The 72,089-nt window shown below is 45.5% G+C and overlaps 1 protein-coding gene and 1 long non-coding RNA gene across 3 annotated transcripts in view; one reads left to right on the forward strand and one right to left on the reverse strand.

Moving 5' to 3' along the window:
- Positions 1–595: 595 nt before the first annotated feature.
- On the reverse strand, positions 596–42,842 carry LOC134935657 (uncharacterized). The gene is made up of 4 exons (XR_010180318.1): positions 42,728–42,842; positions 5,374–5,511; positions 4,734–4,908; positions 596–684 (listed from the first exon to the last, which is right to left on the reverse strand). It is a non-coding gene; the product is annotated as an uncharacterized LOC134935657 (long non-coding RNA).
- A 26,216-nt stretch (positions 42,843–69,058) lies between these two features.
- The window catches only part of FLT4 (fms related receptor tyrosine kinase 4), a 312,191-nt gene continuing 309,160 nt past the window's right edge, over positions 69,059–72,089 (forward strand). Inside the window, exon 1 of one of the 2 annotated variants that reach the window (XM_063928527.1) lies at positions 69,059–69,474. In XM_063928527.1, the coding sequence (XP_063784597.1) occupies positions 69,417–69,474 (58 nt within the window). In that variant the 5' untranslated portion in view covers positions 69,059–69,416. The remainder of the gene's footprint in view (positions 69,475–72,089) is intronic. The other variant, XM_063928526.1, reaches the window with a different exon arrangement.

Raw genomic sequence — 72,089 nt, forward strand, 5'->3', positions numbered from 1 at the left:
TCCGTGAGGAATGTATCGTAGATGAGTTTGGCCGAAAGATAAGCCTCTTTATGGGAGGGGGTATCATGTTGGGTGTATCTCCTATATGCAGAGGTAAGCAATGCACTTAAGGTCTGCAGTTGAGAAGAAAACTTCTTCCGCTTAGAGTGAGTGTAGGACATAATGTGTCCTCGGAGGACGGCCTTGGCCGCGCCCACAAAAATCGGGGAGTCGAAACTCTGATCGCCGTTATCTAGGTTATAATTGAGCCAGGATTGTTTAAGATGGAGAAGGAAATCAGTGGACTGGCGGAGATAGGCAGGGAAACGCCATTTTGGTATGCTACGGGGGACATGGCTAATTGCATGTGGAGAGATACAGGGGCATGATCAGACACAATAATATTGTCAATGGAGGTGTGAGTAACTTTGGGAAGGAGGTCAGCGACAGTGAAAATATAGTCAATTCGAGAGTGAGAGGAGTGAGGATGGGAATAGAAGGAAAAGTCTTTCTGAGTGGGATGGAATACACGCCAGGGATCCAGAAGGTCAAGCTGAGTGCAGAAGGAGGATAGAAGTTGAGCAAGAGGTGTAGTAGTGGTGGCACTTACCCTGGATCTGTCCATGGATGGGTCGACCACCTAATTAAAGTCCCCGCCGACAATCAAATTCTGGCTACCCCAGGTGAGAAGGGTCGTTAAGAGATCTGCAAAGAAAGATTCAGGTGAAATGTTGGGTGCATAGAGATTGAGAAGGGTATAGACAGTATTATTGATACATATGTCTAATAACAGAAATCTACCCACAGGGTCACATAGTTTTCTGAGTATAGTATATTGGAGATTAACATGAAATAGTATCGCTACTCCCCTAGACTTAGAACGGTATGGAGATGAGATGCATTCTCCAATCCAAGGGGCCCGTAGGGTATGTCTAGGGTCAGTTATCCAGTGTGTTTCTTGGAGAAGCACCATATGGGGAGACGTGCGTTTCAGGTGAGATACCACCTTTTTCCTCTTAACCGAGTGATTAAGACACTCTACATTCCATGAGACAATACGGAGTAATGTAGAATTTGGGTCTCCGTCGACATAAGGGTGTGGGCGAGTGTCGGTAGACATTTCAACCCACCCCTACCGGGAAAAAGACTAATAAGGAAGTGTAGAAGATGAAACAGGGTCCCACCCCGTCCCAGCGAGCAGGGGGGGGGGGTATCCCCCAGTGGGGGGAAGGGGTCCCGGCCCAGGCAGACAAAACTAACAAAACAGACAAACAATAACAGAAACATTGATAAACAATACAATAAACAGAGAATGGACCAAGAGTGTGTATCAATCACACTCCTGGTAAACTACATGTGAGACCCGAGTGCAGACTCGGGGAGCGATGAGCTATCAGCTGGTAAGATTAAACAGCAATCAAGTGATAGGTAGGGCGAAATGGAGCTTGGCCTCTCCAGGGTCATCAAAGAACCGTGGTCTACCATCTTCAAAAACTCTGAGGCGAGCCAGATAGAGCAATGAAAACTTGATCTTTGCATCAAAAAGGTGTTTGCAGATGGGAGCAAACTCTCTGCGCTTCGTGGCTACCAATGTGGAAAAGTCCTGAAAGATGAGGAGGCGGTCGCCATTGACAGAGAGGCTGGCAGTCTTGCGGTAGTGGTCAAGAAGTCCCGTTTTGTCCGCATAGTTTAGGACTCTCATGATAACCGGGCGAGGGCGCCCAGAGGAATTTTTTCGTTCAGGCCCTAGCCTATGGGCTCTTTCGATGACGAGAGGGACTCCCTTTAGGTCCATAGACAGTTGTTCCGGGATGCCCGACGAAAGGAGATCTAAGAGCTCGTGGCCTTTTATCGACTCTGGGATGCCGATGACCCTTAAGTTGTTACGCAGACTGCGATTTTTGAGGTCATCAAGCTTCTCCGAGAGGTCAGAGATCTCCAGTTGCTTGGCATGTAGGGAGCGTTGAGCTTCCTCTAGATTATCTTCTAGGGTCGCTATCCTTTGTTCCGCTTCGTCGAGGTGGGAGGAGTGTTGACTAAGTTGGGCCGATGAGGACTCAACAGCTTCTTTGAGTCCCGCCAACTTCTCATCTAAGAGTGGCCCCAACACCGCGAGCAGGTCTTTGTGTTTCATTTTCGTCTGTTTAATCGGCGGTCGGGAATTGCGGGATCGTTGGGTGAGTGAACGTGTAGTCGAGTGGTCGGAGTCGGAGGAATCGCCACAGGGAGTACTGTCTCGAGAATGCTGAGTAGTGCCTGCGGACATCACGGCCAAAGGGATCAGGAACTTTTCCATGCAGGGGTGTCTGAAAGAAGGGTCAATAACAAAACGCAGAGAGCTTGAATAGTAAAGGGTGAAGCGGGTTTCACATATCAGACAGGTATTCTCAGTGTAACCTCATCCTGGTTATGGCACCCAGGGAGTGAGGGTGGCGTGAGGGATCTCCCGCCGGGGTGGGCAAAGTCACTTTAGGCGGAGAGGTGTTCAGGGAACCAGCACGGGCGAGCGAGGAGTGGGACTGGGCCCCAATAGGTATGCCAGAGGGGAGTCAATAGAAATAGTGTCAGGAGCCAGTATAGGACACCCTAACAGGGTTAAGGTATATTATTTGGTGGGAGAGGAGAGGAGAGGAGCAAGGCGGCCACCGGTCCATGCGATGGTGGAGCCAGGGAAATCTTCCTCACATCGGTGGCTGGGCCCTGTCCACAGGGTCAATATATATAGAAAAAAGAGGAAGGGGGGTGCAAATCCCCACCCCCAAATTCCCTTCCGCACACTGAAAATTACCTGTAACCATCCCTGAATCTATCTGGTAATAAAATTCAGAGAATTCGTCACAAATGTTTGCAAACACATGTTTAGCTGCTGGCCACTTCACGGCTTCTCTGATACAGCAGTCCTAACTACTTGATAGCAGTGCCCACATTGGGCCATGTCATTTGTCACAGTACGCCTCATAATAAAGGTCATTACTAAAACAGTTCCAGACTGAGAGCTAACTTACCAGGGAGCCACCCCCAGGATCTCCCATTGGCACTACAAGGAACAGCATGCCTTCCAAATGCTGCTCCCATTCAATGCCTCATGCACACAAGCAGACAAACAATTTGGAAGCTGCTCAATCATACCTGGAGATAATTATATATCAGGTGCTGGAAGGGGGAGGGGTCACAGACAAAGAAACAAAGAGGAAGGGGGGTGCAAATCCCCACCCCCAAATTCCCTTCCGCACACTGAAAATTACCTGTAACCATCCCTGAATCTATCTGGTAATAAAATTCAGAGAATTCGTCACAAATGTTTGCAAACACATGTTTAGCTGCTGGCCACTTCACGGCCTCTCTGATACAGCAGTCCTAACTACTTGATAGCAGTGCCCACATTGGGCCATGTCATTTGTCACAGTACGCCTCATAATAAAGGCCATTACTAAAACAGTTCCAGACTGAGAGCTAACTTACCAGGGAGCCACCCCCAGGATCTCCCATTGGCACTACAAGGAACAGCATGCCTTCCAAGCAGACAAACAATTTGGAAGCTGCTCAATCATACCTGGAGATAATTATATATCAGGTGCTGGAAGGGGGAGGGGTCACAGACAAAGCACCTGATATATAATTATCTCCAGGTATGATTGAGCAGCTTCCAAATTGTTTGTCTGTCAATATATATAGAGCAAGCGAGGCTGTCCGTCCCTGAGGGGATGCAGGAGTTGCCGGAGGTCTGGCAGATCAGTGCCAGCAAAGCGTTCCCTCAGCTGGTTGTGTATTGGCCTCTGCTCCCCAGGCCTTGCAGCGGCAGGCAGCAGTGATAAAATGGCCGCCGGATCGGGCAGTGGGGGAATCAGGGGAGTCTCCTCAGGCAGCAGCAGCAGGGCTGTCCGTCCGGGGGAGGCAAGGGAATTCCTCTTACCTTCACAGCGCCCCCCCCCCAGCGGCTCAGTGATCCGGCATCAGCGACGCAGCTCCGGCTGCATAGAAGTGCCGAGGTCACCTTCACAGCGTCTCCCGGTTCCACGGCTGCAGGCGGCGGGAGGTAGAGCTGTGCAGCGGGCCGAGTGGTGGTGTCCAGGAGCACAGGTATGGGTAGAAGGAACCGGAGTGTCGGGTGCACGGTCCAGCGGGTCGGCGGGAAATCGAGGCCCCGGCTCCAGTGCAGGGACCAGGCCGCAATCCGCGGGAGCCTCCACGGCGCTCCCCAATTCCGCTGCCCTGGTCAGACAGCAACAGGGGTATGAGAGGAGGGTGTGGGGAGAAGGACACGGCACAGGAGCGGGTCTAAGCGATCCCGGAGGGCAGGAGAGATGGTAAAATAGCAGGAGCTCCAAGAAGCTGCGACTGCTCTCCTCCGATGCTAGGTCACACCCCCAAGTTTGTGTATGTTATACAGAACCATTTATGCCAGAAACCTGTTAAACAATTATTAAAAATTAATCAATCGCTCTAAATTAAAAAATACAGCTGCAGAGTAGCTTCAAGATGTAGCATTCCTGGGCACAAAAGTTAAACTGAGATCCTATTGGCTACTTAGCCCAGGTGTGATGTAGAGGGGAGGAGCTTACTTTGTAAACAATTTCAGTATAAAAAAAACATAGTATGAAGATGTGTCCAATACTTAGCACGGATGAAAGAGAAGTCAACCATGTAACTTTTTTAAATATCTACCTATATTACCGATTACTGTGCAATTACACTACCCTGTGGACTGTTAATATAGCAATCCCTAAATAGGATTGTAATTTATATTAACTTACAGTCTTCGGACTGTTGTAGAGTCAGCATTTGACAAAATACAAGATGTACAACAGTTGTGGTGTCATCAGCACTTTTTCCAAGAGTGTTCTTCAGATATTCTAGATCTCTTTCAATGTGCTGGAAAAGGAAACGCCTAACATCTTGCACTGGCGGCTTCACAATGCGGCTCAGGTTCTGTTACAAGACAAGAACGAATCAGACTGCTACTGTGTATGCAAATAGTAATTGCTCAACAGTGAGTATAATTACACTTTACTAAATCCTCTAAGCTTGTCACGTTCTATGTTAGTGATGCTGCTAATCTGTGTTTGACTTGTTATTGAGTACAGTAAGGTGAGTGGAGAAGAAGCCATAAATTGCATTATTCTCAGAATAAGAATATCCAGCATTAGGTGTTCTGACCACAGAATGACTTGTCCACCTTGTAGCCCCCTTGTAAATTCTGTACCTAAGCATGTAAAACCTATACATACTGGCTTAGGGAGTGGGGCGGATATTACTTACCCGGGCCCAGGCATATATATATTTTTCACATTTAATTTGACTCATAGACAAGCCCCCAATTGTGGACACACCCACTCTGACACCCGGCCCATCACATGTCTTAGCGGTAGTGAAAGGTATCTCTAAATTTGCTACCTGTATATCTTCTTCTGATCCCAGATGCCTTGAGAAATAAATACAGGAGCAGGTATCTCTCGGTCAGGAGCTGAATGTGCCTGATGCTAATGGGTCTCCAAGCTCATATCCAGTCTGTGTCTTGTAAAATGTTTTCTCCTTTATTAAGAAAAAAAAGACAAATACAAGAGTTTTGCTGTTATTTCTGCCAAATTTAAATTTAAATTCAAATTACAATTGAGTCCATGCCATCAATATATGTATATGAAATTAAATGTTGTTAATTGCATTAAAAAGTGGAAAAAATGTTTGCATTACCCTCTTTCCTAACATATTTTTAGGAAATATCCATCCGAACTGAGGATCTTGAACAATCTCAATGCCATCCAAATTTGTCAGTTTGCAAATTAAATAAACTCCATAACAAACATTGCCAGACTGGGAGCCTAATTAATTTAAGTATAATAATTTATTAATTTAATTAATTAATATAATTAATTTAAGTATAAGTTTTCACTGATGGATCCTGAAACACAATTTTGAGATGTTATTAGTTACCCGGGTCCAGGGATTTTTATTTATTTATTTCATTTTGCACATCATACCTGTATATCCTCTTCTGATCCCAGAAGCATTGACAGATGTGTTACCATCTTTAATGAAATATATACAGGGGCAGGTATCTCTCAGTATGGAGCTACAGATGGTGCCAGATGCTCTGGGTCTCCCAGAACACGTGCAGCCAGGGCCGGATTAAGAGCCACATGGGCCTGGAGCTGAAAATTTTCAAGGGCCTATACTGAGATGGGGAGGAGCTGTGACCAGTGCTGAGTGGGTGTGGCCAGAACATGTGGGTGTGTACACCCATCACACAATATGCCCTGCTGTCTCCCTAAATACATTAACATAGAAAAATTGGATCATTTTGTGAGAAAATGACAAAAACTATTTTAATATTTATGATTTATGATTGTTTGGACAGCTGTGCGCCTCGTCATCATCCTGCTGCCAGCACGATTGGCCTATTTTTATGTGGAGGCCTGGAGCTGGAGCTCCATCCGCCCCATTGTTAATCTGGCCCTGGAAGTGGGCGTTTCTGAGTGTCAACTGACCGTTTTCAGGAAGTGTTTGCAAAAACGCAGGCGTGCCAGGAAAAATGCAGGCGTGGCTGGGCGAATGCTGGGCGGGTTTGTGATGTCAAAACAGGAACTAAACAGTCTGAAGTGATCGCAAGCGCTGAGTAGGTTTTGAGCTACTCTAAAACTGCACAACAAAAATTTGTAACCGCTCTGCGATCCTTTCGGTTCGCACTTCTGCACACTCCCAGTGGGCGGCGGCATAGCGTTTGCACGGCTGCTAAAAACTGCTAGCGAGCGATCAACTTGGAATGACCCCCATAATGCAGATAACATCACAGTAGCCCCCATGAAATACAGAGAACATCATAGTCCCCACCATTTAATACAGTGATCATCGCATTGACCGCTATATAAGGCAGAGAGCATCACAGTGACCACCATATAATGCAGAGAGCATCACAGTGACCACCATACAATGCAGAGAGCATCATAGTGACCACCATATAATACAAGGACCATCAATTCCCACTATATAATGCAGTGTGCATCACAATGCATCTTATATAATGCAGGGAGCAGGGGTGTAGTGAGGGTGACTCTGGTGGAGCACAAGTTCTGGGAACCTCCGCTATAATGCGGGCCGCTGTACTGGCAGCCGCAGAGCAGGAGGGGAAGAAGCAGAGGGTGCGCACACTGACTCAGACTCGGAGACTAGGTAGGGAACAGGGCAGGCCAAAGGCGACAGCAGGAGACACTGACAACCAGCACATGCCACAGCTCTGGAACCCTCTTTATATGTCTCACTGTCTGCTTTTAGCTGTGCAGCAGGGTTACTTCTGTCCTGCTACCCCACTTTCTTACCCCACTGCTGCAGTACCTCCCTGGCTGCTGCAGCACCTCTCTCTGTTCCAGATGCTGCAGCACCTCTTTCTGCCCCAGATGCTGCAGCACATCTCTCTGCCCCAGCTGCTACAGCACCTCTCTCTGTCCCAGCTGCGGTAGCATCCCTCTCTGCTTCAGCTGCTACAGTACTTCAGCACCTCTCTCTGAATTAGAAGCTGCAGAGTAACATGTAGGCATACTGCTGGGGCCTAACATGTATAAACGGCTCTACTGTGGTGTAACGTGTATAAGCAGCTCTACTGTGGTGTATTATGTATAAGCGGCTCTACTGTGGTGTATTATGTATAAGCGGCTCTGCTGTGGTGTAACATGTATAAACGTCTTTACTGTGGTGTAACATGTATAAGCGGCTCTACTGTGGTGCAACATGTATAATCGGCTCTACTGTGGTGTAACGTGTATAAACGGCTCTACTGTGGTGTATCATGTATAAGCGGCTGTACTCAGGTGAGTAATCAGGAGTAATCAGGAGGGAGAGGGGCTGATTGAAGCAGCTGGGTGAGCCTATTGTCAAAGTCAGAAAAATATCACGCTGCACATTGCCATATATGCACCTCATGTGTGTGCCCGCTGCACGTGCATGAGCTCTCCCGTTCGTGCGTATACTCGCAGTCGCGTGCACTCGCAGGCGCACGGTATGCGCATTTACGGTAGAGTTTGTGTGCGTCTAGCGGGCGACTCAATCGTTACATATTTTAGTCATATAATGTATTTTGTAGATTATGGTCCCGTTGATAGAATCTGAAAGTTTAGTTAATGTAGCATGTTCAGAGACAAAGAGATCCCTCTTTGTTTGATACGAAGGGTCAGACAGGGGTTATACAGTGATGTTTAGAATCCATCGGAAGGGTATATAATTAGCAATATTCCGGTGTTGGTTAGAAACGGATTAATCGCTCGTGCGTATAGTTATGACTATAAGAAGTTTATGGACATTTACTATATTTGCAGTTTATTACCCATGCGGCGGGAAACCTGAGTTTCCCTCCCACTTGAGCAGTTTGAAATAGTCACAGCCCACCTGTATGAACCAACCTATGACCTTTTGTTATAATGCGGAGACGGATTCCTGTGTCCAATGAACAATAAGAATGTAGGGACCATTGTACTGTACTGTGTGTAAGTGTATATAAAGACAAGCCGACCTGGGCCAGCTCTACTCTCTACTCTTCTCAACGGTTCTCATCACTGATAATCGGGAGCTGGATATCCAGGAAGGCGCATGCGATTGTTTCCCCTTGTGCGTAAGTTCTCTGCAGCCATTTTACCTCCTAATTTGTTGTAAGCCATTCTCTCTCTCCTTCCACTTTAAATGTAATTGTGTTGTTATTATATTTTAACGTGTAGTAATTCTGTTAGATCTTTATGTTAGCCTGGTAGTGTATAAACTGTACTGTATATTCTTTTGCAATTGAACGTTCATTCTCTCTTAAAGGTGTTAGAACCTTAGACCGGTATTTGAGTGTTTATTATATTTCTAAGGGTTCTCTGAGCTTCTCAGTCGCTCATACACATTGCGTTGCATCTACACATTATCACTGCATAAAGGTTTACAGTATAAGTACATTCTTTAAGGTATAGTTGTTAAGGTTTAATTCTGTGAGCGTCAGCGCCGCTTGTGATCTCCTCGTGGTCTCGAGCGTCCGCTACGCTGGTAGCGTATCATTACGGTAATCGGCAGCCTATGGTGTGCTTGATACCAACAGCGTATTCTCGCGAACGTTTGTGTCGCTCGAGCGGCTCGCTCTCGATACAGCGTCCGCTACGCTAAGGGCGTACCCTTACGGTACCTCGTGCGCCAATTGCGTACTGTGTCTCTTAACCTTTTATAGTGTTTAATATAGGGTAAATCAGTAGGCTTTATCAATTGGGGGCTCCTCCGCTCTTCACATATCTGCACTAGGTAACTTTAGCAGACATTATCGGTCAGCAAAGGGCGGGAAGGTGGTATCCCTCGCAGTGCTGACCAGATAAGCGTCTGCTTCGCTTAGTAAGGAGTGCTGAGGGAATCCGAAACCGGAAGGTAAGAACAGTACGTTATTGTCTTTTAAAACTGTTTAGTTTCTGTTTTGCGTACGTGGAGGAGATCGCCCAGACTATCCTCATGCAAAAAACTGGCAAATCCCCGGGCCCGGACGGGTTTACGGCTCTGTACTACAAAAAATTCTCTGCCCTTCTCTCCCCACACCTGCACTCTCTCTTTAATGGGGTTGTCCAGGGCGACCTCTTTCCCCCTGAGATGCTAGAGGCCAGAATAGTGGTGATTCCCAAAGAAGGCAAAGATCCCCTTAACTGCGCCAGCTACCGCCCCATATCCCTCCTGAACCTAGACCTTAAAATTTTTGCCAAGATCCTGGCCACCCGTCTTAACCCATACCTCCCTTCCCTAGTTCACTACGATCAAGTAGGATTTATCCCGGGCCGCCAGGCAAGGGACAACACCAGGCGTGCTATTGACCTCATACATATCTCGAATTCCAGGAAAGCCCCCACTATCATACTCTCCTTAGACGCCGAAAAAGCATTTGACCGAATCTCCTGGGATTTCTTGAGACCCGCCCTAGAGGCCTATGGCCTATCTGGCGGCTTTCTCACAAGCATCCTAGCATTATACTCCACTCCCACTGCCACCGTCCTTATCAATGGTATCCCATCCGCCCCACTTAGTATTGCCAACGGCACACGTCAGGGCTGCCCTCTCTCCCCTCTAATATTTGCCCTCATTATAGAACCACTTGCTTCTCAAATTAGAGCACACCCGGACATACACGGTATACAGGTGGGCCCCACAAATCCCAAAATTTCTCTCTTTGCAGACGACATCCTACTCTCCCTATCCCAGCCCCTCATCTCACTCCCAAATCTATTCTCTCTACTACAAGCCTACAGTCTTATATCAGGATATAAAATCAACTATTCCAAATCTGAGGCCATGATGCTTCATACCCCCCAGCGTGAGGCCGAGTCCCTCCGTACCAACTTCAATTTTAAATGGCAACCCACGAAGATCAAATACTTAGGGATATACCTAACCTCTCGATACGACTGCCTCTTCCGAGAAAACTTTCCACCCCTCCTTACCAAAACACTAGCTGACTTGACCTCTTGGAACAGTCTTTTCATCTCGTGGCTGGGCAGGATCATAGCGGTTAAAATGACCATTCTCCCCAAATGGCTCTACCTTTTCCAGACCCTTCCCGTGGCAGTCCCGACCACCTTCCTCCGCACTATCCAACGAGCCCTCACACGCTTTATTTGGAACCACAGACCTCCCCGCATAGCCGCCAATACTCTGAAAAGACCAACCTCCGCGGGTGGTAGAGGCCTTCCCGACGTCAAACTATACTACCTTGCTTCCCACCTATCCCACATTGTCACCTCATACGCTCCTCCAGGATCGGTGTCCTGGCTGGACATCGAAACAGCCTTCATGGCCATGCCAGACCTGTCCCCCCTATGGGGCCTCTCCCCCACCTCTCGATCCCCAGCCTCTAAGCATCTCCCTACCATCAAATTCAATCTCAAAACATGGGACGCTCTCTCTTTGAATTGGGGTCTCACTACCATACCCTCACCCTTGACCCCCATCTGGCAAAACCCCAAGTTTCCCTCCGGACTCTCTGTTACGAGTTCCCGAATGTGGGCAACACTGGGCCTTAAATTTCCAACGGACTTTGCCGATCGAGGCCAATGGTTGTCCCTGCCCGACCTCCAGCGGAAAACTCCCTCACAACCACTTAACCCCTTCCAATACCTACAAATACGCCACTTTCTGGCCTCTTTCCCCTCTACCGCCTTACTCCGCGCCCTTACTCCCTTTGAATCCCTATGCGTCAACTCCCATTCCTCCAAAGGTATAATCTCCCAACTCTACTCTCTCCTACTAGACTCCTCCCTCCCTTCTTCCCGGCCCCATGAACTCGCGTGGGAACAAGACCTCGGACCTCCTCCAGAAACAGAGGACTGGGAGGACATGAGGCTGGGGATCGCTAAAAGCTCCATTGCCACTGCCTTTAAGGAAACGGCCTACAAAATCTACTACCGCTGGTACTACACCCCCGACCGACTTAACAAAATTTTCCCGTCCTCCTCCCCGTCCTGTTGGAGAAACTGCGGAGATAGAGGCACTATGCTCCACATATGGTAGACCTGCCCAGTAATTGTGCCCTTCTGGGACTTGGTCTACTCCCTCCTTAACTCACTTCTAGACCCTCCTGTCCGGAAAGACCCCTGGACCTCCCTGCTATGTTATCCCCCCCCACTCCTCAATAAATTCTCCCAAAAGCTAACCTCACATTTTTTAGCAGCAGCAAAATCATTGATTGCCCTCAACTGGAAGAACCCCTCCCCACCTTCCCTACTCTCCCTTAAAGCTAAAATTTGGCACATCGCCTCAATGGAAAAGATCACATACTATCTCCACGACCGGGGCCACGTCTTCGAGCAGGTTTGGGCTCCTTGGCTCGCCGCCGAACGTAGAAACTAGTCTCCCCTCCTTTAGAACATCCCCCTCCCCCCCAGGGACCCATGGGCCCCTACCGCTCTCTCCCTCCGACAATTCTCTCTAATCCACCCCCCCACCCCCCCGCTCTAACTTCCCTTCCTCCCTGCTGCTCTCTCCGTCCACACCCCCTTTCTGAATCTCCTCCCCCCTCTTAATCTGACTTTACTTGTTCTCATGGTATACATCATGTATAGACACAAATGTGGTCCTCCCCCCTCCCCCTCCAAACCCCATGTTTGAACTTGATTCTCTCTCCCTCACTGATTAATCTTGTTATATGCTTGAAAAATGTGGTCTACCCCGGACACTGGCTATGTTGGCCGCCTGTCCCATGTATTTTCAGTATGCTCTCTGTACCTACCTGACCACGCATAAATAAAGTATTTCAAAAAAAAAAGAAACCGGACACAAGGTTTCAAAAGATAAGTTGCAATTATGCCAGACTAAGGTAAAATATTTGGGACACTGTCTGACACAAGGACTGAGACACCTGACCGCTGATAGAATTCAAGCAATTCGAGACATGACTCTGCCACAAACCCAGCAACAGATCAGAACGTTTTTAGGAATGTGTGGGTATTGCCGTAACTGGATCCCAGGGTTTTCCATACTAGCCCTACCTTTGCAGGAGATGGTCTCATCAAACAAACCTGATCGGATCTCGCACACAGACGAATCCGAGATGGCATTTGAGAGACTTAAACAGTGCCTAACGCAGGCACCGGCATTAGGTATGCCTGACTATGGGAAACCCTTTGAGCTGTACGGAACAGAAAGTGCTGGTTGCGCGGCAGGCGTCCTAGCCCAAAAGCACGGTGATGCCAGCAGGCCGGTAGCATACTACAGCGCTCAGCTAGATACGGTAGCGCGATCCCTCCCCACATGCTTGCGAAGTGTTGCCGCGATAGCATTGCTAGTAACAAAAAGCGAAGATGTAGTGCTAGGACACAACCTCACAATCCATACACCGCATGCAGTGTCAGCCTTGCTAAATTCGGCCCAAACCAGACACGTCTCATCAGCGCGGTTTACAAGATGGGAATTGGCATTGATGGCCCCCGTAAACATCACCATAAAGAGATGCAGCGCATTAAATCCTGCAACGTATCTCCCAGGTGTGCCTGGACAGGCACAAAGGGTGGAGGATGAGAGTAATGGTGAAGGAGGATTTAATACAGAGAATGACACACATGATTGTATGGAATATTTGACCCAAAATTTCACGGCAAGGCCTGACATCAGTGACAATCCACTGGAAGATGTAGATTTTACTTTCTACACTGACGGTAGTTGTCACAGACAGACGGACTCGGGAGACTTGTGTACTGGATACGCAGTCGTAGATGACCAAGGCACCATAGAAGCAGAACCGCTAGGCCCACCTCACTCAGCCCAGGTTGCTGAACTGGTTGCCCTAACCAGAGCATGTGAATTGGCTAAGGGCAAGTCAGCCAATATCTACACAGATTCTAGGTACGCCTTCGGGGTAGTCCATGATTTCGGAGCCCTATGGCGCCTCAGAAATTTCATGACGGCAGCTGGTACACCGGTAGCGCATGCAGCTCACATCAAAAGGCTTCTAACAGCGATACAGGAACCCGACAGAGTGGCTGTTATCAAGTGTAAAGCACACACATATAGCCAAGACCCGGTATCACTTGGTAACAGCTGAGCAGACGAAGCTGCTAAGTTAGCAGCTGGTACCCCCAGACAGACAGACATCACACAACTGATGGTATTTAATACTGTCAACACACAGAAATTGTGTGAAATGCAAAATTTGTGTCCTCCTCAGGAAAAGGCAGTTTGGAGATCAAAAGGATATGGCCAGGAGTCCTCAGGACTCTGGACAGATGGACATGGTAAACCAGTGGCACCAAGAGCATACCTTCCAAGTCTAGCGGAAGCAGCACACGGGCTGACTCATCTGGGCAAAGAAGGGATGTGTAAGCTAGTAAGAGCTTATTGGTGCGCCCCAGGATTTTCCTCCCATGCGGGTAAGAGAGCAATGACATGTCTTACCTGCTTGAGGAAGAATATCGGAAAAGCAAAACCAACAGAACCATCTCATATCCCTCCAACAGATGGCCCTTTCCAGGTAATACAAATCGATTTCATACAATTACCCCCTTGTCGAAATTTGAAGTATGTACTAGTTTGTATAGATGTGTTTTCAAATTGGGTCGAAGCATTTCCTGCGGCCACAAATACCGCTATGTTTACTGCTAAGAAAATTGTGCAGGAATTTGTGTGTAGATACGGTATCCCTAGAATAATTGAAAGTGATAGGGGTACCCATTTTACAGGTGATGTCTTTCAAGGAATGTGTAAGTTGATGGGAATTAATAGTAAGCTGCACACTCCGTACCGCCCCCAGGCGAGTGCGAAGGTAGAAAGAGTGAACAGCACTATTAAAAATAAATTGAGCAAAGTTATGGCAGAAACAGGATTGACATGGCCAGAAGCTTTACCCATTGTACTATACAGCATCAGAACCACTCCCAGGTCCCCTCTTAATCTGTCCCCCTTTGAAATTCTGTTTGGTCGACAACCGCATGTTATGATTAACCCTCAGGATGATTTGAAGTGTAACAATGAAGTGACTGTAAAGTACTTGGTTAAGATGAGTAAACAGCTAAGGAATCAGAATGATAATTTGAAGTTGGTGATTCCTGATCTGCCAGATAGTAATTGTCATGACATTGAACCTGGGGATTATGTAATGATACGTAATTTTCTACGCTCAGGTTGCCTTATTGACAGATGGGAAGGACCATACCAAGTCTTATTGATTAGCACGACAGCATTGAAGGTTGCCGAGAGAGAGACTTGGGTTCATTCGTCCCATTGTAAGAAGGTTGCTGATCCAGAGAGGTCTCGTGATAAAGAACAGATGGTAGAGGAAGTTGTATCACTGGAGTGTCTGTTTCAGGAAGATTGAGACGGCACCTGAGCATTGAGAAATAATAAGATCGGAGGCAGTTGTCGATCCCCTGTTCCCTTTTATTGTTTTTCCCCACCTCCCATCCCATCTCCCTCAATTATTTATTTCCCCCTTCTCATTTTTCTCCATTTCCTCCTATAAGATGGACTTGCCCCAAGAGACTGTGATCCGGATTTTCCTGTTAACCATGATGTTGACCAGAGCAGTCTGTTCCGGCGAGAGTACCATGGAGGTCGAGAGAGGTTCTGGAATGGGTTCTGATGACAGAGATGGAGGCGTAGATTTCCAAGAACAACATAATCACCAAGCAAAGGCGAGTATCAGAAAACGATCTGGTAGCATTGACCATAGAAGGAACTGTGAAGGATTGTTAGCTGAAGAAAATTGCATCTGTAGGCATTGTGATAACTTAGTTGAGGATGGGTGCATCAAGAAATGTCAGTCCAGTTTTAACATTAACATGGACCGGCATCCATTGGGTGACTATCACTCATTAGTGGGTAAGGTGTTAAACCAAACAGACTGCTGGGTATGCTCTCAAGTACCTCAAGGTCACAGCAAGTCAGGACTAGTACCATTTCCTTTAACGATAGGGGAGGTACTTGAGTTAAGTGGTGGGAGGCCGGTGGACAAGAGGTTTAACATCTCTTCTCTAGTCCTCCTAGTTTGAAGCTCCACCAATACCATGTGGATAGGTCCTTAGTGTGTTTTAACATTTCCAATCCCCGAAAGCCGGGAAATTGGGAAGTGTCATGGAATAACAAAACCATGACCTTTTCATATAGAGCCGATAGAATGCCCACAGATACAGAACTTATACGCCACATAGCCGATAGTGGAAATTATTTCCGATATAGGTATACCCTAGGAAGTAGGACCATAAGAGTTGGAGAAGTATCACCAGGATACTGTGCACATATCATACAACCGGATACGTGTACTAGACAGATGGGAGAATTAGGGTTAGGAGGGTTCACATGGAAGATGTGTAACATGGTTCTAGCATATTCAGTCCCATATGTTCTCCCCGATGATGCATATTTCATATGCGGGAGAAAGGCGTATAAGTGGCTTGCCCCAAACTCAGAGGGATTGTGTTATATTGGAAAAGTACTGCCTGAGGTAATGACTGTATCCCACACCAAAATGAAAGATATTCACCGCAGTGCCCCAGCTCCTTATACTCACACTCATTACGAGCACATCGTTAAACGGCACCTGATAGAGAGAACAGAACATCCGGCTTCTGACCTGATTCATGAATCCACCGGGATTCAATTCCTAATCGCGTTAGATATCACTCGTACCGCCAGAGGAGTGATAAATTATAAATATATATCTGCGCTTGTAAATTTATTAGACAATATCACTGAAATGTATGATGACACATTCAGGTATACTGGGAGAGAGTTACAAGCCTACAAAACAGAACTGGTTCAGCATAGGATGATTCTCAATTATCTCACAGCTGTGACAGGCGGGTATTGTGTTACCCTAGCGACTCAGTATGGAATAAAGTGCTGCACGTATATTACAAACAGCACTGAGGACCCAGCCGAGGTCATAGACCAAAAGATGGATGACATTTTGCAATTAAAATGGGAGTTCCGAAGGAAACACAATCTCACCCTTGCCGCTGTGGGTAATGAGCTGACCAGTTGGGTGTCATGGTTGAACCCACGAAATTGGTTCTCTGGTTTAGGAGAATGGGCCCAAGGTATTATCATGGATGTAGGCAAATTTCTTTTGTGTATTCTGGGTGTCATCATATTGGTCGGTCTAATATTTAGATGCGTTCGGGTTTTAACAAAGTGTAAACGTAGCGCCCGAGTGATGAGTTTAAGAAGTGAAGATACTGTAATAACAACGACTGATTTGATTTACGACCCAACCATTGAGACAATGTTGTGATGAAAATGTGATTCCACGGTCCGTTTCTTTCACCCGTTTCTCCTTTGTTTTCCTCCAAGGTACAAAGACATCCGCTTGGAAGAAGAATTTGACAACCTTTTACACAGACCATTGATGGACAATGCCATAGACCCCCAATATCCCTAGCGATTTTAAAATTTTACGATAGCCCAACACTTTTGTAAGTCTATGGACATTGAGAAAGCTTTTTGCTCGCATTTTGGCAAAAGCCCAAAGAGACTACAGTCAACATGTACATCAAGACAAGACAACAGACAAGACTTCAATCAACAAATGTATATTAAACTCACATAGTTTATGACTGCATTTACCATAATTGCTCCTTATCTTCATCTCTACAACCTTCAGGTAATGACACACATAGTCGATAGGGAATATAGGCACAGATATCAGCACTCACATATTCCCCCCATTCATGTATCATCAACTAAAATGTGCTCCCCCATTTTGTTGCAACCAAAAGCCGAAAAGAGCTCGGTAAGTTTGACAGCCCATCCACAGACCCGTACCACGGGATAAGAAGGAATTCAAATGTATACTTCGCAATACCTCGAAGCTTGATTTAAAACACGTACGGCACGATGATACATGACCCCTCAAACACGGACTCATACATACATGCTTCTACTATCTCACTAGGTCATACCTTTTTCCCACCTTCTTCTCTTCTCCCTTACCCAATCATAGAAAAGTATTATACATGACATATATTTTTCTCTTTTTGAACTGTTTTAGGAAGTGGCAGTTATTGGTGACTGCCAAAGGGTGGACTGTCAATGCACGTGCATGAGCTCTCCCGTGCGTGCGTATACTCGCAGTCGCGTGCACTCGCAGGCGCACGGTATGCGCATTTACGGTAGAGTTTGTGTGCGTCTAGCGGGCGACTCAATCGTTACATATTTTAGTCATATAATGTATTTTGTAGATTATGGTCCCGTTGATAGAATCTGAAAGTTTAGTTAATGTAGCATGTTCAGAGACAAAGAGATCCCTCTTTGTTTGATACGAAGGGTCAGACAGGGGTTACACAGTGGTGTTTAGTATCCATCGGAAGGGTATATAATTAGCAATATTCCGGTGTTGGTTAGAAACGGATTAATCGCTCGTGCGTATAGTTATGACTATAAGAAGTTTATGGACATTTACTATATTTGCAGTTTATTACCCATGCGGCGGGAAACCTGAGTTTCCCTCCCATTTGAGCAGTTTGAAATAGTCACAGCCCACCTGTATGAACCAACCTATGACCTTTTGTTATAATGCTGAGACGGATTCCTGTGTCCAATGAACAATAAGAATGTAGGGACCATTGTACTGTACTGTGTGTAAGTGTATATAAAGACAAGCCGACCTGGGCCAGCTCTACTCTCTACTCTTCTCAACGGTTCTCATCACTGATAATCGGGAGCTGGATATCCAGGAAGGCGCATGCGATTGTTTCCCCTTGTGCGTAAGTTCTCTGCAGCCATTTTACCTCCTAATTTGTTGTAAGCCATTCTCTCTCTCCTTCCCCTTTAAATGTAATTGTGTTGTTATTATATTTTAACGTGTAGTAATTCTGTTAGATCTTTATGTTAGCCTGGTAGTGTATAAACTGTACTGTATATTCTTTTGCAATTGAACGTTCATTCTCTCTCTTAAAGGTGTTAGAACCTTAGACCGGTATTTGAGTGTTTATTATATTTCTAAGGGTTCTCTGAGCTTCTCAGTCGCTCATACACATTGCGTTGCATCTACACATTATCACTGCATAAAGGTTTACAGTATAAGTACATTCTTTAAGATATAGTTGTTAAGGTTTAATTCTGTGAGCGTCAGTGCCGCTTGTGATCTCCTCGTGGTCTCGAGCGTCCGCTACGCTGGTAGCGTATCATTACGGTAATCGGCAGCCTATGGTGTGCTTGATACCAACAGCGTATTCTCGCGAACGTTTGTGTCGCTCGAGCGGCTCGCTCCCGATACAGCGTCCGCTACGCTAAGGGCGTACCCTTACGGTACCTCGTGCGCCAATTGCGTACTGTGTCTCTTAACCTTTTATAGTGTTTAATATAGGGTAAATCAGTAGGCTTTATCACTATATAAGCAGTGACTAGACTCTTGGAGCCTGCTCTGTGGGGCTGGTCTCTTCCAAGTGCTGCTGGGATTTCTAAGTGTGAGTTGGAAACAGTAAAAAGGTGAGTTAGAATACAGAAAAAGGTGAGTTTTATAATACACAATCAGGAACACACATTTACAGTACCATTAAACTTCTGGTGAGGCTGCAAGGGGCTGACCTTGTGAGTGAGTGAGAGGGTCTCTTACTTGGAGTAGCAGAGGGGCTGTGATTGTGCGGGTGTGAGGGGCATTTTTTTTTTTTCTTAGCAGGAGCTGGAAGCCGAGTGAAAAGGAGGAGCAGTGAGCTGGAACAACTGCAACTGCTAAGTGGAGTATAGGTGCCGCAGGAGAGAGTACTACGGCTGCATAAAAGTGAAGGACCAAGAACCGCACAAAGATAGATAAGTATAAGCCAGCTTAATTATTGTATAAGTGAGATTGCTTGTCTTCTATTTTTTATTTTTGCTGCTTTTTCTTTGAGTGTAACAGGGAGTTAGACCTTGCAAACAATATGGGAGGGGCTGTGATTGAGGACCTCACTCAGTGCATGTCATGCAAGATGTATGCACACCTGGAGCTACCGGCCCAGTGTGAATACATCTGCACGAGGTGTGTGCGAACGGTTGCCCTGGAAGCCCAGGTAACTGATCTAGAGCAAACCGTTACGCGACTGAGGGAGATTCACAATCTCGAGCGTAGTTTAGACAGAACGGTGGAGGAGTTGCGGGAGGGGTCACTGGTAGAAGAGAATGATGATCAGGTAGCCAGTTGGGTCACAGTTAGAAGGAAGAAAAAGAGGGGGAGGCACGACATCTCCGAACTATCAAACCCGAACAAATTTGCCCGATTGGACGAGGAATCGGAGGATGATAGTGAAGAAATGACGGTGCCGGAGGAGACTACTCCCTCTAGCATCCAGAGGTGCGGTCCCTCTGGCGCGGTTGGGATAAAAGATAGAGAGGTACCTAGTCAAATGGTGGTGGTAGGGGATTCTATCATCAGGAAGGCAGATAGGGCAATCTGCTACCGGGACCGTGATCGCCGTACAGTCTGTTGTCTCCCGGGTGCTCGGGTACGGCACATCGCGGACCGGGTAGATAGATTGTTGGGAAGGGCTGGCAAAGACCCGGCGGTCTTGGTGCACGTTGGCACCAATGACAAAGTTAGCGGAAGGTGGGATGTCCTTAAGAAAGACTATAGGGACTTAGGAAAGAAACTGAAGGCAAGGACATCTAAGGTAATATTCTCGGAATTATTACCCGTGCCACGCGCTAGTCCAGGGAGGCAGAGGGAGATTAGGGAGGTAAATGTGTGGCTTAGGGATTGGTGCAGGAAAGAGGGGTTTGTGTTCCTGGAACACTGGGCGGACTTCTCAGTCAGGCGCCATCTCTTTTGTCGTGACGGATTGCACCTGACTGAGGAGGGGGCAGCGATGCTGGGGGGAAGGATGGTTAGAAGGTTGGAGGAGATTTTAAACTAGGAGCCTGGGGGGAGGGTTTAGCTAGAAACTACGGGTCATGCAGTGAGAATAGTGGGGATGGCGGTAGTAAACGAAATGGGGGAGAAGTTGGGGGGAGGGTAAGAGCAGGCAGTAAGGTTACTAACATGGGTACTAAAAGGGATTTTACCAAAGCACTAACCAATGACGATTACAGGTCATCCTTGCCACATAAGGTGAAAGATGTCCCTAACGCAAGGGAAAATACTTATCTTAGTTGTATGTATGTAAACGCCAGAAGCATTACTGGTAAAAAGGGTGAACTAGAAATACTTGCAGCAAGCAAACAGTATGATATTATAGGCATTACTGAAACTTGGTGGGATGAATCTCATGATTGGACAGTCAATCTAGAGGGCTATACACTGTTTAGGAGAGACAGACTAAATAAAAAGGGTGGAGGGGTGTGTCTGTACGTAAAGCCATTTTTAAAACCTAATATATGGGAAGATATTCAGGAGGGGACTGTAGACACTGTTGAGACATTATGGGTAGAAATTGCATGCGGGGAAAAAGGAACAAAAAAGTTAGTATTGGGTGTATGCTATAGGCCGCCTGGTATCAACGCATCTGATGATGAATTGTTACTAAAGCAAATTGAAAAAGCAGCAGGAGTAGGAGACATAGTAGTGATGGGAGATTTTAACTATCCAGAGATAAACTGGAAAAACGATTCATGTGATACTGCTAGGGGCAGTATGTTTTTAAACACACTAAATGATAACTACCTAGTCCAACTAATTGAGGAACCAACTAGGTACAATGCAATCTTAGACCTGGTATTAACAAACAATCAGGATTTGGTATCGGGTATTATAGTAGGGGAACCCATAGTTAACAGCGACCACAATATGGTCACATTCAATATCAGTTTCTACAAACAGCCCTATACTGGCTCAACTAGGACTTTAAACTTTAGCAAAGCAAATTTTGAAAAGATGAGGGTATTTTTCAGGGATATTGAATGGGAAGGGTTTGTTTTTAGGAAAAAATACTACGGAGAAATGGGAGGTACTAAAATTCCTGCTAGCTAAAAATACACTCAAATATATTCCTATGAGTAGCAAAAAAGGGAATAAAAATCATAAACCGATGTGGCTTAACAAAAAGATTAAGGAACTTATGGGCAAGAAAAGGCGAGCATTTAAAAAATACAAACTCTGACGGGGAAGCAGAGTCATTTCAGCACTATAAGGAATGTAACAAAAATTGCAAAAAGGAAATAAGAGCGGCTAAAGTAGAAACTGAAAAACTAGTAGCAAAGGAAAGCAAAGCGAATCCCAAAAAATTCTTTAAATACATTAATAGCAAGAGATTAAAAAAGGAGAGTATAGGCCCTTTGAAAGACAAGTTGGGAGTCTTAAGCAAAAATGATAATGACATAGCGGACACACTAAATGAGTTTTTTTCAACAGTATTCACTAGAGAGGACCCAATTCAGGGACTGACACACAATCTCAATAATGACAATATCACACTGATAGGTACTTATTTAAGCGAGGAAGTAGTCTGTGACCGATTAAAACATTTAAAGATTAATAAATCACCAGGGCCCGATGGTATTCATCCAAGGGTTCTAATGGAGCTTCACTCTGAACTGGCAAAACCGCTATCTTTGATCTTTGAGGATTCAGTTATATCAGGTATGGTTCCCAAAGACTGGCGTATAGCGGAAGTAGTGCCTATATTCAAAAAGGGAAGTAAAGCTGAACCAGGTAATTATAGACCAGTTAGTCTTACATCTATAGTGGGGAAAGTATTGGAAGGTATTCTAAGAGATAGTATTCAGAAGTTCCTTGAAACCAATAAGGTCATTAAAAGGAATCAACATGGGTTTATGAAGGACAGATCCTGTCAAACCAACTTACTTGGCTTTTATGAAACAGTAAGCGCAAACCTAGATCAGGGTAAAGACGTGGATGTAATCTTTTTAGACTTTGCCAAAGCGTTCGATACTGTACCACACATGAGACTTATATACAAGCTACAAGAATCAGGGCTAGGAAGCACAATATGCACTTGGGTCAAAAACTGGTTAGATAATAGGAAGCAGCGCGTTGTGGTTAATGGATCTTTTTCAACTTGGACTGAAGTGCTAAGTGGTGTGCCGCAAGGCTCAGTATTAGGACCGCTATTGTTCAATATTTTCATTAACGACCTAACAGAAGGTCTAGAGAGCATGGTGTCAATTTTTGCAGATGATACCAAATTGTGTAAGGCTATAAATACAGAGGAGGATGCCGAGTCTCTTCAGAACGACTTAGTTAAATTAGAAGCATGGGCAGCCAAATGGAGAATGCACTTCAACACAGACAAGTGTAAGGTAATGCACTGTGGTAACAAGAACAAAAATTACACCTACCTACTAAATGGGGTAAAATTAGGGGATTCTGTACTGGAAAAGGATTTAGGTGTCCTCATAGATAGCAAGCTAAGCAGTAGTACCCAAAGTAGGACTGCAGCAAAGAAGGCTAATAAGATATTAGCATGCATAAAACGGGGTATTGATGCTAGGGACGAGAGTATTATACTCCCGTTATATAAATCACTAGTGAGGCCACACCTTGAATACTGTGTACAGTTCTGGGCACCATACTACAAAAAGGATATCCTGGAGCTTGAAAAGGTACAGAGGAGGGCGACCAAACTAATTAAGGGCATGGAGACGATGGAATACAAGGAAAGGCTTGAAAGACTAGGCATGTTTACATTGGAAAAGCGGAGACTAAGAGGGGATATGATCAACATCTACAAATATATAAGGGGACAATACACAGAGCTTGCGCGGGACCTGTTTTTGGTTAGATCAACACAGAGGACTCGTGGACACTCGCTCAGGTTAGAGGAAAGGAGATTCCGCACAATACGGCGTAAAGGCTTTTTCACGGTAAGGACAATACGTGTTTGGAATTCCCTGCCCGAGGGAGTTGTAATGGCGGAATCTGTCAACACCTTTAAGAATGGGTTAGATAAATTCCTATTGGATAAGGATATCCAGGGGTATGGTGCATAGTCATGCATTATAGTTACTATAAATAGGGATAAAATGCAATGGCTGACAGCAGCATCAGTCAGAAATTTTAGTCAAATCATCATGCATAGGACACCACAAATAGGTTGAACTCGATGGACAATTGTCTTTTTTCAACCTCAGATACTATGTTACTATGTTACTATGTTACTGTGGTGTATCATGTACAAGCGGCTCTACTGTGGTGTAACGTGTATAAGCGGCTCTACTGTGATGTAACGTGTACAAGCGGCTCTACTGTGGTGTATCATGTATAAATGGATCTACTGTGGTGTAACGTGTATAAGCGGCTCTACAGTGGTGTAACATGTATAAGCGGCTCTACTGGGATGTAATGTGTATAAGCGGCTCTACTGTGGTGTAACGTGTATAAGCGGCTCTACTGTGATGTAATGTGTATAAGCGGCTCTACTGTGGTGTATCATGTATAAATGGCTCTACTGTGGTGTAATGTGTATAAGTGGTTCTACTGTCGCATAACATGTATAAGGGTCTCTACTGTGTAGTGTAACATATATAAGGGGCTCTACTGTGTGGTGTAAAGTGTATAAAGGGCTCTACTGTGTAGTGTAATGTTAATAACGGACACTACAGTGCGGTGTAAAGTGAATTGGTACTATTCTGTGGCCACTCCCCTTCCCCATGAAGCCACATCCCTATAATTTTGGTACGCACCTTCTGCGAGTTACAGTAACATAGAAACCTAACATTTTACAGCAGATAAGAACCACGTGGCCCATGTAGTCTGCCCTCAGAATGCAATATAATGCAGAGACTATCAGTGAGCCACACACTGAATATGTTATAACACAGATATTATGAACACACACCTCGGACACGCATGCACATAAAATGAATACCCCCCCCACACACACACACACACTCTTCATTAATACACCAACCCCACCACAGACGGACTTAAAACACACACCACACCCCCCTTCAGAAAAAAACAAAACCGAAATATACTCCGCCCCATTGCATAAATATACCACCTAGATAACATTACAGTATTGTCACACCTCCACTGGCACTTACTGACAAGAAGGAGGATCTTTGTGGTTCTTGCTGAGCTCCAGGGCATAGGAAAGGAGAGAGACAGGGTTAAGGGCCCCATACACTACAACGATATGTCTGAGGCTGAAGTCGGAGGCAATTTCCCTTGAACTCTCCCGGGAGTTGTTCCATACGATTCCATACGATTTGGTACATTTTGCCTGCAGGAACCGACATATCACGAGTGCAGCACTAACGATCTAGGGGAGCCGATCCGACCCTCACAGGAACGCGCATCGGATCGGAAACAGCTCCAAAATGCCCAATTTCACCCGATATATCAGCCCGAATGTCCGAAAATAAGAATTTACTCACCGGTAATTCTATTTCTCGTAGTCCGTAGTGGATGCTGGGAACTCCGTAAGGACCATGGGGAATAGCGGGCTCCGAAGGAGGCTGGGCACTCTAGAAAGATTTATGACTACCTGGTGTGCACTGGCTCCTCCCACTATGACCCTCCTCCAAGCCTCAGTTAGGACACTGTGCCCGGACGAGCTGACATAATAAGGAAGGATTTTGAATCCCGGGTAAGACTCATACCAGCCACACCAATCACACCGTACAACTCGTGATACTATATCCAGTTTGACAGTATGAAAACAACTGAGCCTCTCAACAGATGGCTCAACAATAACCCTTTAGTTAGCAATAACTATTTACAAGTATTGCAGACAATCCGCACTTGGGATGGGCGCCCAGCATCCACTACGGACTACGAGAAATAGAATTACCGGTGAGTAAATTCTTATTTTCTCTGACGTCCTAGTGGATGCTGGGAACTCCGTAAGGACCATGGGGATTATACCAAAGCTCCCAAACGGGCGGGAGAGTGCGGATGACTCTGCAGCACCGAATGAGAGAACTCTAGGTCCTCCTCGGCCAGGGTATCAAATTTGTAGAATTTTGCAAACGTGTTTGCCCCTGACCAAGTAGCTGCTCGGCAAAGTTGTAAAGCCGAGACCCCTCGGGCAGCCGCCCAAGATGAGCCCACCTTCCTTGTGGAATGGGCATTTACTGATTTTGGCTGTGGCAGGTCTGCCACAGAATGTGCAAGCTGAATTGTACTACAAATCCAGCGAGCAATAGTCTGCTTAGAAGCAGGAGCACCCAGCTTGTTGGGTGCATACAGGATAAACAGCGAGACAGATTTTCTGACTCCAGCCGTCCTGGAAACATATATTTTCAGGGCCCTGACAACGTCTAGCAACTTGGAGTCCTCCAAATCCCTAGTAGCCGCAGGCACCACAATAGGCTGGTTCAGGTGAAACGCTGACACCACCTTAGGGAGAAACTGGGGACGAGTCCTCAATTCTGCCCTATCCATATGGAAAATCAGATAAGGGCTTTTACATGATAAAGCCGCCAATTCTGACACTCGCCTGGCTGAAGCCAAGGCCAATAACATGACCACTTTCCACGTGAGATATTTTAGATCCACGGTTTTTAGTGGCTCAAACCAATGTGATTTTAAGAAACTCAACACCACGTTGAGATCCCAAGGTGCCACAGGAGGCACAAACGGGGGCTGAATATGCAGCACTCCTTTCACAAATGTCTGAACTTCAGGTACTGAAGCTAGTTCTTTTTGAAAGAAAATCGACAGAGCCGAGATCTGTACTTTAATGGAGCCTAGTTTTAGGCCCATAGTCACTCCTGCTTGCAGGAAATGCAGAAATCGACCCAGCTGAAATTCCTCTGTTGGGGCCTTTTTTGCCTCGCACCATGCAACATATTTCCGCCATATGCGGTGATAATGCTTTGCCGTAACATCTTTCCTGGCTTTAATAAGCGTAGGAATGACTTCTTCCGGAATACCCTTTTCCTTCAGGATCCGGCGTTCAACCGCCATGCCGTCAAACGCAGCCGCGGTAAGTCTTGGAACAGACAGGGCCCCTGCTGTAGCAGGTCCTGTCTGAGCGGTAGAGGCCACGGGTCCTCTGAGAGCATCTCTTGAAGTTCCGGGTACCACGCTCGTCTTGGCCAATCCGGAACCACGAGAATTGTGTTTACTCCTCGCTTTCTTATTATTCTCAATACCTTTGGTATGAGAGGCAGAGGAGGGAACACATAAACCGACTGGTACACCCACGGTGTCACTAGAGCGTCCACAGCTATCGCCTGAGGGTCCCTTGACCTGGCGCAATATCTTTTTAACTTTTTGTTGAGGCGGGACGCCATCATGTCCACCTGTGGTTTTTCCCAACGGTTTACCAGCATCTGGAAAACTTCTGGGTGAAGTCCCCACTCTCCCGGGTGGAGGTCGTGTCTGCTGAGGAAGTCTGCTTCCCAGTTGTCCACTCCCGGAATGAACACTGCTGACAGTGCTAGAACATGATTCTCCGCCCATCGGAGAATTCTTGTGGCTTCTGCCATCGCCATCCTGCTTCTTGTGCCTCCCTGTCGATTCACATGGGTGACTGCCGTGATGTTGTCTGACTGGATCAGCACCGGCTGGTGTAGGAGCAGGGATTTTGCTTGACTTAGGGCATTGTAAATGGCCCTTAGTTCCAGAATATTTATGTGAAGGGAAGTCTCCTGACTCGACCATAGTCCTTGGAAGTTTCTTCCCTGTGTGACTGCCCCCCAGCCTCGAAGGCTGGCATCCGTGGTCACCAGGACCCAGTCCTGTATGCCGAACCTGCGGCCCTCTAGAAGATGGGCACTCTGCAGCCACCACAGTAGAGACACCCTGGTTCTTGGAGACAGGGTTATTAAGCGATGCATCTGAAGATGCGATCCGGACCATTGGTCCAACAGGTCCCACTGAAAGATTCTGGCATGGAACCTGCCGAAAGGAATTGCTTCGTAAGAAGCTACCATCTTTCCCAGGACCCGCGTGCAGTGATGCACTGATACCTGTTTTGGTTTCAGGAGGTCTCTGACTAGAGATGACAACTCCCTGGCTTTCTCCTCCGGGAGAAACACTTTTTTCTGGACTGTATCCAGAATCATACCCAGGAACAGTAGCCGTGTCGTCGGAACCAGCTGTGACTTTGGGATATTCAGAATCCAGCCGTGCTGGTGCAGCACTTCCTGAGATAGTGCTACTCCCACCAACAACTGTTCCTTGGACCTCGCCTTTATTAGGAGATCGTCCAAGTACGGGATAATTAAAACTCTCTTTTTTCGAAGGAGTATCATCATTTCCGCCATAACCTTGGTAAATACCCTCGGTGCCGTGGACAGTCCAAACGGCAGCGTCTGGAATTGGTAATGGCAATCCTGTACCACAAATCTGAGGTACTCCTGGTGAGGATGGTAAATGGGGACATGCAAGTAAGCATCCTTGATGTCCAGGGATACCATGTAATCCCCCTCGTCCAGGCTTGCAATAACCGCCCTGAGCGATTCCATCTTGAACTTGAATTTTTTTATGTATGTGTTCAAGGATTTCAAATTTAAAATGGGTCTCACCGAACCGTCCGGTTTCGGCACCACAAATAGTGTGGAATAGTAACCCCGGCCTTGTTGAAGTAGGGGTACCTTGATTATCACCTGCTGGGAATACAGCTTGTGAATTGCCGCTAGCACCGCCTCCCTGTCTGAGAGGGCAATCGGCAAGGCAGATTTTAGGAACCGGTGGGGTGGAGACGCCTCGAATTCCAGTTTGTACCCCTGAGATACTATTTGAAGGATCCAGGGATCCACCTGTGAGCGAGCCCACTGGTCGCTGAAATTCTTGAGGCGGCCCCCCACCGTACCTGGCTCCGCCTGTGGAGCCCCACCGTCATGCGGCGGACTTGGAAGAAGCGGGGGAGGACTTTTGCTCCTGGGAACCTGCTGTTTGTTGCAGCCTTTTTCCCCTACCTCTGCCTCTGGACAGAAAAGACCCGCCTTTTCCACGCTTGTTTTTCTGGGTCCGAAAGGACTGAACCTGATCAAACGGCGCCTTCTTAGGCTGTGAGGGGACATGGGGTAAAAATGCTGACTTCCCAGACGTTGCTGTGGAAACTAGGTCCGAGAGACCATCCCCAAATAATTCCTCACCCTTATATGGCAAAACTTCCATGTGCCTTTTAGAATCTGCATCTCCTGTCCACTGGCGAGTCCATAAGCCTCTCCTAGCAGAAATGGACAATGCACTTACTTTAGATGCCAGCCGGCAGATTTCCCTCTGTGCATCTCTCATATATAAGACTGAGTCTTTGATATGGTCTATGGTTAGCAGGATCGTGTCTCTGTCTAATGTGTCAATATTTTCTGACAGTTTATCTGACCATGCAGCGGCAGCACTGCACATCCATGCTGACGCAATAGCTGGCCTAAGTATAATGCCTGAGTGTGTGTATACAGACTTCAGGATCGCCTCCTGCTTTCTATCAGCAGGTTCCTTGAGGGCGGCCGTATCCGGAGACGGTAGTGCCACCTTTTTAGACAAACGTGTGAGCGCTTTATCCACCCTAGGAGGTGTTTCCCAACATGACCTATCCTCTGGCGGGAAAGGGAACGCCATTAGTACCTTCTTAGGAATTACCAATTTTTTATCAGGGAAAGCCCACGCTTCTTCACACACTTCATTTAATTCATCTGATGGGGGAAAAACTACGGGTAGTTTTTTCTCCCCAAACATAATACCCTTTTTAGTGGTACCTGTATTTATATCAGAAATGTGTAACACCTCTTTCATTGCCTCAATCATGCAGTGAATGGCCTTAGTGGGCATCAGGTTAGACTCATCGTCGTCGACACTGGTGTCAGCATCAGTGTCGACATCTGGGTCTGCGGTCTGAGGTAGCGGGCGTTTTAGAGCCCCTGATGACCTGTGAGACGCCTGGACAGGCACGAGCTGAGAAGTCGGCTGTCCCACATTTGGCATGTCGTCAAATTTCTTATGTAAGGAGTCTATACGTGCACTCATTTCTTTCCATAAGTTCAACCACTCAGGTGTCTGCCCCGCAGGGGGTGACATCCCTTCTAAAGGCATCTGCTCCGTCTCCACATCATTATCCTCATCAAACATGTCGACACAGCCGTACCGACACACCGCACACACACAGGGAATGCTCCAACAGAGGACAGGACCCACAAAAGCCCTTTGGGGGAACAGAGTGAGAGTATGCCAGCACACACCAGAGCGCTATATAATGCAGGGACTAACTGAGTTATGTCCCCTATAGCTGCTTTTTCTATATAAATGTATACTGCGCCTAAATTTAGTGCCCCCCCTCTCTTTTTTACCCTTTTCTGTAGTGTAGACTGCAGGGGAGAGCCAGGGAGCTTCCTTCCAGCGGATCTGTGAAGGAGAAATGGCGCCAGTGTGCTGAGGGAGATAGCTCCGCCCCTTTTCCGCGGACTATTCTCCCGCTTTTTCCTATATTCTGGCAGGGGTATTTTCCACATATATAGCCTCTGGGGCTATATATTGTGGTATTTTTGCCAGCCAAGGTGTTATTATTGCTTCTCAGGGCGCCCCCCCCCAGCGCCCTGCACCCTCAGTGACCGGAGTGTGAAGTGTGTGTGAGGAGCAATGGCGCACAGCTGCAGTGCTGTGCGCTACCTTGGTGAAGACTGATGTCTTCTGCCGCCGATTTTCCGGACCTCTTCTTGCTTCTGGCTCTGTAAGGGGGACGGCGGCGCGGCTCCGGGACCGAACACCAATGCGGTCGATCCCTCTGGAGCTAATGGTGTCCAGTAGCCTAAGAAGCCCAAGCTGGCTGCAAGCAGGCAGGTTCGCTTCTTCTCCCCTTAGTCCCTCGCTGCAGTGAGCCTGTTGCCAGCAGGTCTCACTGAAAATAAAAAAACTAATTTCTATACTTTCTTTCTAAAGGCTCAGGAGAGCCCCTAGTGTGCATCCAACCTCGGCCGGGCACAAAATCTAACTGAGGCTTGGAGGAGGGTCATAGTGGGAGGAGCCAGTGCACACCAGGTAGTCATAAATCTTTCTAGAGTGCCCAGCCTCCTTCGGAGCCCGCTATTCCCCATGGTCCTTACGGAGTTCCCAGCATCCACTAGGACGTCAGAGAAATTTGATTAAATCTGGCATTATCGTTCTAGTGTATGGGGCCCTTTAGACTGGAAAGGAGTTAGGGGCGAGGCCTTGGACAGTTATAGGGGGGAGTCTGAGTATATAGAAGAATAGAGTCACTCTAGTCTAGAGCGAAAGGTAGAAAATACGAAGGGGAGGGACCCCCTCCTCTAAGGTTGGAGCACCTCCTCCTTCCCGTGGCCACCTGCGGTGTACTGTAATGAGTCAGCTTGACTCATTATTAGTACAACTGTCTGAGATCTTTTGGACTCAGAATCAGCCCCATTATGTTAACAAATTTAGAATTTCTGTATATATATATATATATATATATATATATATATATACAATGCGGTATGACCCGGCACTCCTCACGCTCCCCAGCGTATCGACAACCTGCTCCCGTGCCCTCTCCTCGTGGACATGAGTCCAATGTACAGCAACACCAATAAGAGCGGCACTGAGAGAATTATAAGGTATGGTGAACAAAACGTGCCTTTTAATCTTTCAACGTTTCGGTGACGCAGCCCCTTCGTCAGGATAACCAGACAGTGCAAAATACAGTGTATAAATACCTTCAGTGAGATGAGGTCCGCACCGCCGCCTCCAGCCACGCTGCCCGGGTCCCGGTCCTGACGTCACTCCGCCCACAGGAAATGCAGAGCCTCCAACATGACCCGTCCCACTAGGTACAAAATGCTCTGTTTCTGGACTTCCCTCTTAATTTATGATTTCCGTCACCTGTGTTGAACTAGTTTAAATGATACGAAAGCTGTTTCTTCATAGGTGATGGCAATAATAAATTAAGAGGGAAGTCCAGAAACAGAGCATTTTGTACCTAGTGGGGCGGGTCATGTTGGAGGGTATGGAACTATAGTAGATATTTCATTATTTAACCTAACTCTGTTTGTTGGACTACTTACTGTACTCAAACTAGCTATCTGATTGATAGTGATATATAATAGAACAATGGACAATGAATAACTAAAGTTATATATACACACTAACCCTATGTACACATACCCTCCAACATGACCCGCCCCTCTAGGTACAAAATGCTCTGTTTCTGGACTTCCCTCTTAATTTATTATTGCAATCACCTGTGAAGAAACAGCTTTCTTATCATTTAACTAGTTCAACACAGGTGATGGAAATCATAAATTAAGAGGGAAGTCCAGGAACAGAGCATTTTGTACCTAGTGGGGCGGGTCATGTTGGAGGGTCTGGAAACGACGCGGCTCCGGTCCGTCCGGCTGGCGCACTGGGGCTGGGGAAACAGTAACCATGGGAACAGATACACAATGTGAATACAACTTACTCAAATAAAGTGCTTAGCGGCAAGCATGTACACCCAATATATACTATTGCAACAAGTGTATATCGTATAGACTTATCCCATAATGTCTAAAATAAGTGAATAAAAAAAGTAACAATGAATAATAAAATCTGCTACATTCCGTCACTCTACTGGGGCCAACAGGGGGATATTAAGATACTTTCTAACAACAATTATACCCACTTATCATGTTTTATAATACTCAAAGTCCCATGTACACCTGAACAGTATTTACTTATAGTGATCAGAGTAAGCTATTCATAAATCCCACTCCTCTCTATTGAGATCTATATAATTCAAAACGTGGTATAAGTGCTGCCAGCACCTTACCAGGAACTATTATAAGAAGCATTTTAGACTAAGGGCTTCATTAAGACCCCTAGGCCATTGGGTGTTAAGTGTGTATATCCATTTAGATTCCGCCTGCAACAACGTTTTAGAACGACCCAGGGGTCTTAATGAAGCCCTTAGTCTAAAATGCTTCTTATAATAGTTCCTGGTAAGGTGCTGGCAGCACTTATACCACGTTTTGAATTATATAGATCTCAATAGAGAGGAGTGGGATTTATGAATAGCTTACTCTGATCACTATAAGTAAATACTGTTCAGGTGTACATGGGACTTTGAGTATTATAAAACATGATAAGTGGGTATAATTGTTGTTAGAAAGTATCTTAATATCCCCCTGTTGGCCCCAGTAGAGTGACGGAATGTAGCAGATTTTATTATTCATTGTTACTTTTTTTATTCACTTATTTTAGACATTATGGGATAAGTCTATACGATATACACTTGTTGCAATAGTATATATTGGGTGTACATGCTTGCCGCTAAGCACTTTATTTAAGTAAGTTGTATTCACATTGTGTATCTGTTCCCATGGTTACTGTTTCCCCAGCCCCAGTGCGCCAGCCGGACGGACCGGAGCCGCGTAATTTCCTGTGGGCGGAGTGACGTCAGGACCGGGACCCGGGCAGCGTGGCTGGAGGTGGCGGTGCGGACCTCATCTCACTGAAGGTATTTATACACTGTATTTTGCACTGTTTGGTTATCCTGACGAAGGGGCTGCGTCACCGAAACGTTGAAAGATTAAAAGGCACGTTTTGTTCACCAAACCTTGCAAGTCTCTCAGTGCCGCTCTTATTGGTGTTGCTATATATATATATATATATATATATATATATAAATGAGGGAAATAAATACAACTATTTTGTTAGGGAGCTTTTTGGACATGTAAAAAATAATAAGAAACATTCACTACAGAAGAGTTTCCAGGTATCGGACCATTCAATAACTACTAACCAATTGGCCAGTCCTGGAAAACGCTGTAGAAGATGCTTGTCACATTAATGTCAATGTGCTCATTCGTTTCAATGGAGATATTAGCACACCTGGCAACACATTTAAATGAATGGGCCAATACATATTTCAATGCTTCTACATTCACAAAAGTTTTCTTTTCTTTTTATTATTTCTGTTTATTTTTAACAATAACAAATAGAACAATAAAATACAGAGATCTAAATCACAAGCAGATAACATGGTAGTAAAAACTGTGATGGCCACATAAGAAAAAAAAACACACAAAAACACCTGCAATAAAAACCATATAAAGCAATATACAGAATGAAACAGTAATATGAAGCATGGTACACATAATAACCAAAGTAATAATAATAGTAACAGCAGTGGTGTTAGGATTCCGGCGTCAGTCACATGACCGACTGCCGCTAGGGCAATATTGTTAAGTGAACAACATGGAGGCAAAATGCTGCCCGTAATAGTTGTCATCATGAGTACATTGAAAGAGAAAGGAGGGTGAAGAAGAAAACAGGAAAGAAGAAAAAGGAGCAAGAAATGGGGAGAGAAGATGGAATGAGTAAAATCAGAAGGGGAGTGGGAAGGAAGCAAGGGTCGTGGAAGGGAAAAATAAAGGTCATAAAAAGAATCAGAAGAGGCTAAGTGCCAAGCAGGTAAGGGGGTTGATGGGCAAATCAGCGCGTTCCTGTAAGCGGAGAATTTATAAACTGAAACTAGGGGCCTCAGATCTTGTGAAATGTAGGGACTGTACTGTTCTGGGTGCTAGTAATATATTCCATGGTCACTTCAAACCCCAGCCAAGAAATCAGGGCAGTTGTGAGCAGTGTTGGACTAGGGCATGATGGGCCCACCGGGGGAATGCAGTGATAGGGGCCCATACTTAGGAGTGTGGCCAGCCTACAAAGGGGGTGTGGCCAACCTCCACAGAGGCTTGAAATACACAATAGTTTAGTGCAGTGTAATGCAACATATCTACCATGTAAAATACAAGTGTACAGTCTGGAACCTGATCCCTACAGAAAGGAGTGGGCCCTCAGGCAGTGGGGCCTACCGGTGATTTCCCCTGTACACCTGTGGGCCAGTCCGACCCTGGTTGTGAGTGACAGGGCCTGATCATCATATCCCCACATTGCCTCCAATAAAGGTTAGCTTGTAAAGGGAACATTGCATTATATGACATCTCCTTATACTAATAGAAGCCTGGGCAGTGTGTATTCTTATGGCATACCAATCTTCGGAGTCCAGTGGCGCCCCCAGATCAGCTTCCCAAGCAATCTCATGATGAACCTGGAGACAGAAAGCCAGGGCCAGTATCATGTGATAGATGGCAGAGATATTACCTTTGCAGCCAACTGAAAAAAGACACAATCTTTTGAAGGGGGTAGGGTGGCGGAGAAGTTTGGATTTTGTCTAGGAATGAATAAAACTCCGAATCTGGCAATACTGAAAATGTAATGTAGCAGGGAGGTGGGATTGTTCCCATAATTTTTTTAACCCATCCTGAGTATCTGAAGGCAGGGGACTTTTTTTTTGCCAATTAAAAAGATTTATATATATTAAAGGATGTTTGTAAGGCTGGTAACATGTAGGTTGAGTTGCCTTTAATAGATTTGGTAATTTGATAATTAACTTGCAAATTAAAACAAATTGTGAATTATATCACTAATTCTGCAAAATGGACCTTTAGTACAGTAGATGGCCTAATAAATCTTATTTTTGTTTCTTGCCCCCTAGTGGTCATAATGATGAGTGATGAAAAAAACACCAAATACAAGGTACTGTACAAGCAAACTCTTCGGGTCTGTATTTTATGAAGCCCAAAATGTCCTGAATGCAGGGCAAATATCCACTTTGGTCATTTCACATAACCAACACCCAGATTTCCACCGTCGTGCATTGCTTTATGAAAGAAGAAGGCAGTTTGAGGAAGACCACAAGTAGGCACTGGCTGGAACAAGGGCATGCCTGGCTAATACTAAGTAGTATTGCTAAGCTAGTGCCTCTGGTTCAGCATAGCAGTGTAAATATGAAATTTAAATTTGTGGACCAGTTGGTTGTTTCAAATAACTTGTATATACATATAGGTTTATTGTTGGGAATCCTGTTTATCTATAAAAGAAATAAACCTAATTTCTCTAACGTCCTAGTGGATGCTGGGGACTCCGAAAGGACCATGGGGAATAGCGGCTCCGCAGGAGACTGGGCACAAAAGTAAAAGCTTTAGGACTACCTGGTGTGCACTGGCTCCTCCCCCTATGACCCTCCTCCAAGCCTCAGTTAAGATTTTGTGCCCGAACGAGAAGGGTGCAATCTAGGTGGCTCTCCTGAGCTGCTTAGAGTAAAAGTTTAAATAGGTTTTTTTATTTTCAGTGAGACCTGCTGGCAACAGGCTCACTGCATCGAGGGACTAAGGGGAGAAGAAGCGAACTCACCTGCGTGCAGAGTGGATTGGGCTTCTTAGGCTACTGGACATTAGCTCCAGAGGGACGATCACAGGCCCAGCCATGGATGGGTCCCGGAGCCGCGCCGCCGTCCCCCTTACAGAGCCAGAAGACTGAAGAGGTCCGGAAAATCGGCGGCAGAAGACGTCCTGTCTTCACTAAGGTAGCGCACAGCCCCGCAGCTGTGCGCCATTGCTCTCAGCCCACTTCACACTCCGGTCACTGAGGGTGCAGGGCGCTGGGGGGGGGGGCGCCCTGAGACGCAATAAAAACACCTTTTTTGGCAAAAAATACATCACATATAGCTCCTGGGCTATATGGATGTATTTAACCCCTGCCTATTTTTATATAAAAAAGCGGGAGAAAGGCCGCCGAAAAAGGGGCGGAGCCTATCTCCTCAGCATACTGGCGCCATTTTTTCCTCACAGCTCCGTTGGAGGAAGGCTCCCTGACTCTCCCCTGCAGTTCCTGCACTACAGAAACAGGGTAAAACAAGAGAGGGGGGGCACTAAATTGGCATATTAATATATACAGCAGCTATATTAGGGAAAAACACTTATATAAGGTTATCCCTGTATATATATAGCGCTCTGGTGTGTGCTGGCAAACTCTCCCTCTGTCTCCCCAAAGGGCTAGTGGGGTCCTGTCCTCTATCAGAGCATTCCCTGTGTGTGTGCTGTGTGTCGGTACGTTGTGTCGACATGTATGAGGAGGAAAATGGTGTGGAGGCGGAGCAATTGCCTGTGTTAGTGATGTCACCCCCTAGGGAGTCGACACCTGACTGGATGGTCTTATGGAAAGAATTACGTGATAGTGTCGGCACTTTACAAAAGACTGTTGACGACATGAGACAGCCGGCAAATCAGTTAATACCTGTACAGGCGTCTCAAACACCGTCAGGGGCTATAAAACGCCCGTTACCTCAGGTCGATACAGACACTGACACGGACACTGACTCCAGTGTCGACGGTGAGGAAACAAACGTATTTTCCAGTAGGGCCACACGTTACATGATCACGGCAATGAAGGAGGTTTTGAACATTTCTGATACTACAAGTACCACAAAAAAGGGTATTATGTGGGGTGTGAAAAAACTACCCGTAGTTTTTCCTGAATCAGATGAATTAAATGAGGTGTGTGATGAAGCGTGGGTTTCCCCCGATAAAAAACTGCTAATTTCTAAAAAATTATTGGCATTATACCCTTTCCCGCCAGAGGTTAGGGCGCGTTGGGAAACACCCCCTAGAGTGGATAAGGCGCTCACACGCTTATCAAAACAAGTGGCGTTACCGTCTCCTGATACGGCCGCCCTCAAGGAACCAGCTGATAGGAAGCTGGAAAATATCCTAAAAAGTATATACACACATACTGGTATTATACTGCGACCAGCAATCGCCTCAGCCTGGATGTGCAGTGCTGGGGTGGCTTGGTCGGATTCCCTGACTGAAAATATTGATACCCTGGACAGGGACAATATATTATTGACTATAGAGCATTTAAAGGATGCATTTCTATATATGCGTGATGCACAGAGGGATATTTGCACTCTGGCATCAAGAGTAAGTGCGATGTCCATTTCTGCCAGAAGAGGGTTATGGACGCGACAGTGGTCAGGTGATGCGGATTCCAAACGGCATATGGAAGTATTGCCGTATAAAGGGGAGGAGTTATTTGGGGTCGGTCTATCGGACCTGGTGGCCACGGCAACGGCTGGGAAATCCACCTTTTTACCCCAAGTCACCTCACAGCAGAAAAAGATACCGTCTTTTCAGGCTCAGTCCTTTCGTCCCCATAAGGGCAAGCGGGCAAAAGGCCACTCATATCTGCCCCGGGGCAGAGGAAGGGGAAAAAGACTGCAGCAGACAGCCTCTTCCCACGAACAGAAGCCCTCCCCCGCTTCTGCCAAGTCCTCAGCATGACGCTGGGGCCTTACAAGCGGACTCAGGCAAGACGGTGGGGGCCCGTCTCAAGAATTTCAGCGCGCAGTGGGCTCACTCGCAAGTGGACCCCTGGATCCTGCAGGTAGTATCTCAGGGGTACAAATTGGAATTCGAGACGTCTCCCCCTCGCCGGTTCCTGAAGTCTGCTTTACCAACGTCTCCCCCCGACAGGGAGGCGGTATTGGAAGCCATTCACAAGCTGTATTCCCAGCAAGTGATAATCAAGGTACCCCTCCTACAACAGGGAAAGGGGTATTATTCCACGCTGTTTGTGGTACCGAAGCCGGACGGCTCGGTGAGACCCATTTTAAATCTGAAATCCTTGAACACTTACATAAAAAGGTTCAAGTTCAAGATGGAGTCACTCAGAGCAGTGATAGCGAACCTGGAAGAAAGGGACTATATGGTGTCTCTGGACATCAAGGACCTCCATGTCCCAATTTGCCCTTCTCACCAAGGGTATCTCAGGTTTGTGGTACAGAACTGTCACTATCAGTTTCAGACGCTGCCGTTTGGATTGTCCACGGCACCCCGGGTCTTTACCAAGGTAATGGCCGAAATGATGATTCTTCTTCGAAGAAAAGGCGTCTTAATTATCCCTTACTTGGACGATCTCCTGATAAGGGCAAGGTCCAGAGAACAGTTAGAGGTCGGAGTAGCACTATCTCAAGTAGTACTACGACAGCACGGATGGATTCTAAATATTCCAAAATCGCAGCTGATTCCGACGACACGTCTGCTGTTCCTAGGAATGATTCTGGACACAGTACAGAAAAAGGTGTTTCTCCCGGAAGAGAAAGCCAGGGAGTTATCCGACCTAGTCAGGAACCTCCTAAGACCAGGCCAAGTGTCAGTACATCAATGCACAAGGGTCCTGGGAAAGATGGTGGCTTCTTACGAAGCGATTCCATTCGGCAGATTCCACGCAAGAACTTTTCAGTGGGATCTGCTGGACAAATGGTCCGGATCGCATCTTCAAATGCATCAGCGGATAACCCTGTCTCCAAGGACAAGGGTGTCTCTCCTGTGGTGGTTACAGAGTGCTCATCTCCTAGAGGGCCGCAGATTCGGCATTCAGGATTGGGTCCTGGTGACCACGGATGCCAGCCTGAGGGGCTGGGGAGCAGTCACACAGGGAAGAAATTTCCAGGGCTTGTGGTCAAGCATGGAAACGTCACTTCACATAAATATCCTGGAACTCAGGGCCATTTACAATGCCCTAAGTCAGGCAAGACCTCTGCTTCAGGGTCAGCCGGTGTTGATCCAGTCGGACAACATCACGGCAGTCGCCCACGTAAACAGACAGGGCGGCACAAGAAGCAGGAGGGCAATGACGGAAGTGGCAAGGATTCTTCGCTGGGCGGAAAATCATGTGATAGCACTGTCAGCAGTGTTCATTCCGGGAGTGGACAACTGGGAAGCAGACTTCCTCAGCAGACACGATCTTCACCCGGGGGAGTGGGGACTTCACCCAGAAGTCTTCCACATGATTGTGAACCGTTGGGAAAAACCAAAGGTGGACATGATGGCGTCCCGCCTCAACAAAAAACTGGACAGATATTGCGCCAGGTCAAGGGACCCTCAGGCAATAGCTGTGGACGCTCTGGTAACACCGTGGGTGTACCAGTCAGTGTATGTGTTCCCTCCTCTTCCTCTCATACCAAAAGTACTGAGAATCATAAGAAGGAGAGGAGTAAAGACTATACTCGTGGCTCCGGATTGGCCAAGAAGGACTTGGTACCCGGAAATTCAAGAGATGCTCACGGAAGACCCGTGGCCTCTACCTCTAAGAAAGGACCTGCTCCAGCAGGGACCATGTCTGTTTCAAGACTTACCGCGGCTGCGTTTGACGGCATGGCGGTTGAACGCTGGATCCTGAAGGAAAAAGGCATTCCGGATGAAGTCATCCCTACCCTGATCAAAGCCAGGAAGGATGTGACCGTACAACATTATCACTGTATTTGGCGAAAATATGTTGCGTGGTGCGAGGCCAGGAAGGCCCCTACAGAGGAATTTCAACTGGGTCGATTCCTGCATTTCCTGCAAACAGGACTGTCTATGGGCCTCAAATTAGGGTCCATTAAGGTTCAAATTTCGGCCCTGTCAATATTCTTCCAAAAAGAACTAGCTTCTGTTCCTGAAGTTCAGACGTTTGTCAAGGGAGTACTGCATATACAGCCTCCTTTTGTGCCTCCAGTGGCACCTTGGGATCTCAATGTAGTTTTGGGGTTCCTAAAATCACATTGGTTTGAACCACTCACCACTGTGGACTTAAAATATCTCACATGGAAAGTGGTAATGCTGTTAGCCCTGGCTTCAGCCAGGCGTGTTTCAGAATTGGCGGCTTTATCCTATAAAAGCCCTTACCTAATTTTTCATACGGACAGGGCAGAATTGAGGACTCGTCCTCAATTTCTCCCTAAGGTGGTTTCAGCATTTCACTTAAACCAGCCTATTGTGGTGCCTGCGGCTACTAGGGACTTGGAGGATTCCAAGTTACTGGACGTAGTCAGGGCCCTGAAAATATATGTTTCCAGGACGGCTGGAGTCAGAAAATCTGACTCGCTGTTTATCCTGTATGCACCCAACAAGCTGGGTGCTCCTGCTTCTAAGCAGACTATTGCTCGTTGGATTTGTAGTACAATTCAGCTTGCACATTCTGTGGCAGGCCTGCCACAGCCAAAATCTGTAAAAGCCCATTCCACAAGGAAAGTGGGCTCATCTTGGGCGGCTGCCCGAGGGGTCTCGGCTTTACAACTTTGCCGAGCAGCTACTTGGTCAGGGGCAAACACGTTTGCTAAATTCTACAAATTTGATACCCTGGCTGAGGAGGACCTGGAGTTCTCTCATTCGGTGCTGCAGAGTCATCCGCACTCTCCCGCCCGTTTGGGAGCTTTGGTATAATCCCCATGGTCCTTTCGGAGTCCCCAGCATCCACTAGGACGTTAGAGAAAATAAGAATTTACTTACCGATAATTCTATTTCTCATAGTCCGTAGTGGATGCTGGGCGCCCATCCCAAGTGCGGATTGTCTGCATTACTTGTACATAGTTATTGTTACAAAAATCGGGTTATTGTTGTTGTGAGCCATCTTTTCAGAGGCTCCTTCTGTTATCATGCTGTTAACTGGGTTCAGATCACAAGTTGTACGGTGTGATTGGTGTGGCTGGTAAGAGTCTTACCCGGGATTCAAAATCCTTCCTTATTGTGTACGCTCGTCCGGGCACAGTATCCTAACTGAGGCTTGGAGGAGGGTCATAGGGGGAGGAGCCAGTGCACACCAGGTAGTCCTAAAGCTTTTACTTTTGTGCCCAGTCTCCTGCGGAGCCGCTATTCCCCATGGTCCTTTCGGAGTCCCCAGCATCCACTACGGACTATGAGAAATAGAATTATCGGTAAGTAAATTCTTATTTTTTTGATAAAATTTCACTACCCTACTTTCAATAGCTGGTAGACTGGACCTCCTGTCATAATACAGTAATTTTAACAACATTTGTTTCACAGAGCTAAAAAGAAGGGGGGGGGGGGGGTTATTGTCCAGTTAGTCATGACTGGTACAGAGTTTAGTTAATTCACAAATGGGCAAATCTGCATGGCATTGACACCGTTCAAGATGGTCAGAATGGATGTTTCCTAAAAGTATGTGGAAAAAAAGGTACTGTAATGCACAAAAATTTTTACATTAACTATTTGATGTTTTATTTTGTTCATTTGGTCCAAAAGTCTCATGAATGTGCATTTGTTGTTACAGAACAATCGGACAAGTCAAAGTGACCAGTTCTTGGTGTGCGGCAACAGCTACAAAGTTCTGAGAGATGCTCTTGGTAGAGCACTGATTGAATGTAAAGAACAACAAACTGCAACAGCCATAGAGGTATCCATAGAGGTATTCCTTTCAGGAGGACTTGTCCGCCTGCACATTAAACAAATCAATGAGTAGCATTTTTTACACATGGACTTTATCGTAATTTGAATTCAAATTGTAACTTGGCAGAAATAACAGCAAAAACTCTTGTATTTGTCATTCTGAGTGTTAGGATGCTTAAACCACCCCATTTTGTATCATCTATTCTAGGCATTACCTATTCCACCCAGGTTAATTCTACGTAGTGCACCCAAGACGACTTCCTCCCTGGTACCGTTCATGCGTGTACTACATAACCCATGGACTTTATTACCCCAAATGTCTGCACCAACCCTGGATTATGCTTATTGTGTTCTCTAGTATTTGGGGGGGGGTCTGTGTCTTTTTGTACTTGCTGTAATCAGGGCCGAAACTAGGAGTTTTGGCACCCGGGGCGAGCCATTAACTTAGCGCCCCCTCGCATTCATATATATATATCAACTTCATAAGGGCAAAGGGGATAGCTCGGCATTTTCATACTTTTTATTTTCATTTTTTATTTATTTGGGCTACGGATGAAGGAGAAATAAAATAATAACCCATATATTAATACATACATAAAATCACACACCAATACAAAATACATACTGTCACGCACACATACATTCACTCACTCACATACATACATACATACATACATATAATACATACATATAATCACACACCGGTACAAACATGTATAGTGACACATATATATACAGTGACACACAAGCACACATACAGATGGGATGTAGTTATGTGACCGCCGGTCACAGTACCTCCCCCTATATCCCGCCCCCTCACAATCCCGACGGTCGGCATGCCGACCAACAGGGACCACTCCCACCCCAGCGTGGCGAGCGCAGCGAGCCCGCAAAGGGGCTTGCTGCTCTCGCCACCTTCCCCCTTCCCCCCGACAGCAATCCGCTCCCGGGATACCAGCGTCGGTATGCCCGGTCACGCATACCACACCCATACAGATGCATACCTCCCAACTTTCTTTTCTTGTGGAGCGGGACACTCGCGCGGCTTCGCCGCGCGCGCTCCCGAAAAGGGGATGTGGCCTATGAAAAAGGGGCGTGGCTTCGCGGGAGGACCCGCGATCGCTAGCCACGCCCCTGTTTTCATCCCTGAGGGGGCATGTCCAGCTCTCTGTGAGCCGCTGGCATGCTCCCTCTCCCTCTGACTCCACTGAATAGATAAGCAGAGCAGCGATTGACAGAGCCTCCCAACTGCCCCCCCCCACCGCGGGACACTGTGGCCCGCGGGTGGGACAGCGGGACAGTCCCCAAAAAAGGGACTGTCCCGCGAAAATCGGGACAGTTGGGAGGTATGCAGATATGTAGTCACACACCTATTCACATACAATCACATACATGCACACATTCATACACACATATAGCAGTCACACACATACAGTGCTCCTTCCCTGAGTTATACAGTACTCACAGTTTAGGCTGTGCTACTGTTCTCCCCTCCTCTCCCCCATGCTGTTGCTGGCTGGCATGGCACTGTGTGTACAGTGCCGTTTAGCCCCGCCCCCTTTTCGGACCTCTGCATTTCTTGTTCACTGCAGCAGTGGCTGCAGACTTGTTTAAAGGTACTAGTGGGTGGGGGGGGGGGGGGTAGTAATTTGTCCCCTCTTGATGTGGCTCTGCTGTGCTGATCACAGCACGCTGCAGAGATGAAACTGAAAGTAAAGTACAGCTCCCGGCAGCAAGGGCTGCTGGGAGATGTAGTTTATTTCCAGTGTCATCTCTGCAATGCGGTGCGTGTGCGGCAGCTAGCAGGGTCTGGAGCCCGAGCTCCGCCGGCTGCAAGCTATCGCTGCCGCATAGGGAGGGGGCGTTAGGGGGGATTAAAGTGACAGTCTCGGCGCCCTCTCCAGTCTGGCGCCCAGGTCACATGCCCCCCTAGCACCCCCCTAGTTTCGGCTCTGCTGTAATACTAAATCCTCTATACTTTATGCTATGTTTTTTATGTCTGTAAAGAGTCTTTTAAGTCCTGCTTGAGGAAAGCACAACATAAAAATAAGATTTTAAACCTACCGGTAAATCTATTTCTCCTAGTCCGTAGAGGATGCTGGGGACTCCGTAAGGACCATGGGGTATAGACGGGCTCCGCAGGAGATAGGGCACCTAAAAAGAACTTTGACTATGGGTGAGCACTGGCTCCTCCCTCTATGCCCCTCCTCCAGACCTCAGTTAGAGAACTGTGCCCAGAGGAGATGGACACTACAAGGCAGGATTTAGAAATCCAAGGGCAAGATTCATACCAGCCCACACCAAGCATACCACGTAACCTGGATCATAAAAAACAAGTTAACCGTATGAACAATAACAGCAACGGTCCAAGACCGATGTCAACTGTAACATAACCCTTATTTAAGCAACAACTATATACAAGTCTTGCAGAGTTTCCGCACTGGGACGGGCGCCCAGCATCCTCTACGGACTAGGAGAAATAGATTTACCGGTAGGTTTAAAATCTTATTTTCTCTAACGTCCTAGAGGATGCTGGGGACTCCGTAAGGACCATGGGGTTTATACCAAAGCATCCAATCGGGCGGGAGAGTGCGTATGACTCTGCAGCACACTTAGCAAAAGTGTTTGACCCCGACCAAGTCGCCGCTCGGCAAAGTTGTAATGCCGAGACGCCTCGGGCAGCCGCCCAAGAAGACCCCACCTTCCTAGTGGAATGGGCCTTAACCGAATTTGGTACCGGCAATCCAGCCGTAGAATGAGCCTGCTGAATCGTATTACAGATCCAGCGAGCAATAGTCTGCTTCGAAGCAGGTGCGCCAATCTTATTGGCAGCATACAGGACAAACAGAGCCTCTGTTTTCCTAATTCTAGCCATCCTGGCTACATAAAACTTTAAGGCCCTGACTACGTCCAGGGATCTGGAATCGTCCAGGTCACTTGTAGCCACAGGCACCACAATAGGTTGTTTCACATGGAATGAAGAAACAACCTTAGGCAAAATTTGCGGACGTGTCCTCAATTCAGCTCGATCCACATGAAAAATCAAGTAGGGGCTTTTGTGTGACAAAGCCGCCAATTCTGACACTCGCCTTGCTGATGCCAAGGACAACAACATGACCACCTTCCAAGTAAGAAATTTCAACTCAACCTTGTTAAGCGGTTCAAACCAGTGTGAATTTAGGAACTGCAACACCACGTTGAGGTCCCACGGTGCCACTGGAGGCACAAAAGGAGGCTGGATGTGCAGCACTCCCTTTATAAACGTCTGGACTTCTGGAAGAGAAGCCAACTCCTTCTGAAAGAAAATCGAGAGGGCAGAAATCTGTACCTTAACAGAGCCTAATTTCAGGCCCATATCCACTCCTGTCTGTAGGAAGTGGAGAAAACGACCCAGATGAAAATCTTCCGTAGGTGCATTCTTGGTTTCACACCAAGACACATACTTTCGCCAGATACGGTGATAATGCTTAACCGTCACCTCCTTCCTAGCCTTTATTAAAGTAGGGATGACCTCTTCCGGAATCCCCTTTTTCGCTAGGATTCGGCGTTCAACCGCCATGCCGTCAAACGTAACCGCGGTAAGTCTTGAAATACACAGGGCCCCTGTTGCAACAGGTCTTCCCTCAGAGGAAGAGGCCAGGGATCTCCTGTGAGCATCTCTTGTAGATCTGAGTACCAGGCCCTTCGAGGCCAGTCTGGGACAACGAGTATCGTCTGTACTCTTCTTTGCCTTATGATCCTCAACACTTTTGTATTGAGAGGAAGAGGAGGAAACACGTAGACCGATTTGAACACCCACGGTGTTATTAGAGCGTCTACAGCCACTGCCTGAGGGTCCCGAGACCTGGCACAATACCTCCGAAGTTTTTTGTTGAGGCGTGACGCCATCATGTCCATTTGAGGAGTTCCCCAAAGACGTGTTATGTCTGCAAAGACTTCTTGATGAAGTCCCCACTCTCCTGGATGGAGATCGTGTCTGCTGAGGAAGTCTGCTTCCCAGTTGTCCACTCCCGGAATGAAGACAGCCGACAGAGCGCTTACATGATTTTCCGCCCAGCGAAGAATCCTGGTGGCTTCCGCCATCGCGACTCTGCTTCTTGTCCCGCCTTGGCGGTTCACATGAGCCACTGCTGTGACATTGTCTGATTGAATCAGAACCGGTAGGTTTCGAAGAAGACTCTCCGCTTGTCGAAGGCCGTTGTAAATGGCCCTGAGTTCCAACACATTGATGTGTAGACAGGACTCCTGGTCTGACCAAAGTCCCTGAAAATTTTTTCCTTGTGTGACCGCTCCCCATCCTCGGAGGCTCGCGTCCGTGGTAACCAGGATCCAATCCTGGATTCCGAACCTGCGACCCTCCAGCAGGTGAGCACTTTGCAACCACCACAGGAGAGACACTCTGGCTCCTGGGGACAGAGTTATTTTCCGATGTAAGTGCAGATGGGACCCGGACCACTTGTCCAGATGGTCCCATTGAAAAGTCCTTGCATGGAACCTTCCGAAGGGAATGGCCTCGTAGGCCGCCACCATTTTTCCCAGAACTTGAGTGCATTGGTGAACTGACACCCTTTTCGGTTTTAGCAGGTCTCTGACCATGTTCTGGATGTCCTGGGCTTTCTCTATTGGGAGGAAGACCTTCATTTGTTCCGTATCCAGTATCATACCTAGGAACGGTAGTCGAGTTATCGGAATCAACTGTGACTTCGGTAGATTTAGAATCCAACCGTGTTGCTTGAGCACTCTCAGAGAGAGCGCCACACTGCTCAGCAATTTCTCTCTTGATCTCGCTTTTATCAGGAGATCGTCCAAGTATGGGATAATTGTGACTCCATGCTTGCGCAGGACCACCATCATTTCCGCCATTATCTTGGTGAAAATCCTCGGGGCCGTGGAAAGTCCAAACGGCAACATCTGAAATTGGTAATGACAATCCTGTACAGCGAATCTCAGGTATTCCTGATGGGGGGCATATATGGGGACATGAAGGTATGCATCCTTTATGTCCAGAGACACCATAAACTCCCCCTCCTCCATGTTGGCTATTATCGCTCTGAGTGATTCCATTTTGAATTTGAATCTTTTTATGTACAGGTTTAGGGATTTCAGATTCAAAATAGGTCTGACCGAACCGTCCGGTTTCGGGACCACAAATAGGGTTGAGTAGTAACCTCTTCCCTGCTGGTGCAGGGGAACCTTGATTATCACTTGCTGTATACACAGCGTTTGAATTGCAGCTAACACTACATCCCTTTCCGATGTGGAAGCTGGTAGGGCCGATTTGAAAAATCGGCGCGGGGGCACCTCCTCGAATTCCAGTTTGTAACCCTGGGAAACTATTTCCAACACCCAGGGATTCAGGTCTGATCTGACCCAGGCCTGACTGAAAAGTCGAAGACGTGCCCCCACCGGTGCGGACTCCCTCAGGGGAGCCCCAGCGTCATGATGTGGGTTTTGGAGCAGCCGGGAAGGACTTTTGTTCCTGGGCACCTGCCGAAGCAGGTGCTCTTTTGCCTCTGCCCTTACCTCTGGCAAGGAAAGAGGATCCCCGACCTCTTCTGGACTTGTGCGACCGAAAGGACTGCATCTGATAGGGTGGTACTTTCTTTTGCTGTCGGGGAATATATGGTAAAAAATTTGATTTACCTGCTGTAGCTGTGGAAACCAGGTCCGTCAGCCCATCCCCAAACAATACATCTCCCTTATAGGGTAGTACTTCCATATGTTTTTTGGAATCCGCATCACCCGTCCATTGGCGAGTCCAAAAGGATCTTCTCGCCGAGATAGACATGGCATTGGCCCTAGAAGCTAGCAATCCAATGTCCCTTTGAGCATCCCTCATAAATAAGACTGCGTCTTTTATATGGGCTAGAGTTAAGAATATAGTATCCTTATCCATATTATCAAAGTGATCTGTCAGCTCATCTGACCAAGCTGCAATTGCGCTACACACCCATGCCGACGCAATTGTCGGTCTTAGCACAGCACCCGTATGAGAATAAATACACTTTAAGGTAGTTTCTTGCCTGCGATCTGCAGGGTCCTTAAGGGCCGCTGTGTCAGGAGACGGTAGCGCCACTTTCTTGGACAAGCGCGTAAGGGCCTTGTCCACAGTGGGGGGTGATTCCCAAATCTCCCTGTCCTGTTTAGGGAAGGGGTATGCCATATAAATTCTTTTGGGGATCTGCGGTCTCTTTTCCGGAGTCTCCCAAGCTTTTCCAAAGAAATAATTTAATTCATGAGATGTGGGAAAATTAATAATCTGTTTCTTTCCCTTAAACATGTGTACCCTTGTGTCGGGGACCGAGGGCTCATCCTCAATATGCAACACATCCCTTATTGCCATAATCATACACTGAATGGTTTTAGTCACCCTAGGGTGCAAATTTACTTCGTCATAGTCGACACTGGAATCAGAATCCGTGTCGGTAGTAGTGTCTTGTGTTAAGGGACGCTTTTGAGACCCCGACGGGCCCTGTGAGTCGGTCCAATCCGAGGAATGACCCCCTGATGTCCCCCCTAATTCAGCCTTATCAAGCCTTTTATGTAAAGATGCCACACTTGCATTCAACATATGCCACATGTCCATCCAATCCTGAGTCGGCACAACCGACGGGGACACACCACTCATTTGCTCCACCTCCTCCTTGGAGAAGCCTTCCGCCTCAGACATGTCGACACACACGTACCGACACCCCACACACACAGGGATTAACCTATAAGGGGACAAAACCCCAACCAGGCCCTTAGGAGAGACAGAGAGAGAGTATGCCAGCACACACCCAGCGCTTAAAAACACTGGAATATATATGACCAGATATCGCTTTTTATATATATAACCTCAATTCCCACTCACTGCGTCGCCAAAGTGCCCCCCTCCTCTTTTTTCCAGCCTGTGAAGTTTAGCAGGGGAGAGATCAGAGAGCCAGCGTATCTCATGCAGTTTCTGTGGAGAAAATGGCGCTGGTTAGTGCCGAGGATCAAGCCCCGCCCACCCGACGGCGGGCTTCGGTCCCAGTAATTCTATATAAAAAATGGCGGGGGATTTTAGGATTTACTGTCCCACAGCCTAATCCTGCTTTATATTGCCAAAAAATGAGGAAACTTGCTGCCCAGGGCGCCCCCCCCTGCGCCCTGCACCCTTCAGTGCCTGCTTGTGTGTGTGTACTGGGAGCAATGGCGCGCAGCATACCGCTGCGCGCTTACCTCATGAAGATCTGATGTCTTCTGCCGCCTGATGTCTTCTTTGCCTTCTCATACTCACCTGGCTTCTATCTTCGGCATCTGTGAGGAGGACAGCGGCGCGGCCCCGGGACGAACCCCAGGTGAGACCTGTGTTCCGACTCCCTCTGGAGCTAATGGTGTCCACTCCAGTAGCCTTAGAAACAGTGCCCAACTTGACAAGCCAGCTCTGCTTCTCTCTCCTCAGTCCCACGATGCAGGGAGCCTGTTGCCAACAGGACTCCCTGAAAATAAAAAAAACTAACAAATTCTTCAAAACAGAAAACTCTGGAGAGCTCTCTGCATTGTACCCTTTCTCCTCTGGGCACAGAATCTAACTGAGGTCTGGAGGAGGGGCATAGAGGGAGGAGCCAGTGCACACCCATAGTCAAAGTTCTTTTTAGGTGCCCTATCTCCTGCGGAGCCCGTCTATACCCCATGGTCCTTACGGAGTCCCCAGCATCCTCTAGGACGTAAGAGAAATTATTATTGTTGTTGTTGTTGTTGTTATTATTATTTTACTAGTTTTCACAACATGTTATATATTTTCTTTTACTTTACTTCTTTATGATGCTTTTACTGTCCGGGGATGTATTATGTCAAACATTTATATAAATATTTTCAGTATTTGGAAGTCTTGTGCCCATGTTTATTCATTTCCCCCATGCATACCCCAGAGTCTGTAACATTTGCAGTTTTTATGTATATACTTTAGTTTGTTTAAATACTGGTAACATATTTCCATCTGTGCTTTTTGGCAATGTATTTATATAATCAGGAAAATATGTTTGTTTTTTTGCCATGGATACCGCACCGTTCTCTGTACTGTATGCAGCTGTATCCAGAAATCAGATTTGTATTATGTTTAAGGAAATCAGCCATAAATAATGTGATTATACATGTTACATGAGCGTTTAGTAATTAATAACGTGATTACACAGCTAATTTGCTTAGTAAAAGTTACTATGCAATAAATGAATCACAAGGCGACGATGTTAGAAAATGGCACAGGTTACGTCTCTTGTTTACCAGACCTCTTGGTCTTATGGCACTGTTATTATTAGCAATAAACTTTTTTTGTCTCTCAATAAATTAGAATGTTATATACCACTTTTAATCAAATGCTCGGGCGTCTTAACAGAGGAGGAGGCCTGTGTCCGACATCCTCCATAGGGGCCCCCTTTTCTGCAGCTGGCGCCCGTCAGCGTAATAGAGTCTGAGCACTAGAGGGTGCACAGACTCTATTGCGCATGGTGCGGCGGCCATTTTCCCAGAGATTTTCTTACTGCACATGCGCAAATCTCCGTAAAAATGGCTGCAGCGCCATTTACCGGAGGTTTGAGGAGAGATGCTACCACCGGCGGGGGACTCTGGAGAGATGAGTATTTAAAAATGGGTGCAGGGTGTGTGGTGTGGGCCTCCCTGAACCCCGGGGGCCCGTGTGATCCGCACACACTGTACCCATTGTAGATACGCCATTGCCTACCATGCTGTACTTGAAGAAACAAGCACAATTGTTAATTAAGTTATAACAGCTGTGATATACTGTATTGAACTGCAGCCATGATTGTAATGAGCCATAATTTTATCTACGTTGTGATAAAGTAGAGAGCAGTATGCCACTATATCATTGCTCAGATGACAGACACAATAAGTCCCTGACCCTTTGTTTCTCTGTCAGTGTTGCATAGGCTCATTGTGACATACAGTATGTCTGTATTTCTGTACTCTTTTGTATACAAATTTCCCTAGCGCTTGTTTTGTTTCTGTCTGTCCCTTTGAAACAGGGCCCAGCCCAGCCACGGTTTCCTGTTAGTGAGGCCACCCTGTCACATGACTGACTTGCTAGTGACGTCACCACTTGTGTTATTTTTCCAGTTGATGGCAAAAGGCACCATTTTAGTAAATGCAGTATCACTTCCTGGGGGGAGGATAACCAGTGCAATGTTATAATGTCAATGAACATTCAGACATCATTATCGTACGGCAATGCCTGTAAATGTCAAAATGCAGGAACTGAGAGGACAAATAATCCCTGTTTTCCTGTGACTACCATGTGCAATGTCAGTGCAGGTGACATCACTTCCTGGTTAGAGGAGAAAGGCTAAACAGGAAACAAAACTGAACACCAAAACTGCACGGGTTTCTTTTTTTTGTAACAGCAGTAAGCCTTAACTCCTTCTGGCAAAGTTGCAGAAATAGATTAACATAAGGCCCACTTTAACAGGATTTTGATAAGCCAACTGTACCTATTTCAGGGGCCGTAGTAAAGTTGAATAATTTTTCCCCCCTGATTTTTTGTTTTTGTTTGCTATTCTCTATTGTCCATATTTGTCCCCATTGGTCAACTGTATGATATAATATAAGCCGCCCACATGTAAAATCACGCTTTTCATGTAATACACACAAAGCCATAATATCAACACAGCAGAGGGAATCAAAAAGATCATTCATAAATATTTTAGTTTTAAAATACTAACAGATCATTACTTGAAAACTATGGTATCTCAAGGTGGGTACACACTAGGCAACGTGCTCTATGAACTACGTCGTCTAGTGTTCCCCCTCCCAGGCCGTAACGGTCGGCGACCGGGCATACACACTGAGCGATATTACGTTCATATCACTCAGTGATGTCGCGCAACGGCCGGGCCGTACAGGCAGCTATTGGACGTTAGTCCAAATTGAGCTGCTTGCACTGTCGACAGCGAGGGTTGTTAACGACCCGCGAGGCCGCACATCGCTGGCTGGCAGCGACATACACATTTTTCGAGAAAGTGAACGTCGTCGCTCAGGAAGGGTGAAAATGAGAGACGTCGCTCATTTTCTCAGCAAGTGTGTATGCACCTTCAGTGTATGTGGGAAGACAGAAACAATTCCTGTGTATGCTCATTATATTCCATTTATCACACTGAGATTGTGCTGTGTGCGTGCAAATTATTCAATGGCATGCATGTTTTACGTATGTAAAGATCTTTCATTAAAGTTACTATGTACTGTCATTTCCTATTCGTATATACAGGTTGAGTATCCCATATCCAAATATTCCGAAATATGGACTTTTTTAAGTGAGAGTGAGATAGTGAAACCTTTGTTTTTTGATGGCTCAATGTACACAAACTTTGTTTAATACTCAAAGTTATTAAAATATTGTATTAAATGACCTTCAGGCTGTGTGTATAAGGTGTATATGAAACATAAATTAATTATGTGTATGTACACACACTTTGTTTAATGCACAAAGTTATAAAAAATATTGGCTAAAATGGCCTTCAGGCTGTGTGTATAAGGTGTATATGTAACATAAATGCATTCTGTGCTTAGATTTAGGTCCCATCACCATAATATCTCATTATGGTATGCAATTATTCCAAAATACGGAAAAATCCCATATCCAAAATTCCTCTGGTCCCAAGCATTTTGGATAAGGGATACTCAACCTGTACTAAGCTTTGTAATTTACAAAACATATGTGCTATAAAGTTAATTACAACATATACAATACATAGATGTCAGGATGGGAATTGTCAGAGGAGTTGACAGGATGCAATAGGTATAAATTACCTAGGCCTGGGCTTTTAAAGGGGCCAGGGAGGGCAGGAGTCCATGTTGGCAGCACAGACGGTGCACTAAGGTCATGGGATCGATTCCCACCATGGCCCTAACTGTGTGGAGTTTGTATATTCTCCCCGTACTTGCGTGGGTTTCCTCCGGGTACTCCGGTTTCCTTCCACAATCCAAAAATATACTGGTAGGTTAATTGGCTCCCAACAAAAAAATAATCCCTAGCGTGAATGTGTGTGCATGTAGTAGGGAATATAGATTGTAAGCTCCACTGGGGCAGGGACTGATGTGAATCGCAAATATTTTCTGTAGAGCGCTGCGGAATATCCATGCGCCATGCGTTATAGAAATAACTTGTACTAAATAAATAAATAATGTCAGTACAACTCTACATGGTGTGCTTAGATGTACAAAGTTGGACTAAGGATGTGAGTTATTTAGGCAGGTAAGAAAGGCTACTGTTATGGGCCCTACACATTAGGCGACCCGCCGCCGAGCTGCCCGACGGCCGATACAGCCGGCGGGCGACCCAGCGGTGGGGTAGGGAGGTGACGGCTCCGTAGCAGTGCATGCTAATATGGACGAGATTGTTCATATTGGCTTGCATGCATAAGCGACCCGGCACCAACAATGAACGAGCACGGGGCCGCGCAACGTTCATCGTTGGTACCTACACACTGCACAATATGAACGAGTTCTCGTTCATTAATGAACGAGAATGTTCATATCGTTCACTGAAATCTTTAGGTGTGTAGGGCCCATTAGCTTTTTGCTAAAGATTTAAATCTCATTTCTACACTGAAGCAGATAAGTATGTTATTTAGCAGAATAAATGCTAACATATTTTGTTAATCTTTAATCCAATTTGTGGAAAATATATTTTATATAATTCGGTGAACATTAATTTACTGCAAATATTTTAGCCATGGATGCTGGTAAAATTCCAAATTTGGCTTATTTGTCTTTTTTCCTCTTATCTTCTCAGAATTTTGTTCCAGTGTTTTTTAATGCTTCGCTAACGAGGGCCCCAGGGCAGAAAATTGCTGAGCAATAGGATGATTGTGGCAGCTGCTTGGCGGATGGCCCACAAAGCAATTCTCTTCAATGGACCTGTTAAAGGTGGGAGATATCTGTGAAATACATACGGAACTTGAGAATCCAGGAATTGATTGTGCTGTATTCAATGTTTTTGTTTTTTTTTTGCTTAGAGCTGCTTTTAACCCATTGTTTTAAATACTTGTGCAACTCCCACTTTACCATCTACTGCCTGGACTCCACTGCGGTACTGGATCCAGTTCTTGGGGTCCCTTGTGTCATATATCTACGATATATTCTATACCTCCCAGCATTTACTCAAGCAATATTATAGCATGATAACATTCACATCCTCTTCAACCCTCCCCAATGATGGCAAATTTCCCACTATGCCCAGTTCCTGGTTAAAGACCCATGCCCTCCCTTTTCTGGTGGTCAGTGAGTCTGTTTCTCTAATCTTTTCATTTTTATTGGACAGAAAATACAGGGTTGGTACAATTAATGAGGGCACAGGTCTGGTACAATTAATGGGCCAATACAGGAATTGTACAATTAATGAGGGCACAGCGGCTGGTACAAGTAATTTAAAAATACAGGGTTGGTACAATCATGAAGGCACAGGGCCGGTGCAAATAATGGGAAATTTTATATATATATATATATATATATATATATATATATATATTAAAAAGAAGGGGTGCACTCACCTGACTTCAGAGTTCAGCAAATTTATTTCATAGTGAACAGGAGTGTATAATCAGCCCATCAACGTTTCGGTCTTCATACAGACCTTTGTCAAGATAGCCAACCAGCTCATGTAACATGGCAGTAAGGAGCTGATTGGCTGGTACTTTATCACTGTGAAATGTATCACTTTTCAAGGCTTAGTACATCTCCCGCTATATTCCTTATCACATGGACACACACACAATTGCTAGGGTTACATTTTTATTTTTTGGGGGTCAGAATCTAATTAGCGACCAGTATGTTTTTAGAATGCGGGAGGAAACCCATGCTAAAACAGCAAATTCCACACAAGTAGGGCTTTGGCAGGAATTGAACCTAAGTGCTGTGAGGTGGTAATGCTAATCATTACACATACCATGCTATTCTAGAAAGATTTTCTATGCAATGGTCCCTCTAAGCCGAGTGACTTGTTCTGAGAATTTCATCCTAAAATATAATTGTTCAGTGCAACCTTGTACAAAGGACCAGTGTCGGACAGGTGCATGAAGGGCCCACCAGGGGGAATGCAGTGGTAGGGGCCCGTGCTTAAGGGGTGAAGCCCATTACCACAGGTTGAAGCCAGCCCTAACAGAGGCTTTTGGACAGCCCTACCTGATCCTCTAATACAGTAACTATATACAATCTGAGCGCACTTATTGGAACCTGACCCCCTAGAGGAGAGGGTGGGACCCACCAGGGAATCCCCCTGTACCATGTGGGTTAGTCCGACCCTGCAAAGGACCATTACAAATTCAGTTTTTAAAATGATGTTTCCAGATAGTTTATCTCAGAGGAAACAGTAATTCAATTAATTTTAATAAATGCCTATGAAGAATGGATAAATAGAATTTTCTATCTGAGCAATAACAAATGTCAGTATGTTTCACTGAGCAGTCATCTCACTTATAACTAGTATATATTTCCCTTTAAGAAGGATAATAAGAGACCCCAAGGGGCCAAATGCTTGTATGTGTTGTATATTTCTCTGTAAGTTCATGTTTGGTTCTACTAGTTTATGTTTAATCGTTTTGAAAAGTCTCATAGAGTTTGTTCATATAAAGCATTACAAGTAGAGAACAAATGGGGCAGGACATGAATCATGTCTAACTCCTGTAAGCAAGCATTTTCTACAAAGATTCTTTAACAAATATAGTACATATAAAACCTTTGTTATATCAGAACATTATTAACCACTTAACTGATGATTTATTTTTGCCAAAAACCGCTCCCAAATTATCGGGGGGGGGGGGGGGGGGGGGGGGGGGGTTATGAGTGAATTAGGTGAAGAACATGAATTTAACCCTATCCCAAATGATTTTAGTTAAAAAAAAATGTATGTTTTTTAGGTTAAAAAAATGTTTCCCCAAACATCGAAACATCGATCGGGAACATCGTGACATTGTCTGCAGCCGCTGGACGGAGGGGTCCTGCCGTGCACGGCAATCAGTAGGGGAGAGTGCAGGGAGGCAGAGGGACCTTCCGGTCCCTCTGACAGCAGCAGCGGAGGGTAGTTTCCCTTCCCCACCGCTGCTAACCCGCTCTATCTGACTGGTCGCATCCTGTGCAACCAGGTCAGATAGAGCACTTACAGGCATGGTCGCATCAGGCAAGTGGTTAAAGGTTCTATGTAAAATAGGGAGAAAAGGTCTAACTCTGTAATCCGTCAGAGTTGGCGATAGCTATTCCTGGGTATCACTTTGCATGGGAAAGCCTATTTAAGAAGGAGTACAATACTATTATTATTATTATTATTATTATTATTGATACAAAGCATTTGTTTTAACAAGGTAAACTGTTCTTCTTCCAGTCTCTACATAATTTTTCTTTACTTATTCCTTTAATTTCAACGAAAGTCTGTATAAGTGGTGACAGTATTTTGTAGCAACGCATAGTGTTATGTATTGTAGATCTCTAAATCTGTTACTCGACTTCATAATCTAAACTGGTTGCATTGGTTTTAGGTATGAGTTGAACTGCAAAATCTGCATGTAGTTTCATTGCATCTCTTTGCAGACTTGTATGAAAACTATTTTCCGGGAAAAGAAATGTTGGAAGCAGCTGGGAGGTTTGAAACTGTACAATGAAAGGGATAGAATCTGGTTTCTTGCTAGAAGCAAAATTGCAATGTTCCTCTGCACCAGTTTACATGAATGTTCCCAATTGCCTCTCATCTTATTAAATAGCCAGATCCGATTACCAAAGCTCTTATTTCCTGTTTATTTCTGCCATGTAGTCACTTGGTTCATTGTATTAAATTTGAATAATATTACACAGCTCTGGATCAACTTGATTTTTAACAGTTGCCAAAAATGTGGTACCCTGGCATATTCAAATCCAGTACATACTGCATAGCACAAAAGCCACACAGAGCTGTTTAAGTAAGTTTATAAATATGAAGTAGTAATCACATTGCTACAGGCTGCTATGTAAATGCATGCAATGTCATTCTTTCAAATCCAGTACATACTGCATAGCACAAAAGCCACACAGAGCTGTTTAAGTAAGTTTATAAATATGAAGTAGTAATCACATTGCTACAGGCCATACTTGCCTACCTGACCCTCTCCATGAGGGAGACAATGCTCTGTTCCTGTACTTTCCTGGTAATGTACGATTGCCATCACCTGTGGTGAAACACCTTTCTTATCAATTAATTAGCTCACCACAGGTGATGGCAATCGTACATTACCAGGAAAGTCCAGGAACAGAGCATTTTCTCCCGCATGGAGAGGGTCAGGTAGGCAAGTATGCTACAGGCTGCTATGTAAATGCATGCAATGTCATTCTTTTCTAATCTACACCTTTAGTCATATTACTTACTATGCATTTATTGAAGTCTCTTTTGCGAATGAATGCACTCTACTCAATGTTCTGCGCGTCTCCAATACTGCTAAGGTACTGAGATATCTCACTTAAAAAGTTTTACCTATTTACAGGTTCTGAAATTATTATACCTGAAGGTTTTTGTCTCTGTCAACTTCACTACTTTTTGAAACCTCTGGACAAGGTGTATTAATAATTGCATGTATAAATGCCTACCTACCTGCTGTAGGTCCGCTGTTATGCTTTATCCAATTCCTGCTGGGACAGCCCAGAGATACGCAGCTGTCCTGACGATGTTGTCACTTTATTAACATTTATTTATATAGCACCAGCATACTGTATTCCGTTGCGCTTTACTATTGACTAGTGATGAGCGGGTTCGGATCCTCGGGATCCGAACCCCCCCGAACTTCACCCTTTTTTGCACGGGTCCGAGCAGACTTGGATCCTCCCGCCTTGCTCGGTTAACCCGAGCGCGCCCGAACGTCATCATCCCGCGGTCGGATTCTCGCGAGATTCGTATTCTATATAAGGAGCCGCGCGTCGCCGCCATTTTTCACTCGTGCATTGGAGATGATCGTGAGAGGACATGGCTGGCGTCCTCTCAGTTTCTATGTTCAGTGGGCTGCAAATATCTGTGCTCAGTGTGCTGCAAATATCTGTGCTCAGTGTGCTGCAAATATCTGTCCTCAGTGTGCTGCAAGTGCAAATATCTACGTTCTCTGCCTGAAAAACGCTCCATATCTGTGCTCAGTGGGCTGCAAATATCTGTGCTCAGTGTGCTGCAAATATCTGTGCTCAGTGTGCTGCAAATATCTGTGCTCAGTGTGCTGCAAGTGCAAATATCTACGTTCTCTGCCTGAAAAACGCTCCATATCTGTGCTCAGTGTGCTGCAAATATCTGTGCTCAGTGTGCTAATTGCTTTATTGTGGGGACTGGGGCCAGCAGTATTATATAGTAGGAGGACAGTGCAGAGTTTTGCTGACCAGTGACCACCAGTATTATACGTTCTCTGTCTGAAAAACGCTCCATATCTGTGCTGCATTGTAGTATATAGTAGGAGGATAGTGCAGAATTTTGCTGACCACCAGTATAACTATATATATAGCAGTACGGTACAGTAGTCCACTGCTCTACCTCTGTGTCGTCAAGTATACTATCCCATCCATACCTGTGGTGCATTTCAGTTTTGCACAGTTTGCTGACCACCAGTATATATAATATATAGCAGTACGGTACAGAAGGCCACTGCTCTACCTACCTCTGTGTCGTCAAGTATACTATCCATCCATACCTGTGGTGCATTTCAGTTTTGCACAGTTTGCTGACCACCAGTATATAATATATAGCAGTACGGTACAGTAGGCCACTGCTCTAACTACCTCTGTGTCGTCAAGTATACTATCCATCCATACCTGTGGTGCATTTCAGTTTTGCACAGTTTTGCTGACCACCAGTATATATAATATATAGCAGTACTGTACAGTAGGCCACTGCTCTACCTACCTCTGTGTCGTCAAGTATACTATCCATCCATACCTGTGGTGCATTTCAGTTTTGCACAGTTTGCTGACCACCAGTATATATAATATATAGCAGTACGGTACAGTAGGCCACTGCTCTACCTACCTCTGTGTCGTCAAGTATACTATCCATCCATACCTGTGGTGCATTTCAGTTTTGCACAGTTTGCTGACCACCAGTATATATAATATATAGCAGTACGGTACAGTAGGCCACTGCTCTACCTACCTCTGTGTCGTCAAGTATACTATCCATCCATACCTGTGGTGCATTTCAGTTTTGCATAGTTTGCTGACCACCAGTATATATAATATATAGCAGTACGGTACAGTAGGCCACTGCTCTACCTACCTCTGTGTCGTCAAGTATACTATCCATCCATACCTGTGGTGCATTTCAGTTTTGCACAGTTTGCTGACCACCAGTATATATAATATATAGCAGTACGGTACAGTAGGCCACTGCTCTACCTACCTCTGTGTCGTCAAGTATACTATCCATACCTGTGGTGCATTTCAGTTTTGCACAGTTTGCTGACCACCAGTATATATAATATATAGCAGTACGGTACAGTAGGCCACTGCTCTACCTACCTCTGTGTCGTCAAGTATACTATCCATCCATACCTGTGGTGCATTTCAGTTTTGCACAGTTTGCTGACCACCAGTATATATAATATATAGCAGTACGGTACAGTAGGCCACTGCTCTACCTACCTCTGTGTCGTCAAGTATACTATCCATCCATACCTGTGGTGCATTTCAGTTTTGCACAGTTTGCTGACCACCAGTATATATAATATATAGCAGTACGGTACAGTAGGCCACTGCTCTACCTACCTCTGTGTCGTCAAGTATACTATCCATCCATACCTGTGGTGCATTTCAGTTTTGCACAGTTTGCTGACCACCAGTATATATAATATATAGCAGTACGGTACAGTAGGCCACTGCTCTACCTACCTCTGTGTCGTCAAGTATACTATCCATCCATACCTGTGGTGCATTTCAGTTTTGCACAGTTTGCTGACCACCAGTATATATAATATATAGCAGTACGGTACAGTAGGCCACTGCTCTACCTACCTCTGTGTCGTCAAGTATACTATCCATCCATACCTGTGGTGCATTTCAGTTTTTGTGCGCAGTATATATAGTAGTAGGCCATTGCTATTGATAAATATATTACTGGCATATAATTCCACACATTAAAAAATGGAGAACAAAAATGTGGAGGGTAAAATAGGGAAAGATCAAGATCCACTTTCACCTCATGCTGAAGCTGCTGCCACTAGTCATGGCCGAGACGATGAAATGCCATCAACGTCGTCTGCCAAGGCCGATGCCCAATGTCATAGTAGAGAGCATGTAAAATCCAAAAAACATAAGTTCAGTAAAATGACCCAAAAATCAAAATTAAAATCGTCTGAGGAGAAGCGCAAACTTGCCAATATGCCATTTACGACACGGAGTGGCAAGGAACGGCTGAGGCCCTCTCCTATGTTCCTCATGACTAGTGGGTCAGCTTCACATGAGGATGGAAGCACTTATCCTCCTGCTAGAAAACTTAAAAGACTTAAGATGGCAAAAGCACAGCAAAGAACTGTGCGTTCTTCTAAATCACAAATCCCCAAGGAGAGTTCAATTGTGTCGGTTGCGATGCCTGACCTTCCCAACACTGGACGGGAAGAGGTGGCGCCTTACACCATTTGCACGCCCCCTGCAAGTGCTGGAAGGAGCACCCGCAGTCCAGTTCCTGATAGTCAAATTGAAGATGTCACTGTTGAAGTACACCAGGATGAGGATATGGGTGTTGCTGGCGCTGGGGAGGAAATTGACAAGGAGGATTCTGATGGTGAGGTGGTTTGTTTAAGTCAGGCACCCGGGGAGACACCTGTTGTCCGTGGGACGAATATGGCCATTGACATGCCTGGTCAAAATACAAAAAAAATCACCTCTTCGGTGTGGAATTATTTCAACAGAAATGCGGACAACTGGTGTCAAGCCGTGTGTTGCCTTTGTCAAGCTGTAATAAGTAGGGGTAAGGACGTTAACCACCTAGGAACATCCTCCGTTATACGTCACCTGGAGCGCATTCATCAGAAGTCATTGACAAGTTCAAAAACTTTGGGTGACAGCGGAAGCAGTCCACTGCCAACTAAATCCCTTCCTCTTGTAACCAAGCTCCTGTAAACCACACCACCAACTCCCTCAGTGTCAATTTCCTCCATAGATAGGAAAGCCAATAGTCCTGCAGGCCATGTCACTGTCAAGTCTGACGAGTCCTCTCCTGCCTGGGATTCCTCTGATGCATCCTTGAGTGTAACGCCTACTGCTGCTGGCGCTGCTGTTGTTGCTGCTGGGAGTCGATCGTCATCCCAGAGGGGAAGTCGGAAGACCACTTGTACTATTTCCAGTAAGCAATTGACTGTCCAACAGTCCTTTGCAAGGAAGATGAAATACAGGTTGAGTATCCCTTATCCAAAATGCTTGGGACCAGGGGTATTTTGGATATCGGATTTTTCCGTATTTTGGAATAATTGCATACCATAATGATATATCATGGTGATGGGACCTAAAATTAAGCACAGAATGCATTTATGGTTCATATACACCTTATACACACAGCCTGAAGATAATTTTAGCCAATATTTTTTATAACTTTGTGCATTAAACAAAGTGTATCTACATTCACACAATTCATTTATGTTTCATATACACCTTATACACACAGCCTGAAGGTCATTTAATACAATATTTTTAATAACTGTGTGTATTAAACAAAGTTTGTGTACATTGAGCCATCAGAAAACAAAGGTTTCACTATCTCATTCTCACTCAAAAAGTCCGTATTTCGGAATATTCCGTATTTCGGATATTTGGATATATGGGATACTCAACCTGTATCACAGCAGTCATCCTGCTGCAAAGCGGATAACTCAGGCCTTGGCAGCCTGGGTGGTGAGAAACGTGTTTCCGGTATCCACCGTTAATTCACTGGGAACTAGAGAATTGATTGAGGTACTGTGTCCCCGGTACCAAATACCATCTAGGTTCCATTTCTCTAGGCAGGCGATACCGAAAATGTACACAGACCTCAGAAAAAGAGTCACCAGTGTCCTAAAAAATGCAGTTGTACCCAATGTCCACTTAACCACGGACATGTGGACAAGTGGAGCAGGGCAGACTCAGGAATATATGACTGTGACAGCCCACTGGGTAGATGTATTGCCTCCTGCAGCAAGAACAGCAGCGGCGGCACCAGTAGCAGCATCTCGCAAACGCCAACTCGTTCCTAGGCAGGCTACGCTTTGTATCACCGCTTTCCATAAAAGGCACACAGCTGACAACCTCTTACGGAAACTGAGGAACATCATCGCAGAATGGCTTACCCCAATTGGACTCTCCTGTGGATTTGTGACATCGGACAACGCCACCAATATTGTGCGTGCATTACATCTGGGCAAATTCCAGCACGTCCCATGTTTTGCACATACATTGAATTCGGTGGTGCAGAATTATTTAAAAAACGACAGGGGCGTGCAAGAGATACTGTCGGTGGCCCGAAGAATTGCGGGCCACTTTCGGCATTCAGCCACCGCGTGCCGAAGACTGGAGCACCAGCAAACACTCCTGAACCTGCCCTGCCATCATCTGAAGCAAGAGGTGGTAACGAAGTGGAATTTAACCCTCTATATGCTTCAGAGGATGGAGGAGCAGCAAAAGGCCATTCAAGCCTATACAGCTACCTACGATATAGGCAAAGGAGGGGGAATGCAGTGCACCTGACTCAAGCGCAGTGGAGAATTATTTCAACGTTGTGCAAGGTTCTGCAACCCTCTTGAACTTGCCACACGTGAAGTCAGTTCAGACACTGCCAGCCTGAGTCAGGTCATTCCCCTCATCAGGCTTTTGCAGAAGAAGCTGGAGAGATTGAAGGAGGAGCTAAAACAGAGCGATTCCGCTAGGCATGTGGGACTTGTGGATGGAGCCCTTAATTAGCTTAACCAAGATTCACGGGTGGTTAATCTGTTGAAATCAGAGCACTACATTTTGGCCACCGTGCTCGATCCTAGATTTAAAACCTACGTTGTATCTCTCTTTCCGGCAGACACAAGTCTGCAGAGGTTCAAAGACCTGCTGGTGAGAAAATTGTCAAGTCAAGCGGAACGTGACCCGTCAACAGCTCCTCCTTCACATTCTCCCGCAACTGGGGCTGCGAGGAAAAGGCTAAGAATTCCGAGCCCACCCGCTGGCGGTGATGCAGGGCAGTCAGGAGCATGTGCTGACATCTGGTCCAGACTGAAGGACCTGCCAAGGATTACTGACATGTCGTCTGCTGTCACTGCATATGATTCTGTCACCATTGAAAGAATGGTGGAGGATTATATGAGTGGCAGCATCCAAGTAGGCACGTCAGACAGTCCGTACGTATACTGGCAGGAAAAAGAGGCAATTTGGAGGCCCTTGCACAAACTGGCTTTATTTTACCTAAGTAGCCCCCCCCCCCCCCCCCCCTCCAGTGTGTACTCCGAAAGAGTGTTTAGTGCAGCCGCTCACTTTGTCAGCAATCGGCGTACAAGGTTACTTCCAGAAAATGTGAAGAAGATGATGTTCATCAAAATGAATTATAATCAATTCCTCCGTGGAGACATTCACCAGCAATTGCCTCCAGAAAGTACACAGGGACTTGAGATGGTGGATTCCAGTGGGGACGAATTAATAATCTGTGAGGAGGGGGATGTACACACTGAAAGTGGTGAGGAATCGGACGATGAGGAGTAGGTGGACATCTTGCCTCTGTAGAGCCAGTTTGTGCAAGGAGAGATTGATTGCTTCTTTTTTGGTGGGGGCCCAAACCAACCAGTCATTTCAGTCACAGTTGTGTGGCAGACCCTGTGGCTGAAATGATGGGTTTGTTAAAGTGTGCATGTCCTGTTTATACAATATAAGGGTGGGTGGGAGGGCCCAAGGACAATTCCATCTTGCACCTCTTTTTTCTTTAATTTTTCTTTGCATCATGTGCTGTTTGGGGACTATTTTTGGAAGTGAGTGTCTCCTATATATACAATAGGAAAATGGCCAATGTGTAGAAATATGGACCTTGCACAATATAGGTAATAAATCTGACAGCAAGATTACCATTAGGAACAATGTTGTATGATAACCATTTATTGCACATGTTTATGTACATTCATGCACATGTATATACTTTTATATGCATCTATATTTATTATTTACATAGAGTTTTGTTGTCATGCATTTTATTTATTCAATCCCATTGAACATGGACGTGGGACTGTAGTTTACCAAACTAACCTGGTTTTAGCCTTAAATGGAAGGCTAGAATTCCTAAGATTGACAGTATCATGGACTGAACCAGTGACTGAATCACTGACTGAATCAGTGACTGAACCAGATGGACCAATGGGAGGGTAGAACTCCCAAGACTGACAGCATCACTGACCAACCAGGAACTTAATTAGATGGACCAACAGGAAATGCACTCTTTGAGACCTGCAGAAAGCGGGGTATTTGAAATGAAACCCTTTATAAAGAGCACCCACGGAGAGGACATGCAAAGACTCCCAGAGGAAGGCCCCTAGTGGGCTGAAACGCGTTGGAGAGACACACATTGGAAACCACCTCGACAAAGTACAGGACCCGTGCACGGGAGAAAGACAGGACACTAGGCTGAGAACGCGTGATCGAGAACTCCGCTAACAAACACTACAAGGCGACACCAGAGGAAGAAGCCGGTGATGGGAGGCCATTATCGGCGGTGACAGGTGAGCAGAGTCAACTTCCCTACACGGCGGGGGGGGGCGGTCAGCGGTTCATTGAGCCATGACTGTTCTTCATCTCCCGTGCAGACGTTTCATGCCTCCACGGCTGACTGATATCTGGTGAGCGTCCGTACACTGACGCGTCACTGGAGTTCAGGGCCGGGGTGGCTTGATTAGTCCCCCGTCCAGACAGTTCGTGCTTCAGCGGCTGACTGAGATCCGGCGAGTGTCCGTACACCGACGCGCCGCCGGAGTTCAGAGCCGAGGCAGTCTGACTAGTCCCCGGGGGAGTAGTTTGACAGACGCTATCCGTACGGCGGGGAACACTGCGAGCGTCGCACACAGCCGCTGCCGTGATACACTCCCTGCCGAGACAGGTCCCTGCTTACACAGCACACGATCACCCAGGGAGCGCTGGTGAACCGGCGCCCTGCAGGGGAACGGGGCTGCAATAGGGTGGACCAGTCCGGAGGATATTGCTCCCAACACACACACGGTCAATACCCACCGAACACCGTGAAGAACTACTGCTATAAGGTATACCTAAGTGCAAGTAGCTACTCGGACGAGCGGGACGCCGCCGTAAGAAGGACATTCAAGACTGTGTTTCCCTTAGTCTCTTTGGTCACTCACCAAGGGTCTGGTACCGCTCACATTACCGTGTTGACCAGGAGGTTAATATCACTTGTTGCGGGACATTATACTCTAATTTACTTTACTTTTAATTTATTTGCAGGTTTAACTGCATTTAATCCTTACGTTACATATATTTCTCATTTGTTTGGAAGATCTATGTCATTAATTACTTTTTGAATTGATCAGTAAAGATTTATTATCTATATTGTGCAAGGTCCATATTTCTACACATTGGCCATTTTCCTATTGTATATATAGGAGACACCCACACAACGAATAGGGCCGAGCGCAGCATTTAATCACCAATTACTGTCTATAGGTTAGTCACCTAAGTGCTGCAGCTAGCCCGAACAGGTATACTCGGTGCGCAGAGTCACAAACTTTCTATTTTTGGAAGTGCCATCCTGTCTGACACTGCAGTGCTACTCCTAGATGGGCCAGGTGTTTGTGTCGGCCACTTGGGTCGATTAGCTTAGTCACACACCTCATTGCGCCTCTTTTTTTCTTTGCATCATGTGCTGCTTGGGGACTATTTTTTGGAAGTGCAATCCTGTCTGACACTGCAGTGCCACTCCTAGATGGGCCAGGTGTTTGTGTTGGCCACTTGGGTCGCTTAGCTTAGTCACACAGCTACCTCATTGCGCCTCTTTTTTTCTTTGCATCATGTGCTGTTTGGGGACTATTTTTTTGAAGTGCTATCCTGTCTGACACTGCAGTGCCACTCCTAGATGGGCCAGGTGTTTGTGTCGGCCACTTGGGTCGCTTAGCTTAGTCACACAGCTACCTCATTGCGCCTCTTTTTTTCTTTGCATCATGTGCTGTTTGGGGACTATTTTTTTAATCTGCCATCCTGTCTGACACTGCAGTGCCACTCCTAGATGGGCCAGGTGTTTGTGTCGGCCACTTGGGTCGCTTAGCTTAGTCATCCAGCGACCTCGGTGCAAATTTTATGACTAAAAATAATATTGTGAGGTGTGAGGTGTTCAGAATAGACTGGAAATGAGTGGAAATTATGGTTATTGAGGTTAATAATACTATGGGATTAAAATGACCCCTAAATTCTATGATTTAAGCTGTTTTTGAGGGTTTTTTGTAAAAAAACACCCGAATCCGACAAAAAAATTTCAGGGAGGTTTTGCCAAAACGCGTCCGAATCCAAAACACGGCCGCGGAACCGAATCCAAAACCAAAACACAAAACCCGAAAAATTTCCGGTGCACATCACTACTATTGACCAGGGTAATATAATACTTAAATGTGGTCATCAGGCTGCGCCTGTGGTAATTATTGTAGAGATTTTACCCAGGGGCGTCTTAAGCGAGGCAGGGCCCATGTGCAGACTCCAGGTGGGCCGTAGGCTCCGACATTGTGCCCGCCATGTTCCGGAGACAAAATTCAAACTGCACATGTGTGGTTGCCATTTTGGAAGAGATTTTTTGCGCAACAGCAGCGGTTGTAGCGCCCGACCATGGACTCCGGAGAGGTGAGTACTAAAATATGGTGCAATGTGTGCGGTGTGGGCCCCCCTGGAGCCAGGGGCCCGTGTGCACCGCACACATTGCACCCATGATAGAAACGCCACTGGTTTTACCATAAAATACATTTGATATATCTAGCCCTAAGCCACTTGGTAAAATTTTTAGGCGTTACTATCGACATTATGTGACAGCATTATATGTTGAGTGAAAGTAGCGATGCTACTATGGGTAATAGTTCTGGAGCTGTCAATCATTTATGATACTGCATAGAAGGGGCATAACTTAATTCAATATTGTTCAGAAGTGACAGCATAGAGAGCGTCAGCAGTCAGTAGATCAATGGAAGTGGAATAGGAAGTATCAGACAGAAAAATATAGGTTATTAAACTCTGTCACATTACACTATGGGGTCTATTTACTAAGCCTTGGATGGAGATAAAGGGGTACATTTACTAAGCAGTGATAAGAGCGGAGAAGTGAGCCAGTGGAGAGGTTGCCCATGGCAACCAATCATCACTGAAGTAACATCTATAATTTGCATACTATAAAATGATACAGAGCTGCTGATTGGTTGATGGGGACATTTCTTCACTGGCTCACTTCTCCGCTCTTATCACTGCTTAGTAAATGTACCCCAAAGTCGCTGGAGATAAAGGCCCTCATTCCGAGTTGTTCGCTCGCAAGGCGATTTTAGCAGAGTTGCTCACGCTAAGCCGCCGCCTACTGGGAGTGAATCTTAGCATCTTAAAATTGCGAACGATGTATTCGCAATATTGCGATTACACACCTCGTAGCAGTTTCTGAGTAGCTTCAGACTTACTCGGCATCTGCGATCAGTTCAGTGCTTGTCGTTCCTGGTTTGACGTCACAAACACACCCAGCGTTCGCCCAGACACTCCTCCGTTTCTCCGGCCACTCCTGCGTTTTTTCCGGAAACGGTAGCGTTTTTTCCCACACGCCCATAAAACGGCCAGTTTCCGCCCAGAAACACCCATTTCCTGTCAATCACACTACGATCGCCTGAGCGAAGAAAAAGCCGTGAGTAAAAATCCTAACTTCATAGCAAATTTACTTGGCGCAGTCGCAGTGCGGACATTGCGCATGCGCACTGAGCGGAAAATCGCTGCGATGCGAAGATTTTTACCGAGCGAACAACTCGGAATGAGGGCCAAAGTACCAGCCAATCCTAACTGTAATTTTGCAAACCCAGGCTGTGACATGACAGTTAGGAGCTGATTGGCTGGTACTTTATCTCCATCCAAGGCTTAGTAAATAGACCCCTATATTTTTTATTTTTTTATTTATTAACAGTTACTTATATAGTGCAGCATATTCCGTTGCGCTTTACAATTGGAAACAACAGTGATAGGGCAAAACTGGGTATAACAGACATTGAGGTAGGAGGGCCCTGCTCGCAAGCTTACATAATACAATCTATAGGGAATAGGCATTTGTACAGAGGCCCTCATTCCGAGTTGTTCGCTCGCAAGCTGCTTTTAGCAGCTTTGCACACGCTAAGCCGCCGCCTACTGGGAGTGAATCTTAGCTTATCAAAATTGCGAACGAAAGATTAGCAAAATTGCGAATAGACAGTTCTTAGCAGTTTCTGAGTAGCTCCAGACTTACTCGGCATCTGCGATCAGTTCAGTCAGTTTCGTTCCTGGTTTGACGTCACAAACACACCCAGCGTTCGCCCAGACACTCCTCCGTTTCTCCAGCCACTCCCGTGTTTTTCCCAGAAACTGCAGCGTTTTTTCACACACTCCCATAAAACGGCCAGTTTCCGCCCAGAAACACCCACTTCCTGTCAATCACATTACGATCACCAGAACGAAGAAAAAACCTCATAATGCCGTGAGTAAAATACCTAACTGCATAGCAAATTTACTTGGCGCAGTCGCACTGCGGACATTGCGCATACGCGTTAGCGACTAATCGCTCCGTTGCGAGAAAAAAATAACGAGCGAACAACTCGGAATGACCCCCAGGATACAGTATGTGCTGTCTATTGCATAATGGTGCACTCAGAGTGCAATAGATAGATAGATAGATAGATAGATAGATAGATAGATAGATAGATAGATAGATAGATAGATAGATAGATAGAAAATAGCATCTTGATTATATACTTAGTTTATTTATTTATTAAGTTTCTTATATAGCGCAGCATAGTCCGTTGCGCTTTACAATTAGAACAACAGTAATAGAACAAAACTGGATAAAAACAGACAGACATAAAGGTAGGAAGACCCTGCTCGCAAGCTTACAATCTATAGAGTGAGTTAAGGGGGGTACCATGCAGCGATATTCTAAGCAATCTGACTAGATTGCTTAGAATGTAAGCATTATCGCTCCGTGTGTACCCCCTACAGCGATAGCTATCGCTGGTGCTAGATTGGCCTGCCGTGCAGGCCAATCTAGCAGGTCGCTCACTTCACCCGCTGGGTGAAATGAGCGCCCCCCCCGTCTCCCCCCGCACGCTCAGCACACATCTCTTCCACATCGGCCCGTCTATATGGGCCTTTAGTATTTACAATGGAACAGCTGCACAGTATCTTTTCCTCCGTATGTTGAATGTGATTCTCAGTATCTGTGAGTGATGTATGAGAGAAGACATACTGTACAATGCCGAAGGGAAAGTTTTAAATTAAATTTCATTGTCTAATGATATTGTCCAGTAGTCGTGTCATGTCAGTGTTCACATAGCAGCATAGTGTCCCTAGAAACTGTATTCAAATGTTAGCAACCATGCATTCATCTCCTGAGCTGTGCAAAGAGAGACACAGAGATCAGTGAGGTGGGGGCTACTTAAACTGGTCTGTAGCAAGCACGTACATATAACAATAATAAATACATTCACACAGGAACTTCTTTCCTCCCCACCCCCTTATCCCTCCTTTGCAAAAGTGCTGTACTTTAAACGTTTTTTTTTTTTCCTGGCAGCTTGGTGGAAATACAGAGAGCTCCCTTAATAACACACATAGGAAAAGGAAACTATTGTATAATGCATCCTCACCCTTGTGCACAGACACACACAAAAAGTTTCCTCTGAGGTAAAAGGGATTTTTTAATTTCTCATTTAGCCTTGCCTCAGTTTGCGGAGCACTCGGGAGAGAAGTTGAGACATTTTTTGGGAAAAGCATTCTTCCACCTGTGTTCATAATCCTCATCCAGGGTATCCGTGTGGGGGGGGGGGCGACAGGCTTTTGTGTGTCCGTGGCCCTGCTGGTGTTTTTGGTGGACCTTTTGAGCCTTTTTATTTCTATTTTTCCTTTTCTTTTTTTTTTGTCCTGGGAATAAAATATTCTGCTGGAGATATTTTTCCTGTGGTGATACCCAAATCCTACGGAGGGGAAATCTGGAAATGAAGAGAGTCCTCTGCGTGCTTATTGGCGTATGGCTGGTTGCTGTTGACAGGACAGGTAAGAAACTGGGCTGACACTGGAATTCTGAGTGTTGAACATTTGCAGAACATATAAGGAAAAAAGTTTTTTTTTTTACTGTTTTGTGTTTTTACTTTTATTGTGTTGTTTTTACTTTTTTTGTGTTGTTTTTAAAGAAGACAGATTAAAATGTGCTACCATATATAATGTGTTGAACAGTTATATATTAGGTTGGTTTGTTATAGAATTTGTATTATTTTTCTGAAACTCAGCTGTTACTGCATACACTTTTTGCAAATCGTGTGGAACATTAATCTCAGCACTTGAATTAAGCCTGCCCATTATTAAGACACTGCACAAGCAAACCATATGTCTGCATGTTACACCCAAAACATAAGCACGCCGAAATTCTGACCATAGCAATTCCCAGTTTACAAATGCCTATAAACATCATGTAACATCTGTTATTATGGGGAAACAGCTTACACAGGATTTAGGACCATTACTGTAAAATATACAGCTCAGCCTAGGATGGGGGGAACTATTTTAACTTTTACAAAAGTTGAACCACTCAAACTCTTAAGGAGACATTGCCGCATTAACTACTTAACCCCTAATATATAAAGCATGACATACTACAACGACATCTGTAAGCTATAGTATTAAAGACATATGATTAACAACACATGAACTAGAATTTGATTATTTGTATACATCTGTGGTTTAGTGCTAATCCAGCAGTATATGTTGCATATCTTTTGCAACCTTCAAAAGTTTAAGTAACAATATACAGATATATATATATATATATATATATATATACACACACCCATATATATATATGGGTATATATATATGTATATATATATATATATATATATATATATTACTCAATGTATTTATTTTTTATGCTATCATTATGCTTCTCACTCCCTAAATGTCCTCATCCCTACATTTACCCTTCCTAACCTATCGTCCCTATTAACAATCCACGTAATTTTTACCATAATTAAAGTGAATGGAGCATTTAAGTGCTTGATCTCAATAGTGTCTACAGTACCTAGAACCTGCTAAAGTTTTGCAATCTCTACAGACTGTATAGCAATCACAACTGTTGTAATATGTTTGACTCATCACAACGTATATGTGGATTTTCTACCTGTGTGCTTTCATTTAATGTTTTTAGTGTATATACTATATTTGATCTCCGCAATTAAATCTATGATTCTCTTTGCCCAATATAGTTAATTCTGTGAATTTAAATGACCGTGACAATTTTATCTCTGGAACTACCTAAACTTCACATTTTATTTGTATATCTAAATTTTCCTCTTACCTCTTTGTATGTTATAACCCAGTCTTGTTTTATTACTGTTTTATTACTATTTTGTTCCAAATTCTAAAGCATAATGGAGTGTACTGGCACTATATAAGTACATTTTAATAATATATGTCTCTACTTAATCTCAACAATTTCATCAATGAATCAACTCCACAATTAAATATATACATTTATTTGTCCACTGTACTTTCACCTACATAGTTAATCCTCACAAATATATCAGTCCTCTACATTTCAATTTATGATTTTACCTGAAAACTACAATTTAATCGCCATTCTTCCTGTCTCAGTTCTATCTATCTCTGTATCTGTCTGATGTGCATAAATAAATCTATGAATCTACCTGAACTGTGCAACTAAACCTATCAATTTACTGATCCTCTAACTGTAATTTGCTCTATGCTTCTACCTGTCGTATACAGTCTATGAAACTAGCTGAACTCTGCAATCTACCTGATCTTCACAATTCCATCTAATAATCTACCTACAGTAACCTCCCCAATTCCATCTATGAATCTATCTTACCAACACAATACCATCTATGAATCTACCTGACCTCCACAGTTCCATCTATGAATCTATCTGACCTCCACAGTTCCATCTATGAATCTATCTGACCTCCACAATTCCATCTATGCATCTACCGGACCTGCACAATGCCATCTATGCATCTACCTGACTGCCACAATACCATATATGAATCTACCTTACCTCTGCAATCTACCGGATCTTCACAATTCCATCTAATAATCTATATGACCTCACCAATACCATCTATGAATCTATCTGACCTTCACAGTTCCATCTGTTAATCTATCTTAATACACCAATACTGTCTATGAATCTATCTGCTCTTTACAATTACATCTATGAATCTACCTGACCTCCCCAATACCATCTATGAATCTACGACCTCCCCAGGGCCATCTATGAATCTACCTGATCTTTACAATTCCATCTCTGAATCTACTTGACCTCCACAATACTATCTGTGACTGTACATGACCTCCACATTTCCATCTATGAATCTACCTGACCTAAACTAATGCTAAACTAACAGACCACCCCAACTAATACTAATTAATGTTAATACTAATAATTACTAAACTAATTGGCCCCCCTAACTAATACTTATTAATGCTGTTGACCACTCCAATGTACTTTATACATGTTACTCTACAAAATCTGTTGTACTTGCCCACCCGCTAAACCATGTTAGCATTGAGTCATAATATAGCCTCAGGACCCCAAACAGCTCATGTTCTTACTGATACATTTTAAAAGATCCACAGGTGGAGCTAATTACTTTACT

This window comes from Pseudophryne corroboree, chromosome 6 (assembly GCF_028390025.1).
Source record: "Pseudophryne corroboree isolate aPseCor3 chromosome 6, aPseCor3.hap2, whole genome shotgun sequence".
Taxonomy (NCBI): Eukaryota; Metazoa; Chordata; class Amphibia; order Anura; family Myobatrachidae; genus Pseudophryne; species Pseudophryne corroboree.